Below are 72,089 nucleotides of genomic sequence, written 5' to 3'. Positions count from 1 at the left end.
TTACTGAAATTGTGAAATGGTGGGGGGGGGGGGGGGGGGAACTAAAATTTTCGGGAAGGAGGAATTCTGAATATGCCGAATGAAATCCCAATTTTACGGAATGATAAAATTCGAGCATGCAGGCATTTATGTTACATGCATAACATCTACTACGAAGAAAATTGGGCGTAATTGAAAACACTTTAAAGATAGAAAATAAGAACATTAAAGTTGCAACTGTCTCCTAATTTATTGAATCAATTAGTCAATTGAATTCCCATCGGGACGACGCTGGGAGGGGAGGGGGACGCACTTTCTTAAGTTCGCCAGGGGTGCCAACCCCCCTAGGTACGTTACTGGCTGATTGGAAGGAAAAGACCAGTTCACGATCGACCAAGCAATCGCTGGGAAACGTACAAACAACTAGACACTACTTGAATATTTTGCAATATGCACATAACAATTTTGATATGTACAGAAAGGGAAAACATAAAAACATTAAAATAATTCCCAAACGTACGTAAACCTTACATAATAGCCAAGAAAAGGGTCAAATCAGTGAATTGACTGAGATGACTGATGATTCAGATAGTTGTATTAGTGAAAATAATGAGGGTGACGCCCAAAGGTATAAAAATCTACAAAATATTTTTAAGAGTTTTTTTTTTGTGTAAGTTATACATTCAAAATAGCTTTGGTGGCCCAATTTTTGGCCGATAGGAGTCTGGACCTGGACCACGGTTCGTCAGTTGCCAATTTCTGCATTACAGCATTAACTTTTAATTTGGTATCCATTTAAACATTTATTACTTCCTTAATGGGGGAGAGAGGTAATAAAAGTGGATATTGATATACTCTGAAAACAAAATTGCATACGTTATGAAACATGTTCTTTGCCATCAATAAATCACACCTGATGGTTCGTTACGGGTCATATCTTATTGGAATGAAATCGAAATCGATGTGATAAAAATCTGGACGAAGACAGTGCCGCGCGTCCTTCCTCAATTTCAAGATCTCTGTTGCGAGAAAGAGGACATCCTATGGGAAATTTGGGGTTTATGATGTTTTGACTGATTATTTTTCCCACGCATCCGCGCTCTATCTTTTATGTATTTGGAGTATTTTTTCTCTCTCCCTTTTCCACTCGATTTGAGATACTTGTTAAGTGATTGAACTTACTACGATCGAATTGAAGCAGTTATTTTTTGTGATTTCCCAAGGAAACAATTTTGTTCGACTGATGTTATCCTAAGCGTTGAAAAACATTAAATCTACCTCTCTGTTTTTCCATATATCTAGTTGGAACCTCTGTAGCTCTAAAGTAGAAGCTTCGCTTCGAATACCAGAGGTCGTGGGTTCATTTTCCACCGGAGCCCTGGGTGGTATTTCCTCCCTTTGTGTTGTGAATGTTTCTAGAGTTGTCCAACCTTTCGCGTCGATGGCACCCCATGTCTTAGTGATTATTCACTATGACATGACAACAACAACAATTTACTGTTTGTCTACATGTTGTCGCAATTACTATTCCAACTTGTATTCTCCATCAAGCTCAATATTTCGCTTAGGCAAATCTGAGGCCGAGATACTAACTCACGTGGTTCTACTCGAGTTGCGAATGGCTGACATGTTCTGTGCAAAACTTACGAAGAAAACTTGTTCATGGTAACCAAAACTTCATTGTAAATGCTATCCTGGTACTTAAGATTGTAGCTTCAAACATACAGGAACGTGGTCTTTCTACCTTTCACTTCATTGTAAAGGGAACACCAACACAGTGCCCAATATTTCCTAATGCACAAAGTTTTCTGCTCAGCTCTTTTTTTGTGTAAAGGAACGAAGGAACATGATAGATTCGGGATGAACGACTTTCATTATTGGCATTTTCAACATTGTCTGTAAATTAAAAGCGTTTTGTTTTTCAGGAAATACATTCGCTATGGTGCCATCCAGTTGAAGGTGGTGATTTTCCTCGACGAAATCCGACCTCCTCGGTTCGCTACCTTGACCGTCCTCGAGAACTTCCTGGTGGCCAGATACGAGTGGCTGGTGCCGGACCTGGAGGACAAGATACGCAGGACCAGGCAGGGCCGGATGCCGTTCGTGGACAGCGAGAAGTTCTACCTCTCCAACAACGGATACCGGATGATGCTCCGCCTCTATCCGGAGAAGGCTGCCGGATTTGTGGGGCTCTACGCCGTCCTCACTCGCGGGGCCTACGATGACGAACTCAAGTGGCCGTTCGGACACACCTACCGGCTGGAAGTCGTGTCCAATCACGGGTCGATCTCGAGGACCACCTATCCGGGCACGCCGGGAAGCGGCTGTCCGGACATAGCCTTCCAGAAACCGGACCGCGAGTTAGCCGAGTGGAGTTGTGGGGAGGGGCATATGGTGGCACACGAGACCCTGCTGCGCGGGGACACGCCCTATCTGGAGGAAGGGGGCGGGGTCAGGTTTTCGGTGACGGTTTTCCTGCAGGAGCTGGCCCCTCCCATCGCCTCCCTCGCCCTGGAGAGGAGTGGTCTTGTGGCGAGGTACTCTTGGGTGGTAAAGGGGGCGTCGGCCGCCTTCTCGCTCCTCCGAACACGAGAAAAAACGAGACTGGAGAGTCCAGTGTTCTACAGCGAAAACCAGGGCTACGCCATGAGACTGTCCCTGTCTCTTGGCCGGTTGCCCAATTACAGGAACTCTGTGGTGACATCGGGGGAGGAGGATGAATCTCCGCAGGTGGTCGGACTGTTCTGGAGTCTGCACTCGGGGATGCACGACGACGTCCTGGAGTGGCCTTTCAAGCGGACGGTCACCCTGAGCTTTTCGGACGTGAGGGGTGGAAGGCACCTGGAGAAGGTAATCGATCCCACCCACAGCAAGTGTCCTTCGGAGGCCTTCCAGAGGCCCCTTGGTGCTCACAACGAACACTCCTGTGGCTTTTCTTCCCTCGTCACCCTGGAGACGTTGCTGGGCGCTTATGTGCATGGTGACGCTCTCATTGTGAAGGCTTCGGTGGTACTTTGATTAGATCGCAGTGTCGTCGCAATGCATGTTCGTATACAGGGTGTGTCACAACTTCCTCGTTGGTTTGGCAGTCTTGTTAGAACAAACATATTGCCAACACAGTAACACCGTTGACTTAACTGGAGAAAGAAGCTCCACAAGTTTCGTCTTCCAAGTGTTCGAGTTGTGAACAACTCGTAATGTGGCAGATATCAAGTCTAAAATCTAGTTCTTGTTTCACTCTACGAACAATGGAACAAATGCGGTTATGATCTTCTGGCGTAAAGCTCACGCGGTGCATGTGGCACGAACGCACGATCTTTCAGAACTTCACAAAAAAAAAATCGTCTGTGAGATAATGAGGGTAGCCCATCTTGTTGAAGAAGGATCTACCACTGATCCTAATATGTTACAGCGAGTGAAACAAGAGTTAGACTTTATATTTGATACCTGCCGCATTACAGCTTGTAGAGTATATTTCTCCGGTAATGTCAACATTGTTGTTGTGTTAATAATGTGTCTGTTTCAATTAGCCTTCCAAACTCGGAGAGAACTGTTACACACCCTGTATTGTGGATTCTTGCAGATTTTCCCCTCTAGCGACATTTGCCTAAAGGGCTGTTCACTTATCGGCGGGCCATCCCGTCCATCCCTATTTTGACGGGTTGCCGACGAAAACAGAGTAGCATTCACATACGGTCGCCGTACGTTAATCACGTGGCTGAAATCACCCACCAAGCGGGAACCAATGAAATGCTGCCCTACTTTTGACGGCCGTCAAATATCAAGGTTCTTCCGATCGAAATCGGTCCCGTCCAAGATGGCTTGCTGTCATGGCAACCAGCAAAGAAAACCTGTTTCGGGTGGAAAAAATCGCTGCGGACGTGACGGACGGCCGACAGGTGAACAGCCCTTTATACATTTCTGTCATTCCTATTGCTATAATCCAGCGGTTCCCAATTTTGATGTGCATGCTGCAATGAATTAGTGTTACGTGGACTGAAATTGCGATGAACTGACGCGACATCGCTTTGATCTCATATTTTGAACGTGACATAAAGTGTCTGCTTTTAATGACGGGGACGCGTTTTTTTGCCACTGAATAACGGTGGAATTTTTATTTTTGTCTTTTCTTTGTTGCGTTCCTTCCATTTGAATACTGAGACAAACGAGTCTCATGATAAACATAAGTTATAAAATATAGAACTGTTCAAAAGTAACTTCCCTACACATACGAAGCCCTAGCGGCCGGTGGACCAATCGAACGTGATATAGTTATTTGAAGGTTTGCGCTCGAGACTTTTCTTCTTCGTGCTTATTTCACAGGTTTGTTTTGATGATGACTGCAATCTAAGTGTATCGCCTCCATTACATGTGATATATTTTATTTCATACGAGCGGTACCCGCACGGCTTTGACCGTAGTAGAAAATTAAAAAGGTCGTTTGGTTCGCCTGTATATTTACAAATAATGGATGATGAATTTCTCGTCAATATGGCTATGTTAATTTTTCTCGCCCGTGTTATGGTAATTTGCTAGTCCACATTATGATAATTTACTCGTCTATGTTATGATAATTTGCTCGGTAAAAGAACAAAATCGAATTTTCGAAAAATCTCTTTGAGGTGCTCACCCCTATGCTACGAACTCATTTTGTGCCAAATTTCATGAAAATCGGTCGAACGGTCTAGGCGCTATGCGCGTCACAGACATCCAGAGATCTAGACATACAGACTTTTAGCTTTATTATTAGTAAAGATAAAAATAGTACAGAATACGTATACACAACGCATGAAAGAATTTACAGCAGAAAGGTAAAGTAGATCCGGAGCGAGGTTGGGAGACGAACCCACAGCTCCCACGCTCAAGATTATGATGATTTTAAAAAACAGCGCAGTGGTTACGGTTGCAATGAGAGAATTTTGAATAGAAGCATTTCTTTTTTCCTCGAATAAATTAATTAATGTATGGAAAAGCCACAAATAGCGTTGGAAAGATTGGCGGGTCGCAAAAATTGTCGTCCTGAAGTATTTATAAACAAGAAAGAGCAACACGAGAGGAGCTCGATCAAAGCAAAGCTTTTTTCTAGCTTTGCATAATTCACAGGTTTATAGAGTAGCGTAGTAGAAGTACAGACCACAAAACATCACTTTCACACGTTCCATTGGCAGCATGGAAAACATGTTTCTTCACTTCGACATTCAAATTTGCTAATTTTCATCACACGCCAATAGGGTGGTTTCCTTCAGTCAAAATTACTACTTTTAGTCATATTAAAATGGATAGAATGAGCAAAAAAAATTTAAAAAAATTATAAAAATAACATGGACCCAGAAAATACTTCCATTTTCTCAACTATTTCTTTTAAATTAATTTTTTTTAAATGTCCGATTTTTCAAACAAGGCGTGATCTTTCACAAATGATGCACTTTGCCGCATCTTTCTACTACGTTTCCACGTTATGATAATCAAGCAGCGAATTAAAATTGCGCTCTACGCTTGCTATCAACCATTGCCAATACACGTGAGTAAAGATGCGAATTAAATATTTTGCACCGTGAATGGCAACACTGAATGGCATTTCATCATTTGTGATGTCATCGGCAGAAGCCGTAAGCAATGAAAGCGCTCCGATTTAAGTAATTTTTTTAAAATATTAAACGTAAACAAATTTATCAAAAAAATGGTCAGATCCTATGTTTTTAAGCATGCTCTTTCAGAAAAAAAAATACTTTTAAAATTTTGGAAACGATCCCATTGTTTCTTCGCGATTTATTTGTTTTCAACACGCTGATCAATTTGCGCAATTGGAAAATTACAAATCTCGTTCACTGAAATTATAACCGTGAGCAATGCAGTGTTTAAAATCATCACTCTCAAGCGCATACTATCAAATAACCATATCTAAAGTTTTGGCTTCGATTGGTTCAGAAGACAGGCGTTTCGTATTTAGAGGGAGATATGTTTGGACCACTCTGTACAAGGTGGTACAAAAAACTATAACAGGGTAGGGCGACCAGTTAATGAACAGTTCATATATTTTTTAAAGAAGATAAGGCATAGAAAGTTTTTTTGTAGATAGATTGGCAACCCTTCCGTACAGTCTCAAAATTAAAACGACTATAGAAAATAAGGGCCGTGGTAGCCTGATCGGTAAGGCATTGGACTCGGGACCGGAGGGCCTCGGGTTCGATCCTCGCTGGTCGAAGACCCACCGTCGTCATTAAAGGGGACTGGGCGACGTTAAATAGGCTCGTGGTCTCAATGTCCTCCAAGTGAAACGATACCTCTGGGGGTGCTAGTACTAGGTAGCTATTAGCTCCTGGACTAGTTCAAAATTCTCACTAACTGTTCGATCCGGTGATGGTGCTGCCATCTATCGGTATATAAAATAATGGAGGCAAGGCACTTAGTATGCAGTCCTCGACATAAATACAGTTGAAGTCAGTTGTGACTCTTGAATAGAATAGACTATAGAAAATGTGTTTTTCTGTTGCTAAGACGTTGATAGGGGTCCTTTTTTTATTTTACCCTACAGAACCAGGAAATTTCTGCTAGCAATCTCACTATCAAACGGCACGGCCTTGAGGGTCACGGATTTGGACAAAATTCTAGCTATAGATCCATTCCCACTAGATACGAACGCATGTAAAGCGATTTGACTGCATAGGCCCTAGTTTCTCAGCAACGAGGGTCCAAAGTTGCTAGTTTGGCCTCAGAAATCATTTCCATTGGAATTTCAGAATTCGACACTATGTTCGATCTCCCAACACCTTTGGCATCTTTTGTTAGTAAACTGAGTACTATAAGGGAGAACAGATATTTATTTATGGCCATTATGTAAGTTATTTGAAAAGTCGAAGCGATTTCGTATTTTTGTGTGCCATTAACCAATAAATCAGAGTTTTTTCTCTTCTCCCATTTTTTGCTTATCAATGATATCTTTGATAGCAGATGATAAATATCTATAGTTAAAGTAAATGTTTTTATTCACAAACGATGAATATTTTTTACTAGCAGACGATTAATATAAAAGAAAATAATTAATTTCATTTGCAAATGAAAAATATCCTGTAACTATGTTATTTTTTCATTCAAGTTATTGAAATTAAAAGTACTAGCCAATTTGAATTTGAGAACCGCTTATTCAAAATTAGTATTCAACGTAATTAATTCAAAGGTAAGTGCAGGCAAACGACTCATTCTGCAGTACAGTAGCAGAAAAAAGCGATAAAAATGGTAATTTTAAAGGAAACTCCATTGCATTTCTGGGTCGAAATTATCAACTTTGTACCCCCGTAGCAGTCAAACCGCTATACCTGGGCTCATATCTAGTGGAAATCGACCTATATCTAGAATTTTGTCCAAATCCATGACCCTCTAGGTCGTGCCGTTTGGTAGTTAGTTACAGCATCTAGAGATCGCTGTACCAAGTTTGCGGACCTCTGGTTAGGCTACATTCGGAAACAGGCACCGGTGTGATCGGTGCCTGTTTCCGAACGTAGCCCTGGTGTGCTGAAGTTATTTTAGTAACTAGTGTGAGGATACATTCAACACCTATTTGAGGTTTTTGCCTGCAGATCGGTTATGACTTTTTCAGACTGACGAGTCCATAATGAGGACGAAACTGCCGTCTCTGGATGCTGTTACTGCGCTGTTGGTTTCTGCTTTCCATTCTACTCTACCTTCAATATAGTGGGAGCAATCTTGTAGCTTTTATTCCGGGAAATTCTTTCAGTTTTTTAAAAATAAAACCATTGCACATTAGGAGTATTTAATATTATAGCTAGAAGCATCTATAAATGATTCAACAATTTTTTTCAACATTTTAACCCACTCCCCCTCAAAGTCACAAAAAATGAATCCCCTTCTGGAACTCCCCATATAGCAAAGGGAACAAGCTTTAATGTCTTTTGTTTTTTTAAACTTTGGAACACGAAATCGTGTTCTTAAGCTAATTTACTGGTCAGACTACCTTGAACAGAGTGGTCCGGAAGGAGACGCCCCCCTTTCCTTTATTATAAAAATTATGTTTGTTATGCTTGTTATATGAAGTTACTTTGAAGGGTTTGGAGTCATAAACATCGGTATAAACACCATCCATGTGATAACACAGCTTAAATCCGCGCTTTGTTCTAGCAGCTGTTTTGTGGATATACTCCGGAGTCGAGGGTGAGGGCGTGTTTCACAGCTTCCCGGCAGCAGATAAGCAACGTTTACTTCACTAAGGACCTTCTAACAGCTTTGAAACTCCTGATGGGTCATTGGCCAGGTTTTTTTCTCATTCAATGTATGTGAATAAGTTTTGTTCTTGTGAAGTTTGGAATTCATGTTTGAATAAAAGCTAGAAGATCCTGTTTCGTGATGAAATAATAATTAAAGCGTGCGAAACAACTTGAAAAGGAGACTTGTAACGTTTTTACGCGCTAGCCAATCAGCAGTCTCCAAATTTTTGAATGGTATTTAGCAAAGTAAAGGTTGTTAATATGCTGGCCGGCACTCCTGCGTTGTGTGATATATAGTGTTCCTTGTTTGTTTCTTTATGAAAAGTCATCAGATTGGGACTTCTTGGAGGTCAGACAAAGAGAGCCAATAAAGGTTCCGCAACACATCTGCGGGAATTCAGCTGTGTTACAATACGGATGTTAATCTTACCCATGTTGATGACTCTTTACTTCATATTAGTAATGATTGAATTCTGTGTATAGTAAAAATTCAGTTATGTATTACTAACATAATAAAGGAAATGAAGGTGTGAGGAGGGGGTAGTGGGGGGCACCCTGTATTTTGGATTTATTTTTTTTGTTTCTCACAAGGAAAAAAAACATATGATAGTGTAAAAATGAAAAAAAAAAACCCTATGTTAGTATCAAACGAACGAAAATAGTAAAACGTATTTTTAGACACATAAATTATTTGCCATCATTACTTCCCTCTTTATCGAAATAGGAGGTTTTAAAGACTGCCAAAATTTTGGGAAAAGTCGCCAAATTTAGCAACTGAGTAAGGGAACGTTCACACGCTTTGCATGTGGATGTCCTACCACATTTCAGATGGGGAAATTTTGTGGTACCTTGTATTTCTCGCCAAGTCTGTAAATTTGGCGCCTTTCTGAAAATTTTGACTTACTTTAAGGCCTTATATCTCGATAACGGGGCACGAGAGCAAATGAGTTTTGCGTCGAAAAATGTCTCAGTATGCTCTTTCGATTGGCACCTGTTTAACCCCTTCAGTCGGAATTATGAAATATTGGACCAAAAATGTTGATATTTGGTACACAGTGTACTATGGTAAAGGGTATCTTATAAACAAAATTTTGAGTTTGTAGGAGAAAAATTAAAAGAGTTATGGAACGGTCCAATATTCCGGACTTATATTTTTGAAATCAATATTTCATATACAAAAACAATAAAATATCGAACAAAATTCATTATAAAATGTTCTACAAACTATTATAAAACGTAATATAAGCGTTTGAAACTATTAATTAAAAATTATACATTTTTAAAAAAATCAGGAAAAAACCTCGCTCTTCAGATGAAAATCCATGGTTGGAAAAATGAGCCACTCTCTATCTCTCATTCCTGATATGTCAGTGTTGTCAATCCCAAAACGAAAAATTATTTCACAGATTATAATAAGTAGAATGTAAAGAGTCAACTACAAAAAAATCAACTAATTAAATCAATTATTAAATGATTAGCAGCTGTTTAAAGTGGTTGTCCGGTATACCGGACACCAGGTCTGAAGGGATTAACTGTTTCCATTATTATACTATCTATATATATGGTTTCCCTGCCGTTCGGGTTTTTCTTTTTTTGAATATTTTTTATGGTAGAACATTTCTGGTCAGTAGATACGGCGTATCATCCGGGGTAAGGTGAGGGGTGGCTTTTGGGTGGGTTTGATTACGTTGTTTCCGAATCATCACGGTTCTGTGTGTGCTGATAATTTGTTTTCATCTTGGCTGAGCCAACGTTCATTTTCTGATGGTGTTAACACTGAATTAAAAGTGAATTGAAAACATCGTTTCTGTCTGTTTCTTTCATGCTGCATTGTGAATTTTACCAGTGATTTTAGTTTTTAACCGACTTCAAAAAGGAGGCGGTTATCAATTCATACCGTATATGTATGTTTTTTTTTGTTTGTCCACTCACAGCGTCTCATCTAGTCAGTGTTGCCAGATTGGGGGAAATTTCCCCATTTTGGGGAAATCTGGTACTCTCTGGGGAACTTTTGGGGAAATGGGTTTTGAGGAGAATTCTTTGGGGAAAATTTTTTTTCTTGGGGAAAAGCTGGGGGAAAAAAAACCTCGGGAAAAAAAGAATTCTTTTCGTATTTAAATTCGCGTCAAGAAGTAGTAGTTACATTGTTTGTATCAAACAGCGTTGGTTTAGCTTTGCTCAACTTTATGGAATTCGCATTTCACATTATGTGGAATATTATGCTGCATTAATGAATTCGCATTAATGTTCTGCGTGAGTAACTAGTTGATACGTGAAACAGGTAAAAATAAGTGATGAAGAACGTCCTTGGATAAATATATATAAAAATCAAAGTTTAAATGTACATACAGAAGCAGAGTAATAAATGCGAGTAGAAAAAAATATTTGGCTATTTCTTATCTCACGGTCAGGCGCTTCTATTTATGACTAGTGGCACCCGCACGGCTTTGCCCGTAGTAGAAAATGAAAAGGTCTTTTGGTTCCCCTGTATATTTACAAATAATGCATGATGAATTTCTCGCCAAATGGCTTGCCCACGTTACGGTTCCACGTTATGATAACTTGGCAGTTTAATCGTCCATCTTATGATAATTTTGCTCGGGAAAATGTTCTTAAAATTGGAATAGAAAAAGAATAAAATCGAATTTTCGAAAAATCGCTTAAAGGTGCACACTCCCATTTTACAAATTAATTCTCTGCTAAATTTCATAAAAATCGGCCGAACAGTCTAGGCACTATGCGCATTACAGATTTTTGTAAGAAAATTTGACTATTTGGGGAAAAAAATTTTTTTTCAAGAGACAAAAATATTAGAGGAAGTCGATTCGTTTTATGAAAATCATAGTTTAAAAATAATTTTTGAATTTGGGGAATTTTGATAGAAAACATCGCTTTTCGGGGAAAAGTTGGAAGGGAATTGGGGAAATCCGGATTTGACCATCTGGCAACACTGCACCTAGTGAACCGATCTTGATGATTATTTTTTTAATGCATAGGGGATGGCTCAACTTAGGTCCCATTACTCTGTTTGACCATATTTGTTCTTTAGAAAAAAAGTTATGGGCAAAAAACAGTAAATTTTATGCAGTTTCCCTATTAAATGATTAAAATGATATGAAACCCACTGTTATAAAAGTTTGGTGCCATATAACAGTAACATTAATAGTAATTGTAATGATAATTTTGAATAAAGGCTTCTCTGAAGATATAGAGCCGAATTTCCTACTAGGAAACTTCTTACTTTCACTGAAATATCTACATTTACGCTAAAAAGAAGGAAATAAAAAAATTTTGAAAAAAAAAAACAAAAAAAAAAAGAAAAAGAAAAAAAAACAAGAACCGACTTCAAAATTGCTCTAAAAGGTGAAAAATAATTTTATTCTTTAAACACCATCGATAATACTTTTAATCATAATTTTTGAAGTTGGCGCAAAATAGGATAGATAAGATCAGTTACAGCCATAACTCAACTACAACTAAAATTTAACAAAGCCTAGTTTCTTCACTACCACATACATTATGCATTGATGACAGCATATTTGAGTAACGATATAAATGTTTTGTTCCTAACTTTGGATGATTTTCTGAAAAAAATATGAACGAAGCATCGTTACACTGGATTTTACTTTTTGTTTTTGCGCCAACTGCAAAAATTATGTTTAAAAGTATAATCGATGGTGTTTAAAGAATAAAATTATTTTTCACATTTTAGAGCAATTTTGAAGTCGGTTCTATTTTTTTTTTCATTTTTTTTTTTTCAAACTCAACAATCAACAATATTGGTCCCAAACAATATTGGGTTTTTGAATGCATCTATGTAAAAGTTGTACATAGGGTGGAAGTAGTTCAAATCAAGGGTTCTCAAATGTTTTCGAATAGCGGCACCGTTTGAAAAATTAGAAATTCTTTACTGCACCCCAGTCCATCCCTATTATATATAAGGAAGGTGCACCAAATAAGACGACCCTGAGATTCATAACCTAGTCTCTCGCTCGTTTATAATTGAACTGGCTCCAGCTTTTACATGCTCACCAGATGAATCATCTCTACATAGTATAAAGTGAAGTCCCCAAAAAGCGTCTGTGTGTTTGAACTCGCAAAACTCGAGAACTACCCGGCCGGTTGCGCTGAAATGTTCACACTTTGTTCCTTTAAGTCCTGAAAAGGTTTGCAAACCGGTTCGAATAAAATTCGATGAATAGTTCTTTTATTCCAATTTACGTCCAATTTTCACATAAATTCTCAAATATGGGGGTGAAAAATTACTTGTACATATTAATATCACATATCGTTAGAAAGGGTAGAATTTTCCGCGTTCTACGCAATTTGTTTCAACGTTCTAACTTTATTAAAGCGGGAGCTATTTGCGTTTTTATCTCGAATTTTTTTTAGGCTTAGCTGAAATTTAGGCACTACTTTCTTCATTAAATAAATCAATAAAAAGTGAAGGAATTGTCCCACTGCTTTCTTTTTGATACCATTGGAAAAAGCGACCTTTTTTACTCCAGATCTAACTCGACCTTTGGTCGAAAAAATAGGCTTTTATCTCGAAAGGAGAAAAAGTTACAAGCCTTTTTAAATCAAGTTTAAGAAACCTCGATTCCATTCAAATTGTGAACCATTTTCTTTCGCATTTTAAGTCCTTAAACTTATTTTATTTTGTGTTTCCATGGTTACGCATTTTAAATCCATCTTTCTAGATTTAATTTCTTAAAAGTATTTTAATATCTGTCGTCATTGTTTGGAAGGGAAATCATGATGGTTTTTTTTTATTTATTTTTTTACGGCTTGATTTTTATTTTCAAGGTAGACCTGGCAACGCCGGGCAATGCAGCTTGTTAAAAACTAAATTGAACAATTGAAAATTTAAATGTTTTTTACAGTTTTAACAAAGAAAGCCGTTTTAGCCTTATTTGAAACATAATTTAAGCTTCAAGAACGATAAATAATTTTTTCATACCAGTAACCTACAGTAATCCATGTAGAAATGAAACTTACCGTAAAATAAGGTTAATTAGTTTTGATATCACTCTTCTGTAATAACTTTTGTTACCTGGTTTCTGTTACCAGGTAATTAGAAACTGCTTGTTGATTACACTTTGTCATCAGTTAATGTTTCTGATGATGATGAAGTCACGATCTAGCAAATTTTACTATGCTACATCTTTGAGGGGATGACCTTATTGGTGTATATGACCTTATTTTTGACACCCATCTTAAATATACAATCGGACCTCCGTATATCGAAGTAGCAAATTGTCGGAAAAAAATTCGATACATAGAAATTTCGATATATAGAAACAATCTTATTTTATCTTAAAAATCTCCTAAAACATTAAAACTAAAACTTTCGTGAATGAAATCCAATTTCTAATTTATACGAGCATCGAAATGAATGAAAGTTAATCATTAAAAAAATAATAGAAATGACATTTTTGAGTCTTTATAGATCTTCATTCTTCGGCAATTCAACTTGATCCGCAACATGAGGGGATTTTCGTTTTGACAATGTAATCGAGAAAAAAGTAAAAAACCAGCCTATTTAACTTGAATGATTTTTACTGCATCTATAAAGACTGGAAATGATAATCAACAGACAATAGGGATAACTTGAAACTGATTTTACATACAACTAAGATTTGAAATAAACTTGAGTGAATTTAGGAACTCCAGAACGAAACAACGACCTTTCTACACACCCCTCAACCCCAGATTCCTTATGAGTTTCGTAGCAAACATTTAGGGAACATAATTTTCTCCTCTAACCTTCATTTTTCATGAGACAAAGTCTAAAGTGGAAAAAAAAAAATCTACGAATGTCTCGAAAAAAAATTCGATATATCGAGATTTTTTCGATATATAGAAACACTTTTTCTATGTAATGAACATAGAAATTGGCTGGGATTTCGATATATGGAAAATTTCGATATGTGGAAGTTCGATATATGGAGGTTCGACTGTATATTGATACAATGGACACTTCGCGCGATCCCTCGCCTCTTCCTATGGCACGGCACCCCAGGGAGCATCAGCACCTAGAGCAAGGGCGCCCATATGCAAAATTTTAAGGGGGGGGGCAGATATTTTCCCCATAGAAATCAATTTCAGTACAGATTAGAGTTATTAAAATTTGAAATTTTTAATAACTTATTCATTAATTAATAGAGAAGAAATGTTTTTAAATTTTTTACAAAGAATGAAGTATTAAAAGCAAGGAAGTTCTAATTTCTAAGGGAGAAGGGGGGGGGGGGGCTTGAGCCTCCAAATGCCCGCCCCCCCCCATATGGGCGCCTTTATGACCCAGAGTGAGACATGCGCTCTGCAATGCTGCCGTTCGATGCTGTAAAGACAGTTTTACATAGGTTGTCGGAAGAAATCGCATCTACACAAGCAAGATAAAACAAAAGCTGACACTGGATTTGACACCTCATTTTGACGGCAAATCAGTGATGGACCAAGTTATATCCTGAAGGTACCAATGGGGTCGTTTCCGAAATTTTAAAAGTTTTTTTTTTTTTCTGAAAGAGCATGCTTAAAAACGTAGCATTTGACCATTTTCTTTACTAATAATAAAGCTGAATATCTATTTGGAGGCTGTCTGGATCTCTGTGACGAGCATAGCGCCTAGACTATTCTGTCGATTTTCATGAAATTTGGCACAAAGTTAGTTTGTAGCATGGGGGTGTGCACCTCGAAGAGATTTTTCGAAAATTCGATGTGGTTCTTTTTCTATTCCAATTTTAGGACCAAAACTATCATAAGATGAACGAGTAAATTACGAAATTATCATAACGTGGAACCGTAACATGGGCACAAGCCAATTGGCGAGATATGAAATTATTATAACGTGGAACCGTAACATAGATAGAAGCCAATTGGTGAGAAAATTCACTATACATTATTTGTAAATATACAGGCGAACCAAAAGACCTTTTAATTTTTCTATTACGGGCAAAGCCGTGCGGGTACTACTAGTTTAAAATAATTTGACAAGGTTTAATATTTTTAAACAGTTATTTTACTCGCTGCGCAAATTCAATTTCATTTATTACGCTTCTGCACATGGCATCACAAGTGATGAAATGCCATTCACCGATGCCAATAGCTCAGAGCGTAATATTTAATTCGCATCTTTATTCACATGTACTGGCAACGATAGGGTTGACAGCAAGCGCAGTGCGCAAAATTTAATTCGCTTCTGAATTATCATAACCTGGAAACGCGGTAGACAGCAAGGGTAAGCATTCAGCGCGCCAGTGGAAATGCGCCAAAGTGAATCCCTTGTGACGTCATGAAGACCACGCCTTGTTGGAAAAATTGGACATATAAAAAAAAATTAAAATCAAACGTTTTGAAAATAAAAGTTTTTCCTCGCTCCATGTTACTTTTTTTTTTTTTTGCTCATTCTGCCAACTTCAGTGAGTAAAAGTAGTTCTTTTGACTTCTTTTGGTTCTTTTTTTGGAAACAACCCCATATGACGTGCCTTCCATTTTGCATCGTTTTCTTACTTTTGTGCTCTAGGCTGAAAATTTTCTCTCATTGTGTCCAAAGAACAAAAACCATTAATATATATATATATATATATATATATATATATATATATATATATATATATAAATTTGAATTTTTGGCATCCTGAATTCAAATTATGTTTTTCGCAATCACGAGCGTGTGTGTGTATGAATGTGCGTGTGTGTTTGTGTAGGCGCATGTGTGTGCGTGTTGTGTATGCAGTGCTGTGTCTGTATGCGCGCGCGTGTGTGTGTGTACATAGGCATATGTGTTTGTGTCAGTGTGCAGGCATGAGTGTGTGAATGTGTGTGTGTTTGTGTAGGTGTGTGTGTATGTGTGTGTAGGATATGGACGCAACCTGGAGACGGTTTTCGCAAGAGGAGCAGCATCGTGAGGCCGGTCGACGCGACGGTGGTGCTGGCAGAGGAAGGTGGTGGGAAAATAAAATCATAGGAATTCAAAACAGTCAAATGAGAACAATAAGCAATCGTGATTGCTCAAAAAAAAAAATCATTATGAAAAAAGTTTTAAAAACTGCATAAATAAGTGTAAATGAAGATAGTCAAAGCGCTTGCAAAAAATTTAACATTTATTTCACCACAGAAACTCATACAAAAAGCAAGAAAGACAAACAACGTAAGAGAGCTAAAACCAAACATACATCCATAAAATTCAAGCACCGGATTGTTGCGGTCGTGACTTCTTCCTACTTCTCACTTCGTCTGATTTTCCGACATTCCACTTTCCAGAACTTCAATTTGTTGATTCGGGTGGTCGAAGTTAAATAGTTGGAGTTCTACTGTATATGTAACACGAAATCTTTTCAAAATTTGACACATGAATTGTTATATTTTGTGGTTTATCAAAAATAATTTTTTGCTATTATAAAATGATTACGTTTTTGAATTAACATTTTTCAAGGATTAATTAAGACCTACTGGTGTCCATTGCATAAACGAAAAAGTACTGCAATGTACTTTTTTAATTAATATTGTTCATGCTTTGATTTTAAACGTTTAATACAATTTGTGAAGTACACGCGGGGCAAAGTAAAAAAGCACATTTCGTTTACTTATTTATTAATTTATTAAATCCGTAACGTATTCTTTTTTGAATTCACTTATTTATTCATTCATGCGAATTTTTTCTTATTCATTCACTAAACTGTTAACTCATTTATTTTTTTTCTCCCACATTAATTTGTTCGTTTATTGTTTTATCATTTACTCATTTATTCGTTTATTTATTTGCTGAAAAATATTTTTTAAAATCAAACAGAAAAAAAAAATATTTTGTTAGAAAATTATTTTATTTTTCGTTTAGCCTCATACATGCGGCTAAGTGGAAATATTCCACTTTTTTTAAAAATTAAAGTTACAAATTTACTTTACGAAAGGAAAAAATGATAATGTTTCAATGCAAGTTTTATTATAAAATAGATTTTTTCCGTTTCTATGTCTTTAATGTTCAAAACAAATTTTCAATTTGTTCATTTTGTGAAAGGTAACTTTTTTAACTTTCCCCCCATTCCCCCCCCCCCCCCGGTACATCTGGAAACCTTTTTCTACCCGGTCTGGACACACGAATCTGGACACGTGGCTCGAAACCCGCGACGATAAATGCTGACTGCGCATGCGGAGATCTACCTTCGTCAGCTGGCGCACGTGGGAGGGTTAAAGTCCCCGAAGACGTTGCTCTCGAAGATGGAGGCCATGACGAGGAAAGCGGCGTAGAGGACGAAGGCGACGACGCCGTATCGCCAGTTGAGTCGCCACTTGCAGGTCGCCAGGGTGAGGTAGAAGAGGATGACCACGGTCAGCAGGATGAGGGTTGTGTAGGTGAGGGCCGAGCTGTTGATGACCAGGGACCGGGTCTCCCCGTTCAGGAGCGTCTTGACCAGCCAGGGCACGCCCAGGCAGAAGAGGATGTCGAAGATGTTGCTGCCGATCAGGTTGCAGAGGGCCATGTTGCCCAGACCTGCAGGGAACAAAGCCTTATGTTAGAAGTAGAAAGTCAAGGTATAACGGTTGAAAATTGCTTCTACATTTGAACGAAGCCATTGTCTGTTTGCTGATGTTTTGATACTTCAACTGGTAACCCTAACACCAGTGGATTAACCCTAAACTCCACATAAAGAAATTTACATAGAGAGGCTCCGTCTATGGTAAAAAGGAGATGAAATTGAAGTCGGAATTATGGGATACAGCGGTGCAATGATGAGCGGGGTTATGATAACATGATCGGGGAAGATTTCGATAATTGGGAATCTGGCGACCTTTCTTCGCTGGCGTCAATTTTTGGCTCCAGCGCCTGTGCGAGAGGTATTTTTCTTTACAAATCTAAACAAAGAGACAGGAAACATGTATTCACATAGGGTTACTATAAATAAGCAGGGTTACCAAAATAAAATTATTTACGCCTAAAATGAGACTACCGCGCCAGATTCCCAATTATCGAAATATCCCCACATGATCGCTTCGCGAGAATAGTTTTCACCAATCTCGCAAAGAGACCGAATAAAGTAGCTGGCGGATTGGTTTGCACTTTAATTCATGTTTCAATGCAATTTCGCAAACGTACTTTATACACTTGCATCAATATGTAAGTTGAAATTGACAACCAATTAAGATTCAGTATTGGGATGTTTTGAATCAAAATGCATCTGAAGATATTTAGCAGGAAGCTAAGGATCTTGGGACACAGCGGTACAACTTCCAGCTTCAATTTCTTTGTGTAGCGGGACCTCTATATGTTATTTCTTTACTCTATGAAACTCCAGTAGATAGCGTTAATTGTTTTTGTTTCTTCATTCCCCTGAAATGAGTCTTACCAGTAAAACAGTTCAGTGACCGGATCGAGTTCAGCCTTGTCATAATAAAGTCTTTCAATGCATGTCAAACATTAACCAAAACACATTATCAAATGATCATGCGGTGGCGCAAGTCTCATTGTTACTCGATCATCGGCTATTATTTATATGAGGATTTACGCAACGTGGGCTTAGATAAAAGTGATCAAATAAGTTTCTTTTTGTTGAAAGACAGGGCGTTTCACAGGGATGTAACGCCCTGTCCAGCAAGGCGCACCCCCTTAAATATCGCGAAGAGCCTCCCCAAAAAAGAAAATAATAATAATACTCCTCCACCCCCCCCCCCCACTAAAAACTTCGATGGCACAATCTGCGCCGTGCCCCCCCCCCCCTCCTAGATGGCCATCCCTGCGTTTCATAATGAATACTGTAAGAGGAAAAGTATAGTAAAAATTCTTTAATTGATTTATTTAGCCGAAGCAAATTGATGCTGAAGCTACAAGATTTGTACAACAAGAGCGAACTATTTCCCGGGTAAGAAATTGTTTGTGCTTCGGTTTTTCAAAATGGTACTGTCTGTGTAAGAGAAAGGAGCGAAAACGTGCTGCGTTTTAGAATACACTCAAGAGCACTCCGATTGGAGGTTACGGGAGGTCACTGTGACCTACCAAAAGATTCCCTATGCGGCAAATTTTGTCCGACGATTCGGCAAATTTGGCTTCTTTAGCTGTAGGTATGCGTGCATGCATTCTGTTAATTTCAGAGTTCATTCGGTAAACTGAGAATTTTTCCCTCCCAAAAATTTATGTTCGGGACACCACTGAATTGACCGAAACATCATTGTTTATCGTCGTGATGGAAAGACATTTTCGCCATGGGCGGATTTATGGGGGGTCAGAGGGGGGCAATGCCCCCCCCTCAGTTTTAGGAGAACTTTACATAGTAACAACACATCTTCCAAAAATTAAAAAAAAAATCATTATTTTTTCGTTTTTGAATAGTTTAGAAGAGCATGGGTGGATTTAGGGGGGGGGGGGCAAAGGGGACAATGCCCCCCAGTTTTGGGAGGAGTTTATATAGTAACAACTTATCTTCCAAATTCTTATAACAAAAAAAAATCATGATTTTTTCTTTTTTGAATAGGAAATTAAAGTTTATTTTTTCTTTTAAACTTAAAATAGCCGTTTCTTACAAAGTTTGAACACTACTGTACAAGTGTATAATCTACTACTCAATTTCAAAGACTGGAAAGTGCAAATTATTGTTAGGTTCTAAAATCCCTGAAAAGAATTGGCGCAGTATAGCCTATAAGGGCTCTTGAGTCAAAAACCCAATCTAACCAACCAAACCTTGAAAATAATTAGAAAGTCTTTGAAACTCCTAAGCAAAGTGTGCTTCAATTTTATTTCTTATCAAGTGTATACATTAAGAATTGTTCAAATGGGTAGTATGTTACTCTCTTGATACTTATTCTCTAAATCTGTGCACCATTTCTTTTAAAGTATTAACTTGCATCACAAAGCACTTTTAAAGCGTAAAACTTAGCACTGCGTCACTCTCTTAATAACATCCCCCTCTCTTTTAAGGTCAATTTAAAAAGGCCAGCATGATTACCTACAGTAATGAAAACGACACATAAAAAAGTGAAGAATGGCCTTACTTATGACAGAAAACAGACAAAAACATGGGAGGGGGGAGGGCAATTAAAAATGTTGTTCCAAAAAAAAAAGTCCTCCCCCCCCCAGGAACTCAGTCCTAAATCCGCCTATGATTTTCACGCGAAATTTGGTAAAGGACCAAACACAGAATCGGAACGGTGGGTGGAGCATTTTCAAGTCCATATAGCCCACCGCATCGCTAGATTGGAACAAACAACATGCCGTTGCTGTGATGCGGCTAAGATTCTATGGTCTAACTCTTTCAGATTTTTTCCAGGGCCGTTGTAGCCCGATCGGTAGAGTGTCGGATTCGGGGCCGGAGGGTCCTGAGTTCGAACCTCGATGGTCGAAGACCCACTGTCGTCATTAAAGGGGACTGGGCGACGTTAAATAGGATCGTGCTCTCAATGTCCTCCAAGTGAAACGATACCTCTGGGGGTGCTAGCACCAGGTAGCTATTAGCGCCTGGTCTAGTTCTAAATTCTCATTAACTGTTCGATCGGGTGATGGTGCTGCCATCTATCGGTATATAAAATAATGGAGGCAAGGCACTTGGTATGCAGTCCTCGACATAAATACAGTTGAGTCAGTTGTGACTCTGAATAGGAATAGGAATACAAAGAAGGACATTTGCTGTAGGAGTTAATTATATTGCTGTCAAATCAAATTCTTAATCGGTATGAAAAACAGTAATATTATTTTTAACTTTTTGTTACATAACGACCAAAAAATTTAAATCAACAATAGTGCAAAACTAGAACTATCCACTAAATGATATCAACAACACGTAAAGTACGGTTAGGTAACTTCTTTGAATGTGCTTACCGCTTCGAACGACAAGAACACTGGACACCAGTTCTGGAACACTCGTGCCGGCCGCTAGAATGGTGAGGCCGGAAACGGTATCCGGTATTCCGAAGGTGTAACCTGTTGAGGAGAAATAAAATCTGTTATTCTTGGTAGGACATTTACGCTTAGACATTTCAATCCACTGGAATGCGTGGCGGTTGAGTCAGTTGGGTTAGTGAAAAGAAACTGTACCACACTCGTGGTGATTTTGTAAGGACCATATCTCAAATTACTACCCTACTGAAACTCGCTAAATTTCGTGACCAAATAGTCATGTGGGCAACATTTTAACACCAGGTTACTCTCAGAGAGGTAAAATTCTGAGCACAGAACTCATCTAAGAGGTGCGGACAGTGTCGATGATTTTTCATTTAAATAGAACTTATAATTTCATTTACTGCCTTTTTTTGTGTGGAAATAAAGTGAGGCATCGCCAAACAGTGCCACTTAGACCCAACATGGCGATAATAAATAAAATGGAAAATTATGGCCAAGATTAAAAATGCGCTAAGCGTAGTATACACGTAACGGAAAAATTCCGTTTCGCCAATAAGGAGTCGTTCACAAATGATGTTACGCTTTGAGGGGGAGGGGGGCGTAAAATAGGGGCAATTTGTTACAGGGGGAAGGGATTGGGTTAACAAGAAGTGTGTCATATCACTTTTTAGCAATATGTTTATAACACTAGCATGACAGGGGGAGGGGAGGAGTAAGGTGACGTGTCATACTTAAGTCAAAAGGAGAAACAGTGTGTATCATTCATGGACAGCCTCTAGCGTACTGCCATTCCCATTGATCGTTAGCCAATGTAAGAATATCTCCGTCCCCCAAATGTAAATAAGCTATCTGAAGGTCAAGCGTCTTGTTATCATGTCATATTCATGGCCAACAGTTTGCTGAGCATACACCTACCAATGACGGCCACCATCCAGAAGCACATGTAGGAGAGGACGGCCAACCAGCAAATAGAAGTGAAAAAGGTGACGGGGAACCAGAGCGTCCTCCCCTTGGTGTCACATCGGGGGACGGTGATGGCGAAAAGGAAGTTGGGGATCCACATCAGAAAGAAGAAGAATTTGATGCAGGAGCCCCCCTCGGGTAGAGTCCACAGGTGGATCTCTTCGGCGGGTTCTTCCAAATCTTCTGGCACTGTGGAAAAAATGTTAAAGACGCATTAATATATGTTTAAAAAAACATTAATTTTTTAGCAGACAAAATCAAAATGAAAATTAGACAAAGAATATTCAAATTTCATTAATGACCGTATCTAAGTGTTTAAAGCAAAATAACGTTCTGAAAGAATTCAGTAAAAGTACAAAATTGGTCAAACGCGAAGGAAAGGGCGGAAAATTAAATGGAAAATTTTCAAACCTTAAGTTGAAGTTTATTTAGCTAACACATTAGGCAGAACGGTAGCTAAAAATATTTTCATCAATGAGTAATATTAATAGTCTATGAAAAATAAATGGCAGGTGATGATGGTGAAAATTACAATTTGTTCTTGCAAGGGAGCCGCATATTCTGGGTTACAAAAAGGACTACTTCTTCTCATTAACTTAGAAGCTCCGAACAAATTCCATTTTACTTAGAAGATTCCACTCTTTCGATTGGTATCACAAATTTTAAATGTGTGAGTGTATTTTCACCACCAAATTTACAATAGAACTTTCTAACTAATATCTCAGTGTTCAACTTCAAAAGCACGAATCCGCACTCACGCTTCTTAATGGCAACGACAAAGCCACCAAAAGAGGTATAACTCCAGTTCTAATTAACTTAGAAGCTATGAAAGAAAAGCTTCAATCTTACGCAGAAGAATACGCTCTTTCCATTGGTATTACAAAGTGTATTTTCAACGGCAAACTTGCGAAAAAATCCCCACTCACGCTTCTTCTTGATGGTGTCCGAGCCGTAGTCGAGGTCTTTGACGATGATGTACTTCTCGGCGATGACCTGGGGCACCAGGAGAGGGGGCTTCTCGAAGTGGCCGCTCTCCTTGGCGAGGGTGTCGCTCTCCCCGGAGGAGGTCATCTCGGCGGAGGCCATCAGGGAGGAGGCCGCAGAGGAGGGGCAGGCGGAGTCCTGGCTGCCGCTGTTGTAGCGGTGGTAGTGGTGGCGGTGGCGGTCGGAGGTCAGGAGACCCGTCGATTCGTCGAGCACGGTGGTGGGGAGGACGGTGAGCTGGATGCGCCGCTTTCGCTGCCACCACTGGTGGACGTTCCTTGCCTGGGGGGAGAACGATAATAGAGTTTATATTGCGTTCACGGCAAATATACACAAGATATAAAAAAAATAAATAATGGAATTCAAATTATGTTTTTCGCAATTATATGTATGTGTATGTAGGCGTGTGTGTGTGTTGGGCATGGGTATGTGGGTATGTGTGTGTGTGTGTGCAGGAATGAGTGTTGTGGGTATATGTGTGTGTATGTATGCGTGTGTGTGTAGGTGTATGTATGTATGCAGGAATGAGTGTTGTAAGTATGTGTGTGTGTGTCTGTGTGCAGGCATGATTGTCGTGGGTATAAGTGTGTGTGTATGCCTGTGTGTGTAGGTGTGTGTACGTATGCGTGTGTGTGTAGGTGTGTGTACGTATGCGTGTGTGTGTAGGCGTGTGTACGTATGCGTGTGTGTGTAGGTGTGTGTATGTCTGCGTGTGTGTGTATAGGTGTATGTATGCGTGTGTGTAGGTGTGTGTATGTATGCCTGTGTGTAAGTGTGTGTATGTATGCGTGTGTATGTATGCCTGTGTGTAGGTGTGTGTATGTATGCCTGTGTGTAGGTGTGTGTATGTATGCGTGTGTATGTAGGTGTGCATGCATGAGTGTGTGTGCGTAGGTGTGCATGCATGAGTGTGTGTGCGTAGGTGTGCATGCATGAGTGTGTGTGCGTAGGTGTGCATGCATGAGTGTGTTTGTGTATAGGAGTGTGTTTTTGACATCCCTTCCCCCATGCCCCATGTAAGGGTAAGTAAGAATTCCCCCCCTCCCCATCTTACGTAAGATTCCATTTCGTTTTTCAAAATAATAAAATTACGAATCTTACATCACTGGAATAGTTCTTAAATTCACTATTATTGAATTTTCTTATTGGGTAAAGAAATATTTACTAAAAGGAATCTAGACAATGTTTTTCGACATTTTTTTTTTTTGCATATAACGCGATACTTATTAAAAATAAGACATACCATGCAGATACACAGTGTGATTCTTTTATTATATTTTACACTATTTATTCATGAAAAACAAGAAAAAAAACCAGCTCATCCTAATGCGTATTTTTCCTTCCAGAAGCAAATGAAATACGATCTCTGCCAAGCCACTTGAACGCGCGATTTCTAATTTAAAATATCGACTTGGGAAATATTACGTAAGAATCGGTCGAACCCCCCTCCAAGTAAGGGCATGTAGAGATTTTTTCAACCCCCTCCCCCTCAGGACCCTTATTTAATTAATGAATGGTCCCTAACAGAGTTTATCTAGCGTGTACGGTAAATGTAAGCTACATATAAATAAAGAAGCCCAGTGGCAGCCATGCGCTCCCTCGCCACAGGCCCGCGTTCTATTCCAGGATTGGGCGTGGTTAACTCAGCCGCTCATCCCTTCAGTGGGTCGATAAAATGAGTACCAAGCGTCCTCGGGAACCAAACACTGGGGGGTTCCGCGTTAGGCTGACCCCCCTAACCGGAACATTTGCCTTGCACCCCAGAGCCCCTGGTCAGGAAGACTGAGTTGGACACAGTAGGCATTGGCCCTCACGGGCTGTTGTGCCGCAGGGTTTGTGGTTTATAAATAAAGGAATACGTCATTTGGCGTCGTAAACCACGGGCTTGGCGTGGACAATAACAAATCAGTGTCAAACAGACGGCGATTAGTATTAGTTTTTAAAAATTTATTTATTTTTTTTAAATTGCGGATTAAGTCCAAAAAAGGGGCAACCATCTAGCAACCCATTTGCATACTTTTAGTCTATCTTTCTCTTGAACAGAATATAGTCAAAATATGTCTCCAAAACATAACTCGGTGATTTTTCGATGACTGGAAGTTAGAATTCAACCATATTATTGTCAAATTTGTGACGATAATGATCGTATTACTCTCGATTCCGAGATGGTTAACCAATGCGACTTGATATTTCCCTACTCTTCGTTTACGCATGCTTCTGCTGGGTGGCGTTGGCTACATGCACCTTTGGTCAAGGGTTCGAAACCAGCAATTCAAATAGCCAGCCGGTGGACTTTCAACATGCAGAAAATCGTCAGTGACCATGGAAAAATAACCTTCTTTCGTCTTTAATATCAATATATATATATTTTTTGTTTAATTTTCGCAGTTTCAATTTCTTCATAAATTTGAGCTGGCTTTTTTTTTTCGTCTTTTGTTAAAGAAGAAAAATATTGCATTTTTTTACATTTAAGGACATGTACCCCACGAAATGAATGGTCTTTTGTGTAAAGGGTAATAAAGTAGGTGGCGTTAGTTACGTAGCTCAGTGCGCGAGCACGGAGGCATTTGGCGAGAAATGTTGGCGACACTCACCGTCTTCGTGGTGACGTCCTCGACATGGCAGTTGAAGTAGAGAAGAGTCAGGTAGCAGACGAACATGGAGATGAGAACCAGAGACTCGATCCTAGGATGGAAGCACTCAAATTAAACAAAAAATCATTGCTTCCTTCATTGGTTTTACAGTGGTTTATGGAACTTTCTAAGGTTAGGAATATCGTAATATTTTTACAAATCTTGTCCGTAAAATGAAAACAGACAAACTTCTAAGAAATCAAAATAATAAATATTTTGTGTGCAATTGATGCTAGTTGAATTCTATAATACCAGTCAGATTTTGATATTAAACAAATATTTCACTATCTGCGCCTTTAATACGATCCTTACTAATAATGAAGCATAAAGTCTGTATGTCTGAATGTCTGTGACGTGCATAGCTCCTAGACCGTTCAGCCGATTTTCATGAAATTTGGAACAAAATTAGTTCGTAGCATAGGGGTGAGCACTTCGAAGCGATGTTTCGAAAATTCGAATTTTGTTCTTTTTCTATTCCAATTTTAAGCCCATTTTACCGAGTAAATTATCATAACATGGACGAGTAAATGATCATAACGTGAACGACCCATACCATACCATTACATGGGCGAGCAAATTAACATAGCAAATTGGCAAGAAACTCATCATCCATTATTTTTGCAAACATACAGGCGAATCAAATGACCTTTTAATTTTCTACTACAGGCAAAGCCGTGCTGATACCACACTAGTTTATAATAAAAATACAGTTACTATTTCAAAATTGCATGTACTACGCATTGAAACATATTCGAATACGGTTTTGAAAAAAAAAAAGAAAAAAGATTCAATTTTGACTTTATTGAAATTCTCTTTTCCACCCCGGCACTAAAAATTATTATTAATAATAATCTTTACTAATAATAAAGCTGAAAGTCTCTCTGTCCGGAGGATGTCTGGATGTCTGTGACACGCATAGCGCCTAGACCGTTCCACCGATTTTCATGAAATTTGGCACAAAGTTAGTTTGTAGCATGGGGGTGTGCACCTCGAAGCGATTTTTCGAAAATTCGATGTGGTTCTTTTTCTATTCCGAACAAAATTATCATAAGATGGACGAGTAAATTGCGAAATTACCATAACGTGGAACCGTAACATGGGCACAAGCCAATTGGCGAGAAAATTCACCATACATATTTGTAAATATACAGGCGAACCAAAAGACCTTTTAATTTTTCTATTACGGGCAAAGCCGTGCGGGTACCACTAGTTTATAATAAAGCTACATGCAGTTACGTCAAAAATATATGTACTACGCATTAAAACATATTCGAATTCGATTAAAAAAAAAAAAAGAAAAAAGAAAAAAGCTTCAATTTTGACACTTTATTGAAATTTCACCCCGGCACTAAAAAATGTTGATAATAACAATACATAAAATCAATAAAAATGTTTTCTAATTAACGAATAAATCAATAAATTAATGAATAAGTCCCGTTGTTAATGCTGGAATAGATTTTTTTTAGTATAGCTTCACAATGGGGAGATGGGGGGTGAACTGGAAGTGGAAACGGATTACTTCATTTTGTGGTTCGGATAGAACGTTCAAGCGGTAAAGTTTTTACTGCTCGCACGGTCTCGCTGATCCTACTTATTACGAAATGAAGTCTTCCGTTTCCAGTACACCCGCCGTCCTTCCCCAGTCAAGCTGTACAAGCCCATTCGAATCGAAAAATGTACTTACCACGTGACGATATTGTCGTGAATGATGAAGACCAGGGTACTAATGGTGATTATGTACATGGTGACATCTCGAGTGATAGGGTACCAATCCAAGTGGACAGCCTGAAAAAAAAAAACCATTGGGAAAAATAAAATTCCGGACTTATACTTGTAACATACCGACAGCTCGGTTATGTCACATCACTGAAGCTGAGAGTGCCAACAAACTGGTAGCTAAAGTGAATTAAGCAGATCAGCGAGAGTCCACAGCAATGGAGTGTTTCAACTCGTCAATTGAGCTAAGGCAGAACTGCACGCAATACACCGATAGCCCGGTCATCACATCCAGAGACTGCAGTTTCGTCCTTGTTATGGACTCCTCAGTCTGGAATAGTCGACAATCGAGCTAGAAGCGAGCCTTCCAGTTTCATGACGCTCTCAGCTTCAATGAAATGACTTCTGCCTCTAGCTCGATTATTGAATATTCCAGACTAATAAGCTCATAACAAGTACAAAGCTGCAGTCTCTGCATGGCATAACCCGGCAATCGGTATTCTAAGATAAATAAATACATTTGTGCTGAAAAGTAAAGTAAGAAAAGCACAAATTTCCAGTTACAGCAGACACGTGTTTCGGCGTTACAGGGAACGCCTTTTTCAATGCAGAAAGTAATGAGCTTATGGATGAAAAGACATCCGAGAAAAGCCAAGAGCTAGATAAGCAAAGGGCTTAAAAGATAAAAATAGCGGATTAGCCAAACACCAATGAAAAAATTATAAACCAATAAAGAACCAATAGGAATGCAAACCAAGGGCATGAGCTCTCTGTGAGGTACAGTAAAGTCGAAAGAAAGAATTCCATTGGACAAAGATTAAGCCAAAGCTTAAACTAAAAGAAAATGTCAATAACCGTGAACCGGTTAGGGGTCGTCCATTAATTACGTGAGGCTAGAAAGAGAGGGAGGGGTCTAGAAAAAATCACGAAACATCACATGGGGGGAGGGAGGGTTGTAGTAATACATCACGTGTATTTATTTTTTCTACAACTATCAACTATCAAAGGGACTTCTGGCCCTCAAACTATGAAGGACTGAGTGCAAGGCACCTTTCCTTCCGAAGACAACATAATAGATGGTGGTGCCGCCAATGGACAGTTCGAGAATTTAGAACCAGGACAGAAGCCGAATAACTTTCTGGTCTGGCACCCCCAGAGGTATCGTTTCACTTGGAGGACATTGTGACCACGAGCATATTTAACGTCGCCCAGTCACCATTAATGACGACGGTGGATCTTCGACCAGCGAGGATCGAACCCGAGACCCTCCGACCCCAAGTCCAATGCCTTATCGAACAGGCCACCACGACCCTTATTTTTTTCTACAAACGTGCAACACTCAACCGACGCCGAGTGGTTTGATGGAACCGATGTGGACCTCAAAGTACTAAGTACTGCGCCAACAACTACAACTGAAGATGCTTATCAGGTTGTTGGCATGGAAGAAAGTCTTTGTAATCTGTGGTCCGAGGATACTCTACTTTAATACATTTTTCGCATACCTTTCATTATTATATCATCTTTGTTGTTATTATTGTAGTCTTTCATTATTAGATGATACTTATACCTGTATTTTATAAATATTTGAAAAGAATAATAAGATTTTTTCGTAGGTACTAAAAAACACGTGATATGGTGGGGGGGGGGGGGTAATCTTCAACCTCAACATGTATCGCCAAGGGGGAGGGGGGGTTTAAAATGCCAAAAGAAAAAAAAATTTGATTTTTGGCCCCTTGAATTCAAATAATGCTTTTCGCAATCACGTGTGTGTGTGTATGTAGGCGTGTGTTTATGTGTGTGTGGGGGGGGGGTATGTGTATGTGTGTAGGCATGTGTGTTTGTGTCTGTGTGCAGGTATGAGTGTGTAGGTATCTGTATGTATGCGTGTGTGTGTAGGTGTATGTATGTATGTATGTGTGTGTAGGTGTATGTATGTATGTATGTATGTGTGTGTAGGTGTATATGTATGTGTTTGTGTGTTCGTGTACATGCGTGTAAGTGTAGGACATGGATGCAACCTGCAGACGGTTTTCGCTAGAGAAGCAGCATCGTGAGGAGGCCGGTCGACGGTGGTGCTGCAGAGGGTGCTGGAGGGAAAATAAAATCATAGGAACGCCAAAAAACAGTCAAATAAAAGCAATAAGCAATCGTGATTGCTCAAAAAAAAAAAAAAAAAAAAAAAAAAGAAAAAAAAAAGAAAAGAAAAAATCACATGATTAATGGACGGCCCCTTAACGGTTATTGACATTTGCTCATTACTTTCTGCATTGAAAAAGGCGTTCCCTGTAACGCCGAAACACGTGTCTGCAGTAATCTGCAATTTGTTGTTTTTTGACGTTGTCGTTTCTTACTTTACTAATCGGTATTCTGCCTGCAGTTGTACTATACTTAACTATTCATTTTCTGTCGAGAAAATACTCGATAGTTTTGACCTATTTTTACAAAAAAAAAAAAAAATCGCGTGATTAACTAGATACTGTTTGACCACGGATTGTATGTAATTTGGCAATCTGCCAAGTAAAGACGATCCCATCTGAATGAATTTAGCAGGGGAGAAGGGAAAATAACGATGGGATTTTGATGCACGCGTTCTATAATGTCACTAGTGCCTTATTCATTTATTGTATTCTCAAAAATAAAATAAGGGGAAGCAAAAATAGTTACCATGGAAACAACAAAAAGAAAAGAAAATATTTTCATTTCGTTCGTTCAGGAACGTAAAAGCAAAATGGTAAGCTCAAAACTTTGTTGTGAATAAATAAATCAATTCATTTTTGCCGTGAGGATATAGATCGAATATACTTTGGATTTAAAAAATGCTGCTGTGAGCAAATTTTCATTTTTACAAAACTAAGGGTAAATAATAGAGAGGCAAAAGTGCACATCTGAAACAAACCAACACCCCTATAAACTAATAGATAGGTCCATTTCGGCCCATAAACCGGATACAGTGAAACCTGTGTAAGTTAACCACTAGCGGTGCAGTACTTTGGTGGTCAACTTACACAGGTGGTCAACTAACAAAGGGTGGTTGGTAATGCTTTTTTTATTATTATTATTATTATTTGTCATTTCTTGCACCATATTTTCACTTTTTGACTAATTGACACTTACTCTTTCTGTTTAACTCACTTTTATTGTTTAACATTACTTTGAAACAATAATTAAAAATGTTATTCAAATATTTTTGTTTTATCTCCCTTGTTTTTTTACTATATTAGACACTAGTTTTAGAAATTCCATATCTGTCAGCTAATTTTCTCTGCCTTTCTCCCTTTTCAATTAATTTAAATATTTCATACTTTTTATCAATCTCAAGTTCAACTAACGTTCTTTTTGAAGCCATTTTATGTAAAACTTATAACACAAAAAGCAACAAGCTGGACTCTCCTAGTTCATAAAGGTCGCTGAAAATGAAAATGTGCTATCCAGAAATAAGTAACTGCTGTGCTGCTGTTGTATTTAGTCGGTAAAATACTGGTCTGGCATCAAAGCATTAAAATTATTCTTGGAAAGCTATAAAATAAATAAATAAATAAATGAAATAATTAGTTAAATTAAAAAAAATAAACCAAGTGGTCAACTTACAAAGGTTTTTTTACAATACTCCAAACCAAATTCGGTATTCATTAGTGATCAAGATAGACAGGTGGTCAAGATAGAGAGGTGGTCAAGTTACAGAGGTTTTTCTTCATTATATAAGATAGGACTAATTCCGTTCCTGACAAAAGCGGTCAACATAGGCAGGTGGTCAACTTACAAGGGTGGTCAACTTTACAGGTTTTACTGTATTAGCCTTTCCATGTAATCCATGGTCAGACAGTACATATTAGGACAAAAGAGGGTACTTACCGCTGTGCCGACTGCCAATCCGGCCGCTCCCGTCACTGCTAAAATGTTGAAGACTGCAGATCCCACGACGGTGCCCACTCCAATGTCACCTTCCGTTATAAAGGCACCTGTTGGGCAAAGATAACCAAACCATTAGATACTTGATAGTTCCTACTAGTGCTCAGTGTCGGTCCTTGAAGATATTTTGGTGCCTCATTTTTACGCAATTGAAGCTATGACTATAAACTCCCTCTTCAAAGGCACGCAACTGCAAAAGTTGATGTTTAATCGGCTGTTCACATATCGGCTGTCCGTCACGTCCGCACCCACTTTTTTCCACTTGAAACAGGTTTTCTTTGCTGGTTGCCATGACGGTAAGGGCCTGTTCACACTACGGCCGTCGTTCCGTCCATCCCGAGTTTTTCCGCCCGAAACAGGTTTTCTTTGCTGGTTGCCATGACAGCAAGCCATCTTGGACGGGACCGCCTTCGATCATAAAAACCTTGATATCTGACGGCCGACAAAAGTAGGACAGCATTTCATTGGTTCCCGCTTGGTGGGTGATTTCAGCCACGTGATTGATGTGCGACGAACGTATGTGAATGCTACTCTGTTTTCGTCGGCAGTCCGTCACGTCAAAAAACGGGATAGACGCGACGGACGGCCGATAAGTGAACTGCCCTTAAGCCATCTTGGACGGGACGGTTTCGATCAGAAGAGCCTAGATATCTGACGGCCGTCAAAAGTAGGACGGCATTTCATTGGTCTCCGCCGAGCAGCGCGCTCTTCTCTCTGGTGGATGAATTCAGTCGCGTGATTGATGTGCGGCGACCGTATGTGAATGCTACTCAGCTTTCGTCGGCAGTCCGTCACGTCAAAAAACGGAATGGACGGGACGAACGGCCGATAAGTGAACAGCTCTAGTGTATTCGTTGTGTGGTTACTGTGGCAGAGAACCCGAGAACTTGAGTCTCGAACGATAGATTAAAGAGCCCTTCATCTCCACCTCTACATTTTAGACATAGTTCTGGCGGGGGAGGGGGGGGAGCGCTTCCAAGCATCCGCATGGATGCATGGTAACTGCAAAGCGTCCATTGGAGGCCACTATGACTCACCCAAAATTTCCTTTTCAGCAAACTTGATAGATGATTCGGCAAATTCGGCGATAATGTTGAAACATTAATGTTCTTATATTTACTTTTTTAATTGTTTTTTAATGATGTCTAATGCTTCTGCTCATCTTATGTTTGTATGCATTGTTACAAATTCTGTAAATAGTAATTATATGCATGATTAATTTGTTGTAATCTAATTAAATTTGGCGTTTATTCCATTATTTTTTATCCAAAATTATATTAGTAACGTAACTTGTAAATAGTTTCTTGTCATGTACATACAACCCCCTAACATTCGACTGAAGTATATGGTCCCCGGATAACATTTGTGAATGGAATAAAGAGACAATACGAGAAGCATTTCGAATTTTGTCAAAACTTCTCTAGGATTTAGTGTAACCGTTGACTTTACGGTGTTCATTGATATTTGCCTAATTGCTATAATTGATTTAGCAGTTGCAACTACATTTCCTGTACATAGCTGCAAATAAATCTCCTGTGCTTTTCTCAAGAACTGTGTCATCATTTTAAAAAAGTTTGAAGTTGTATCACGAATTCTTAACAGTATGATGTGTGTGCAAGTTTGTGTTTAATAGTTCGGTAAAATTGGAATTTATTTAGCAAATTGAGCTCCCCTAAAAATTGTGTTTCGTGGCACCCTTGAGTAGCTGCTAGCGACTGAGTCAATATGTTATTCGCAACTCCAATAAACTATAGGGGGCGCTGCAGCCACTGTCTAATGGTGGATGAAAATCGTAAAACAAACAAATTCCGTAACTTATAACTTGATTTGATGCTTAGTAATGGCAGTCATTTTTCCTCGTGTTTGTGGGAAGTTTTCTTTTCTTTCTTCTAAAATTAGATTACACCACAAAGTGTCTGAAGCCTGTAATTTACCCCAAAGAAAACACGTGGAATGTAATGTTTTACCTTTTTCTTTAGTATTGTTAACCACCGCAAGGTAGCGTATTCGAGCTCTGGAGTTGCGAATAAGGAATGGGATTGTAATTAATTCCTTTTTAAACACATGGAGGAAAAGATATCAGGCAAAGCATTAGTCATCGCAGTTTTTTGCAATTTTTTCGTCCTCAAATGTTTATCCGATAGACATAATCATGAGTTCTATATCAGTTCCAAACTCGAAGCTTTATTTTCTAGGTTTGGCAACATCCGGGTGCAGACTATTCTGTTGTGTTTTTTTGGCGATACTTCGGGCATTTAATTTTTAAAATAATATTTTAAAGTTACTGTACATTTAAAAAAATTATCGTACATTAAAGGTAAATTCTTAATACTTGTACCTCATGTTGTTTGTCGTTTTACCGTTTTGGACTGACAGCAATCAAAAAATGAACGTCCCATCACTGAACTTTAATCAACTTTGTTTTGACGGTATAAATGAAAAAAGACAAACGTTTCAATAAACAACGTAAAAGGAAGTATTTCTGTCGCTGGAATAAGAACTTGGAGTATGCTGAACTATTCGCATCGTTTTGTTCCATTTGTTGTTTTGGAGTTTCCGTAAGAACTTTTTTTCAAATCGTCCGGATGTCGACATAGGTTCAAGGTAAGAGTTAAATGCTTTTTTTTTACTTGTACTTATTATGATTTTTCGTTACGATTTCCAGTAAGATCTAATTGAAATTGAATCTCGTTGAAATCATTGACTAAAGCGTAGCAACGACACTTTTGCGAGATTTGTATATTAACGCCCTTCTTTTAACAAAGTGTAGCAGTTTTACACAATGTTGATTTTGGCAGTTTCCTGTTCCAGTAACAAGAAACTGCCTCTTTTTCTGCATCAATGACGTGTTTGTTGACTGTATCTCATAAAGAAAAAAATAATAACGATAAAATTAAATTTGAATTTTGACAACTTGAATTCAAATTATGTTTTTTCGCAATCACGATTGTGTGTGTTTATGTAGGCGTGTGTGTTTATGTGTGTGTGGGGGGTATGTGTGTTTGTGTGTAGGGGTATGTGTATGTGTGTGTTGGCATATGTGTGTTTGTGTGTAGGGGGTATGTGTATGTGCGTGTAGGCATATGTGTTTGTGTCTGTGTGCAGGCATGAGTGTGTGGGTAGTTGTGTGTAGGCATGAGTGTGATGAGTGTGTGGGGTAGTTGTGTGTAGGTGTGTATGTGTAGATGTATGTATGTATGTGTAGGTGTCTGTACGTATGCGTATGTGTGTAGGTGTATGTATTTGTGTGTGCGCGAGTGTGTGTGTAGTTGTGTATGTATGCACGTGTGTGTAGCATATAGATGCAACCTGGAGACGGTTTTCGCTATAGATCGACGGTGATGCTGCAGAGGGTGCTGGCGGGGAAAATAAAATGATAGCACATCAAAACAGTCAAGTGTGAACAATAAGCAATCGTGATTGCTTAAAAATATTATGAGACGTGTTTGCAAGATATTGTGATAATGTTTTCATTAAACTTCTGCCCACATTTTTGCGACTTCAAAAAGACTTGGTTGAAACAATTTTCTGTTATTTCTCGCACGATGCTCGCAGCTTCATCTTGAAAACAACAATGATAAAAACGTTGTAATATATTAGTTCGGGAGATTTTAATAGCAGCTCTATCATTATTTTCTGGCAAAACACAGCTCGTTAAGTTTTAATCCCTTTAGTTTTTGTATTGCATTAAAAAAAAAGTTCATTGAGATATTTGCATCGTACTGCAATGATACAGTAACTCAGTACGGTGGGGGGGGGGGCGGATTGCCTCGGGGGGGGGGTGTCACCCGTCTGGAGGATGACTCTCTATGTGTAATTGAAAATTTTTGGAAAAAAAAAGAAAAAAAGCTAAAACTCATTTTAAGACTACAAATTTGGAAATTTTCAGGGGCTTCCCCCCCCGGGACCCCCCCCTTATTATTATTTTTTTTTTGTACATTAGCTCACTTAAAATTTCGTTATGACACAAATGTAGTTAGCTCTGAAATTTGCACGAATTTTATGCTTACATATTTTTGAGCACTCACGATTGCTTATTGCTTTCATTTGACTGTTTTGATGTCCTATGATTTTGTTTTTCCCCCGCCACCCTCCGCAGCATCACCGTCGAGCGGGTCCTCCCGATGCTGCTCCTCTAGCGAAAGCCGTCTCCAGGTTGCGTCAATATCCTACACACACGCTCATATATACACAACTACACGCACACACATAAGCACATACACACACAAACGCATACACACATACCTACACATGCACACAACTACCCACACATTCATGCCTGCACACAGACAAAAACACCTATGCTTACACACATATACACATACCCCGCCTCCACGCACACGAATACTCATACACACAACTACCAACACTCATGCCTGCACACAGACACAAACACACATGCCTACACACACAAAAACGCACGTACTCCCCCACACACAAATACACATACTCCCCCACACACAAACACACACGCCCTACATACACACTCTCGTGATTGCGAAAAAACATAATTTGAATTCGAGATGACAAAATTCAAATTAATTTTGTTATTATTTTTTTTCTTTTGCTTCTGTAGGGGGGGGGGGGAGGGGGCACCACAAATGACCATCCCGGGTGCCACCCATTCTAGGTTCGCTACTGAATGATGACAGAAATATTGCGAGATTTGTGACTTGACATAAATTTTAGATAAATTTCGGCAAGTTCACACCACAATAATTATCGCAATTGGATGCTCTAAGATTACACTTATTTGCCATGATTTTCAGTAACATATGTATCATGCTAAGATAATGACAAAGCACTTGTGTGGTTCATGCAATATCATCTTTTTTAGCATAGTAATCTTACAACTTGTTGATATTATCTGGGAACAGTCCTCAACCGAGTTTAAAGATATCTTTCACGGGGTAAAAATATCGCGCCAGCAGATTGCATTTCCCATGATTAAATTCGAACGAGTGAATTCCAGTTTTGAATGGAGGAATTAAATTTTTATCTTATCCATTTTTTTTTCCTTTTTTTTTACCGCAATCAAAGACCGCAATCAAAACATTGATTGTAGATTAAGCATTGTTTTGACTTGCATATTCTTTACTTTCTCGGGAGATATTTTTTTTTTATTGACATGATTGGCACTTTTCCCCCACAAGTTCAATTTTTAATCTCTCTCAGATAATCAGTTCTGATCCAAGCTGTATTGTATGCCTATATTTTTTTATCGGTACGACCTTAGAAACATTTTTAGTTATATAACGTAAAATAAAATTATGTAAGAATAAGTCCAAAATCCAATATTAGGAGACATCAATTTCTTTTGCATAATAAACTTTTTTTTAGCAATTTGATTGGTAATTTTTCTCACAAGTTCAGTTTCTTAAGTCTCATAGATAATCAGTTTTAATCCAAGCTATAGTTTCTGCCCGTTTTTTTTTAATCAGTCGCCTTAAAAATATCCTTTAGTAGTTACTAAAGAGTGGTTTTATTATTTGAAATATAATCACGCAAGAATTAGCCAATAGTCTGAAATTAAGACACATCAATTACTTTTGCTTAATAAATTTTTTATTGACATGATTGGCACTTTCCCCTACTATTTCGACTTTTAATGTCTCGAGTTTTATCTAAGCTATATTTTCTGCCCGTATTTTCAACGGTATGACCTTAAAATATCTCTTAGTAGCTATTTAAGAGTAGTTTTATATCAAATAAAGTAGCTTATGAGGTAAGCCGACTGTGCTAAATTAAAAGCGATCAATTTTTTTTGCATAGTAATTTTTTGTTTGTAACCTCAAATCGGGATAAATAGTACAGAAGAAGTGGAAGCACATTCGATATAATAAGGTAGGTAGTAAGAAGACTTGTTATAATGCTACTATCCATACCTATAGAGTCAAAGAAATTTAGTTCTGTTTCTTAATAATGTTTATTATTCGGGAAAGTACTTGTTTAAATGAAATGAGGTATAATATAACGCGTGGATTACAAGTTACGAGTGTATTTATGGAACAAAATACGAAAAGAAAGAGGGACCTCTGTCATTTTTGTATATGTTAATGCTTAAAATAGAACATATTAAAACTTAATTGGCGTATATATATTTATTTAACATTAGAAAAGATTAAATTTAACGGCGGACCACATATATTGATTATACGATAAAATATTCTCTTTGTTTTAATTTCGGTGAAAAATTCCTTTCCTTCAATTATCCCGATTTTGAAGCTATTCTTCTTTTTATTTAAATTCCACATTTATTGTTTATAAAAATTCCTTTTTCGTTCATATTTGATTTATCTACGTAAAATTTCTTACTCATGGAACCTAAGAAACAAAGCTTCCGTTTCATCCGTATTTCAACTTCTTTAAACGTTCTAATTTATAACATTTAAATCGAAACTTTTTTTTTTTTCAAGGGAAGTGTTAGAATGAGAACACATGTAAAAAGACTTGAAAATTTGTCTAAAAGTTGAGGACGTTAAATTCAGTGCCGATTCTCATTTTTTAGCAAAATTTAGCGTTTGATCGACAATGACTATTGGCTGACAACTAAAATGTTCCACAAATTGATTTGTTTTTATTTTATTACCACTTTTGTGTGTCATTACTTGCAAGTTGTCTAGTATTGGTAGCTTGTAAAATGGTTATTTAACTAGCATGTGACTGATCGTATTCGCAATTCTAGAGCACAAATTCGCCACTTTGCATGGACGCCCATATGGGGGGGGGGGCAAGAGGGGGCTTGATCCCCCCTTAGAAATGAGATCTTCCTTACTTTTAGTACTTTCTTCTTTGCAAAAATGTAAAAACAGTCATTAATGAATAAGTTATTAAAAATGTCAAATTTTAATAACACTAACCTACTAAAATCTGTTTCCGTGGGAAAAATATCTGAACCCACCCCCCTTAAAATTTTGCATATGGGCGCCCATGCCAGCTTGCGGTAGTTTAAGGGAGTAGTCAAAGAGATGAAACATTTCGGCTTTGCCTGGACAAGACAGATGTCTCGTAGAATTTGTGTAATTGGGTGGGTCTCTGTTTTAGCTTTTTCAGCAGCGATTGGCTAGAGACTGCAGCTCCTCTAGCAGTTTATTTAAATTGCGAATAGTTCTCATTTCCAGTTTCATTTCATTATTTTCTTTCAGTTTTAGGTAGACAGGTCTGTTTTAAGGTGCCACCCGGTAAATCCGAAGTGTTCGGATTCTGAACAGAGCTCAGCTGTTACGGAGTTCTGAGGTTCCACTGTGTTCTACTTTTGAACTTTTTTTGAAACACGTTGGGGGGGGGGGGGGGGGGCACTTACCTATGACAGAGGAGAAGAGCTCCGGAGAGGAGGTGCCGACTGCCATAAAGGTGGCACCGGCGATGTCCGTTGGCACCTTGAAGTCTGGAAAAAGAAGAAAAAAATCACGTGTCACTCTTTCTTTTAATAAACTTCCGATTATCCGCTAATCTATTGTTCGAGTTTCTGATCAGCCACGAACATAAGTGAGACATTTTGGCACATGAGCAAATGGGGGTGTTACCTTCAGTCAAAAGTACTACTTTTAGTCACAGAAATTGATCGAACGAGCAGAAAAAATTAACATGGAGTCAAAAACTACTCTTATTTCTCCAACATTTAATTTTTAATTAGTTTTTTAAGATGTCAGATTTCTGAAGCAATTTTTTTTTTATCGTGTGACGTTACCAAGTGAAAAAAGCCATTTCAAATCGGAGCGCGTGGTTGTCTTTCTGGCAAGATACCTCCTTTTGGAGGTCCTCTGCACGTTTTATTTTGAACAAAAGGGGACATATCCTGAAAGAATCTTTAGTGCGAAGACTTTTAGATCCGAAGGAAAGCATGTTCAAAATCCTCAAATTTTAATCCACTTCTTTTAAGCAGGGTTGGCAAAAACCCGGGTTTTTTTAAAAAAGCCCATGGACCCAGGGTTTTTTGGGTTTTCTTTATCTTTATCTTTACTAATAATAAAGCTGAAAGTCTCTCTGTCCGGAGGATGTCTGGATGTCTGTGACGAGCATAGCGCCTAGACCGTTCGGCCGATTTCCATGAAATTTGGCCCAAAGTTAGTATGTAGCATAGGGGTGTGCACTTCGAAGCGATTTTTCGAAAATTTGATGTGGTTCTTTTTCTATTCCAATTTCAAGAAAAAAAAATATCATAAGATGGACGAATAAATTACGAAATTATCATAACGTGGAACCGTAACATGGGCACAAGCCAATGGGCGAGATACGAAATTATCATAACGTGGAACCGTAACGTGGGCACAAGCCAATTGGCGAGAAAATTCATTACACATCATTTGTAAATATACAGGCGAACCAAAAGACCTTTTAATTTGCTATTACGGGCGAAGCCGTGCGGGTACCACTAGTTTAAAATAAAACCCCAAAAACCCAACTAAAGCTGGGTTTTTTAAAAAGAAATGTGGGTTTTTTTGTCTTTTTTTAGGGGAAAGGTGGGGTACTCGTAGCATATTGTAGCATAAGTATATGGACAAAGCACAAAAATTGTCTTGATAAAAAAAGCTGGAAAATTCAGCGTTTTCTGAAGAAAGGTATAAAAGACGACAAAATTCAAGAATGGTGAAGTTTCAGATTTTTTTAGTTTCCATGATTACCAACAGTTAAGGCAAAGTTACTTCTCGAGTGATAAAATGTATTGTTTATTTGTTCGTTTTGACATTTTTTTTTTTGTGTTTTACTTTATTGTATTTCATTTTGTTAGGCAAAACTACTGTAGAACCTCAAGTAGTTTAAATCCCTTTTTACTGAATTCCAGCTTAATCAAGACATTTCTTTGAATTTTATGTTGCCTGTTTTTCTATTTCTGTGTACAGAGTAAGAAATATTAAACTTTTTCGTAAGATAATGAAAATACTGTACATCCTATTCCGTTTTCTGTCCGACCATTTGTAAAACCTGTTAATTTCTAAAAAAATATACCTTGTTTATTCGAGATTTGTGACGTATTGGTTTGCAGAAAATAATTCACATGAGAGCCTTTTAGCTAAAGTAGTATCCTTTGTACAATCTGCAAATATTGAGAAAATCTGACGTGACAGGACTTAGTCAAGATAATTTGAGTTCCTTATTGACCAGTTGAAGGAAAAAAGTTAAATATATTTATTTAAAATCTTTGAAGCATTTTTTAATGCCCTTAAGAGTTAAGAAATACTATTAAAGTTCAAAATTCATTTTTTATGTCCATTGCCTATTGTGAAGAAGAAATAAAAAAGAAGTTTAAATTGTAAAAGTATTTAAATTAATTATTTTTTAAAAAAAAGTTCTCAGAAAATTTTAAAAAACCCAAAAGTGGGCTAAATAATGGGTTTTTTTAAATGGGTTTTTTCAAAAAAACCCATTGGGTCCAACCCAATTGGGTCCAATCCGACCAACCCTGCTTTTAGGTTCATGTACTTCGATAAGAGAATATGAGAAGGTGAAATATTAGGGTTTTAGTGAAATTGGAATTTTCAACATTCAGGTTTTCGTTTAAAAGGGCACATATCCAAAATTAAGATGGCGATATCTCTTTGTTTTTTTTTTTACTCTGCGCCATGATTTGCTGTACTTTCGTGCTCAATTCTGTACCCAGAGAAGTTGATAAAACTATTTTGCTCTTACTCTAATTCGTTTTTCTCACCTCCCGAACATTTTTAGAAAATGGATATGTTCTTTTTTCTTAAATTAATCCTCAATTGTCAGTACGGAGTAAGCAGATAAAATTCTCATGACCATCACTCAAATTAAATTGAGGGAGGAAGTACTAGGGAAACAATCAAAATGCATCATTTGGCCTGAAAACACTTTTAGTCCTTTTTCTGAGCTTCGTTGGACTGGTCTACACGAAGTAGAGATTGCTACACAACAGTAGAACGACTTCAAGAAATTAGACAGTTTGACGAATACGTTGATTGTCTATAAGGAGACATACGAGCCATTGATACCACATTAACATTACATATGACTAAATTAACGTCTCAGCAATTGTCTACATGTAGACATAGTCACACGTGAGTGGCTGTCTACGACGCGTCACTATACTTGCGATAGGACATAAATCCGTCTGTCCAGTTTTTTAAGTACGGAATTCCGTCCTTATCAGGGAATCACACAAATAGCGTAACTGAAAAATGTGCTTTTCCGTTAGCCGGGCGCAAGCGATAATTCGCCAAATGATTTCGCCCAACGCCAAGCGATAATTCGCCGAATGATCCGCCAAGCGAACACGTCCAACAAGGGTTGTACGAATATTGGCGGATTTCTACATCAATTTGGCGAATAATGCTTGGCGTTGGGCATAATCATTTGGCAAATTATCGCTTGCATCCGGCAAACGGAAAAGTACCCTGAAAATATTTTTAAATATGAAGCAAACGAAAGAGTATATTAAAAGTTTTTCTTTTTTTTCTTTTTTTGAGGCAAAAACTACTTGTTTTTTTGCCCCAGTCGTGAAAGTTTTAAAGTCTGACGAAATTTCAAGAAAAGCGCCAAATTGAAAGGCTTGGCGAGAAATGGGAAGCACCACGCAACTTCACCGTCTGCACGTGGCAAGACATCCATCTGCGAAGCACGTGAAGGATGTCTTCATTACTCGCCGAAACTCGTTATACCTGGCTAAAACTACGGGCCGACTTTAAGACCTAAAATCTCGAAAACAGGGACACGAGGGCAAATACTTTGTGCGACCAGAAACATGCTCAACTATACTCTTTCGATAGCTACTTACTTAAATATTTATCATTATTGAACATTATCGTATGATTTCCTGATCAATGTTGAAAAGTGAAACACATGAACCTGAGGGCATTTTTTTCGCTCAAAAAGAAAATGATCTGGATGAGGAGGTACTTACAGTCTGCGATGACCTTGAGACATGGCACAAAGTACTTGTCGCAGACGATGGCCAGCATGCAGACGATGTAGGCGACGATGAGGGCGTGGACGAGGATGCCTCCCTTTTCCCGCTGCTCCTGAGTGAAGAAGTCGTCTGGGAACTCCTCTAGGGAGGGAGGCACGCACTGTGGAACCACCCCGACGCCATCCGGGGATGGCGTCGAGTTGTCGACGCTTAGAATGTGACGACCTGCGAATGGAAAAAATAATAGGTTAGACCTAAAAGCTCAAAGTAATCACTTTTTAACCCCCGACACTCAAAGGAAGGGGATTATAAGTTTGACGCGTCTGTGTGTCTGTGTGCCTAAACGGATGGACCGATTTTGGAAAAAAAAAAATGTTCGAAAGGAGAGTTGATCGAGAATGTTCTTAGCTAGGTTGCATCTTTGGATGTTATTAATTAACGTAGATATTCATTAAAAACCTCTAAAAGGTTTTTTGCGATTTTTGCACTGAAAACATAGTTAATTTTTTTTTAAAATTTAATACCAAAATAAAGAAATTTTTTTTTCCGCGCCTGATAGAGAATGTGTTCGGAAGTTCCATGTATCGTAGAATTCGAATTATAACGTTTTTTTAAAAGCATATTTTAATAACGGCTAAGCCTTTATTCACGCGATTGATAACCGAATTTATTGTTGGCTGACAAGAAAATAAAACGCAATGATTTAAAATTTTAATCTGTTGCCAGTTTCTATCTAGCAGCAAATAAAATACTTGACATTGATTTTTAATAATGTTAGGCTTTTAAAAGGATTTTCAATTTTCCCTCTTGTTCTACAGTTGCGACTCAGTCGGGGTTTTTAAAAATTTTTAATTTTTATATTTACCCAGGATTTTTTTAAAGTAAAACAATAAGGTCACTAGTAAGCAAGCTGTGAAAATATTGGCATATGAGACCTAAGGGGTTATCCACAAATGATATCACTCGTCGAGGGGGCCGTGATATTACGAGAGTTCGTGACAAGGGGGGAAGGAGGGGGTAACAAGACATGTGACACCACTCATTTTTTAACAAGAATATGCTTATGAGAAATAGCGCGATGTATGAAGGGGGGAGGGGGATGTGAAATGTTCCTTTTTGTGAAGAGAAAAGAAGGATCAACAATTTTGAAAAACGTATGGCTTTATTAATGGACGGCCCCTTATCCGTTGGGGATATAAAATATTGTAATAATGAGAACTTGGGGATTGCTTTTACATCAAAAGCTAATTTCAGTAAAAAAGAAATGACTTGTTTTGAGTAACAAAAGAAAAAAAATAGATGAAGTGTTGAGTCGCCAAACTTTTATTTAGTCGCCTGACGGCGAGTGATTATTGTCAGTACTTGGTGCATATGGGCAAGTAATTTTTGCAATAAAAGCTGTAACACGTTCGAGAAAAATACTTTTTTTTATCGCAACAAAATGATAAAAGAGGGTGCTCTTCTTTATAAACCCTTCTGGAGGAGGCAATGCCTTCCGAAGATTTCCTACATAATTCCTCGTAATTGGCTATTTTTTTTTTTTAAATTCAAACACTTTCTTTGTAATCAGGAAACCACACAATAGTATAAAAATGAAAAAAAAAAATTGAATTTTGACCTCCTGAATTCCAATTATGTTTTTCGCAAACACGAGTGTGTGTGTGTTTATGTAGGCGTGTGTGTTTATGTGTGTGTGGGGGGTATGTGTGTTTATGTCTGTGTGCAGGTATGAGTGTGTGGGTAGTTGTGTGCATGAGTGTTTGTGTGTGTGGGGGGGGGAATGTGTATGTGTGTGCAGGCATATGTGTTTGTGTCTGTGTGCAGGCATGAGTGTGTGGGTAGTTGTATGTAGGTGCGTGCGTATGTGTAGGTGTCTATATGTGTTTGAGTGTGTGTATTATGTGTTTGTGTATGTGTGTGTGTACGTGCGTGTATGTATGCGTGTAAGTGTCGGATATTGACGCAACCTGGAGACGGGGGAAGAGAGAAATAAGTTTTTGGTCCAAATTGTCTCAAAATACTGTTTTGATTGTTGCCTGTGTCCATTATTTTCATTATTACACCACTCATGTGTTTCCCAGGTAAGGTGCAGTTCAGATGAACTTTTTTGTTTCTTTGTATGCTAAAACGTCGAGATAACAGTCCAGTTCCTTTTTATGGCCGAAAGCGAGATTAGAACCCAAACAACAGTTTCGGGCTTGACAAAAGGAATGACAAGGCAGATTTAGATGCTACCTCACGTTCTGGGTGCAAACGATAATTGTATTTTTTTTAAACTTCCTTCTTCCTACCTTGCGGGCTACAATAAAGAGCTTCATCGGTGGCATCCGTTATCTCGGAATTGATCACTTAATTACCGATACGGCAAAGATAATGAATGCTTTGTTTATCTTTTTTGGTACATAAAAATGAGGTTACGAGGCATAAACGAATTATGGGCACGTGAGTTTAAAACGATTCCTTTTTTTTTAAATCTTCCAGTGGGCGTGGCCACTGGTATTAAAGTGAAAGGTCACGCGTATTTTCAGATACACTAATGTAAAATGTAGTATTTTCTAGAGGATAAATATCCAAAATATGTTAAAATTAACTAGCGGTTAATCAGTGCAATTTATTTTAAACTAGTGGTACCCGCACGGCTTTGCCCGTAAGAGAAAAATCAAAAGGTCTTTTGGTTCGCCTGTATATTTACAAATAATGTATGGTGAATTTTCTCGCCAATTGGCTTGTACCCATGTTACGGTTCCACGTTATGATAATTTCGTATCTCGCCAATTGGCTTGTGCCCATGTTACGGTTCCAAGTTATGATAATTTCGTAATTTACTCGTCCATCTTATGATATTTTTGTTCTTGAAATTGGAATAGAAAAGGAACCACATCGAATTTTCGAAAAATCGCCTCGAGGTGCGCACCCCCATGCTACAAACTAACTTTGTGCCAAATGTCATGAAAATCGGCCGAACGGTCTAGGCGCTATGCGCGTCACAGAGATCCAGACATCCTCCGGACAGAGAGACTTTCAGCTTAATTATTAGTAAAGATAAAGAAGCTTCCATTCTGAAACACATACAGACATTCTCCACAAAATACAATTTTTCTTTTTACATGACCAGGGATTATTAATGTGTAAATGGAAATGAAATAAATAAAATCGTCGATATTTTGATTCAACTAATTACATTCGGAATATAATAGACGAATTGTAATATGAAAAAGCAGGTTAAAAGAAAAAAAGAAAGAAAAAGAAAGAAGTTACATGAAAGAGCCGCTTGTATGTCTGAGATACAAGCAGTAGATGTCTCAGATACGCGCCTTCCTCAAAGCACTTAGCAGTGTTAGGCAACAACACTTTTTCAATTTTAAAAAAAAATAAAAATAAAATAAAATAAATATAAGGTGCATGTTTTTCACAGTTTGTGCTTACTTCAGAACGGAACAGTTCTTTTATTTTGTACTAGTGGTACCCGCACGGCTTCGCCCGTAATAGCAAATTAAAAGGTCTTTTGGTTCGCCTGTATATTTACAAATGATGTGTAGTGAATTTTCTCGCCAATTGGCTTGTACCCAGGTTACGGTTCCACGTTATGATAATTTCGTATCTCGCCAATTGACTTGTGCCCATGTTACGGTTCCACGTTATGATAATTTCGTAATTTATTCGTCCATCTTATGATATCTTTTTCTTAAAATTGGAATAGAAAAAGAACAAAATCGAATTTTCGAAAAATCGCTTCGAGGTGCACACCCCCATGCTACATACTAACTTTGTGCCAAATTTCATGAAAATCGGCCGAACGGTCTACGCGCTATGCGCGTCACAGACATCCTACAGATATCCTACAGACATCCAGACATCCAGACATCCTCCGGACAGAGAGACTTTCAGCTTTATTATTAGTAAAGAAGTACATATTAATTTCATTTGATGTCGATTTTAAATATTTAGAACGAAACTAGAAAAAAAGTTGCTTCTACATTTGAACGAAACCATTGCCTGTTTGGTGATAGTTTGACAGTTGAAATTTTAACCCCTAACTCCAGTGGATTACTCCAGTAGATAGCGTTCATTGTTAACCACTGTTTCGTTTCTTCATTCCCCTGAAACGACACAGTCATACCAGTAAAACAGTTAAGTGACCGGATCCAGTTCAGACTTGTCACAATAAAGCGTTTCCCTGCATGTCAAACATTACCAAAACACATTATCAAATGATCATGCCGTGGTGCGAGGTTCAGTCAGGAGCGTTACTCGTTCATTGGCTATTATACATACAAAATTCCTGGCAGGTTCTCATTCAAGTTATTTTTGCAATCAACATTCCTTTAAGAATCGAGTTTGGCAACTGAGCTTTTTAGTCAGTCCACAAATTATTCATAAGCGGAAAATCAATTTAGTTCTGCCACCTAAGGAGGATGTGAAATTCCCCACTCTCCCTCCCCCGCCTACTATAAAGTATCATATTTTTTTGATACATGTATAATATTCTGAAACTAAGAAAATAATAAGCTACAAGAAGTCCCCCCTCCCTCTCTCCCTTTTTTTATATTGACGTTCTACAAACTCAACTTTAAGCTATCATTGGTGATTTTAAGAGAACGAGTGGAAGCTTCGAGAACCCCTACAAAAATACACAATTTTAAGTTATTTTTGGTGATGTTGCACCAGGGAGAGAGGAGAAGTGATTTGAAATTTAAGTCCTAGCGCCATTTCAGGATTGAAATCTAAAAGCCATTTCAAGGGAAAAGGAGAGGATAAGCGGATCCCATCTGGAAGTTTTTCAAAATTGAAGTCTCAAAATGCAATTTTAAGTCACCTTCGGTGACATTAGGGAACCACAAATAGCGGTTGGTTAGGGGGACCCTGGAGTGAACAGTGAAAAGGTGACATTAGGGAGAGGCGTGGGAATCTGGGCCCACCCTCGGAAATGTCTTGAAATTAAAGGTGAATTATTTTTGCAACCGCCTAGGTACTCGAACAATATTTGGTTACAAAAGGACGCGTTCTGAACTGGGCTCACTCCCCGATGGGAGGTTACGGGAAGGCATTGTGACCTCACAAAAAAATCTTATTCGGCAAATTTTGTCTTACGACTCGGTTAATTTGGAGACAACAAAATTATTCTTTTTAAACAATTTATAATGATGCTATTCTCATATTTTATCATTCGGTAAAATTAAGAGTTTCATCGAAAATTTTAGTTTAGGGGGGGGGGCCTTGTTTATAGGGGTCAAACCTCTTGGTATAGAGTGTTCGAACATACGGTCAAACCCCGCTATAAAGAACCTTCAGTGGATTGACTTCAGAGATCACTATTACCGAGGGTTTGCTGCATCCAATTGTTTTAAAACGAGCTGATGTGTGCATCACATGACTTCCTTTTACTCCAATTTAATATCATTTCCCCATTAAGAGCTGATGTGTGCATCACATGACTTCCTTTTACTCCAATTTAATGTCATTTCCCCATTAAGAGCTGATGTGTGCATCACATGACTTCCTTTTACTCCAATTTAATGTCATTTCCCCATTAAGAGCTGATGTGTGCATCACATGACTTCCTTTTACTCCAATTTAATGTCCTTTCCCCATTAAGAGCTGATGTGTGCATCACATGACTTCCTTTTACTCCAATTTAACGTCATTTCCCCATTAAGAGCTGATGTGTGCATCACATGACTTCCTTTTACTCCAATTTAATGTCATTTCCCCATTAAGAGCTGATGTGTGCATCACATGACTTCCTTCTACTCCAATTTAATGTCATTTCCCCATTATTGGCAGTTTCAATGTGATTCAATTGTTTACTCTCTAAATATCACCAACAGTGGGAAAATAGAAACCAAATAAAAAATTAATTTGAATTTTTGGCATCTTGAATTCAAATTATGTTTTTCGCAATCACGAGTGTGTGTATGTAGGCGTGTGTGTTTGTGTGTGGGGGTATGTGTGTTTGTGTAGGGGGTATGTGTATGTGTGTGTAGGGGGTATGTGTATGTAGGCATGTGTGTTTGTGTCTATGTGCTGGCATAAGTGTGTGGGTAGTTTTGTGTATAAATGTGTGTGGGGGGGGGGTTGTGTATGTGTGTGTAGGCATATGTGCTTGTGTCTGTGTGCAGGCATGAATGTGTGGGTAGTTGTGTGTATGTGTGTGTAGGTGTATGTGTGTGTGTAGTTGTGTATGTATGCGCGTGTGTGTAGGACATGGATGCAACCTGGACGCGACTTTCGCTATAGGAGCAGCATCGTGAGGCGGCCGGTCCACGGTGATGGGAAAATAAAATGATAGGACATCAAAACAGTCAAATGAAAGCAATAAGCAATCTTGATTGCTCAAAAAAAAAGGGTCCAAATTTGTCGCCAAGTTGGCGACAAACCTTGGCGATATTTTGCCAAGTGTCCGACAAATCATAACATCACTTGAGTTAAATCGAAATTAACAATGATTCCCCCCCCCCCAAAAAAAGGGGCAAAAGACTCCCTTACGAACATCCGAATGCAACCGAAACGGCAGGTGCACAACTAGGCCCCACTAGGAGTCTTCGTACCAAAGTTCAACTTTCTAGGACATACCGTTTTTGAGTTATGCGAGATACATACGCACATACATACGTACATACAGACGTAACGAGAAAACTCGTTCTAATTAACTCGGGGATCGACAAAATGGATGCTTCGGGTGTCTGTACGTTCCTAGGCATATATCCACGTGTGGTCGGGTTGAAAAATAAACTCAACATTCATTCGGGGACAAGCAAAATAGAAATGAAGGCCTATTTTTAAGTGAAAATTTTTTCGCGAATACAATACTTTCTTTTTTGTAAAAGGAAGTAAAAAAGTAACACTTGCTAAGATACAGTAAAATTCGGGTACACATACAGTGTCCCCCTTTGCAATGCGTTACAAACATAATGACAAACTTTACAAATAGCCGTAAGAAAATCAGACTCGTGTTTCGGGGTTAAAAGGAACCCCCTTTTCAATGTGATAAGAGAATAATGATATTGTTGCTACAACTACGAAACAAGTGCCTGAAATATTTTCTGCTTTTTTTGCTCTATGCTTATGATATATTTTCAGCCGAGTCTCAATTAACTGAATTGATCGTTACTGAAAGTCCTTCGGTAAATCGGAAATACCGTACAAAAGATAGAACTCGAAAACGGCTCTTAGAGGATGATCGAAGAAACTGGTTTAAACATATATACAATACAAGATGTCTACTGCATGGGATTTTTTACTGTGTTACATTTAATGCGAGCAAATTTCTTCAGTCAATGAGTCGGGTACTGCTAAATTTCAAGTAACATAATGTTGTAGACTTAAATCTTTATTAACTCTTTTCTTAGTTCTTCTATTCTAAACATAAAAACGCAATTAAATAGAAATTGATTAATAAAATAAAACTTTGCTCTCCGATTCCTTCGGTATTGAATTAAATGGCGTTATTAAAACTGGAATCAGTTGATGTTTCAAAAATTTACAAGGGCTGTAATAGAAGGATATAAGTGTAGGGATTATTCAGTACCTGCCATAGGAATGGCTGTATCTGGAAGTGATGTTGTTCACTTACCAAAACAATCCTCGGCCGATGATCGAGTAACCCGCGTATTTCAACAATGAAACTCGCGCCAGGGCATGATCATTTGATAATATGTTTTGGTAATGTTTAACATGCAGGGAAAAGCTTCACTGTGATAAGGCTGAACTCGATCCGGTCACTTAATTGTTTTACTAGTAAGACTGTCATTTCAGGGGAATGAAGAATAAAAAAAGTGGTTGAAAATTAACGCTAACCACTGGAGTTAAGGGTTAACCCACTGGGGGTAGGGTTAACCTTTAACTCCAGATAATTTCAAATATCAAAATATCACCAAACAGGCAATTGCTTCGTTCAAATGTAGAAGAGTAGAAGCAATTTTCATACCTTGACGGACGACTTTCTGGTAAATAAATAAAGAAACAAAACATGTATAAGGTAAAAAAAAATATTTAAATTATTGAAATGAGGAAAGCTATGAATGCCCGGATTGCTTTCATGTTTGTCAAGTTTCTCTCTCTTATAATTAATTTGTTAACTTTATTAACATTCTATTTTATAATTGCTACTAGCGGTACCCGCACGGCTTTGCCCGTAGTAGAAAATTAAAAGGTCATTTAGTTCGCCTGTATATTTAAAAATAACGGATGATGAATTTTTCGCCAATTTGCTCGCCCATGTTACGGTTAAACGTTATGATAATTTGGTAATTTACTCGTCCATGTTATGATAATTTGGTTCGGTAAAATGCTCTTAAAATTGGAACAGAAAAAGAACAAAATCGAATTTTCGAAAAATCGCTTCGAGGTGCACACCTCCATGCTCCAAACTAACTCTGTGCCAAATTTCATGAAAGTCGGCTGAACGGTCTAGGCGCTATGCGTGTCACAGTCATCCAGACAGTTAGAGAGAGAGAGAGAGAGAGATCCAGATGTCCAGACAGAGAGACGTTCAGCTTTACTATTAGTAAAGAATATACAGTCGGACCTCCATATATCGAAGTAGCAAATTGCCAGAAAAAAATTCGATACATAGAAATGTCGATATATAGAAACGATCTTATTTTATCATAAAAGTATCCTAAAACATTAAAATAAAAGCTAATTTTCGTGTATGAAACCCAATTTATAATTTATACGAGTATCGGATTAAATGAAAGTTAATGATTAAAAAATTAACAGAAATTACAGTTTTACGCCAACCATACATCTTCATATTCTTCGGCAATTCAACTTGATCGCAACATTAGGGGATTTTCGTTTTAACAATGCGATCAAGAGAAAAGTAAGAAATCAATCTACTTAAACTGAATGATTTTTACTGAAGATAAGAAGACTAAAAATGATAATCAACAAACAAAAGGGATAATTTTAAACTGATTTCACAGTGTTACTGGTTACAGTTAAGATTTAAAATAAACTTTGAGGGAATTTAAGAACTTCAGAACGAAACAACGACTTAACTACACACCCTTCAACCCCAGATTTCTTTTGAGTTCCGTAGCAACCTTTAGTGAACGTAATTTTCTCCTCTAACCTTCATTTTTCATGAGACAAACAGTTTATAGTGGAAAAAAATCTACGAATGTCTCAAAAAAAAAAAAAAAAAAATCGATATATAGAGATTTTTTCGATATATAGAAACAATTTTTCGATATAATGAACATAGAAATTTGCTGGGATTTCGATATATAGAAAATTTTGATATGTGGAAGTTCGATCTATGGAGGTTCGACTGTACATTTTTGTTTTTGTCATCGGAAAAAAGCTTTTTCTATTAACCAACCACGGCGCAAGTATAATAAAAGCATCATTGAAGTAGACGAACGGGGTTCCGGATAAAAGAGTTCCAGATTATCGAGATTCTACCATGCATAAAATTAGGCAATCTGACATGAAAAAATATGGAGACAATGCTACTGACCATGCGGCGATTGCTGTGTCGTAACAGCTGTCCCGTCCTCCTTGAAGCTACCATAAAGCGCGGAGAAGACGCCGTAGACGTGAACGAGCCACAGGTGGCGACGACGATACAGTTTCCACATACGTTAAAGGGGCTGGTGTCTCGAACCGGTGACCCGGAGAGCTTTCAGACGACACTAGAAAAGGAGAGAGGAGGGCGAGCAGACGAGCATAAATTGAAGCCGATCTCGCCGCTATCTTTTATACGGAGAGCCTTATCTCCCGGGATGGAGTGTTGTCTTCGGGAGCACCCGCCCTTTCTGGAGTGTCGCTCCTGTATCTGGGGGGGGGGGGGGGCGCTCAAAGTTCGCGATATTCACGTTTCGTTTAAGGCGGGTGATAAATTGAAAAACAATGGAAGGCAATTTGGCCGATGAAAGTGGTTTTTGGTGGTAATGAAGGAGGGTTTTTCTCATTGTGTGGACAGTTTTTACTGGAAAAATCGGGTTGGGGGGAGGAGGATGCGTGTTGTGTTGAGTTTGGGTAGTTATGCATTACAATAGTAGCCGGAATCGAACCCGGATCCGTTTGGTTGGACTCTGGCTCGATTGTGTTTAACGACTTTAGGTTAGAGTTAGGTAGAGACATCAAATTCGTACTTTTGAATATGAACTTGATGACGACTCAACAGGTTCGAGATAATTTGAGGACACTTGAAAGTATTTTGGGGGATTCATTTTGGGACATAAAAATTCGATGCATGTGACAAAATATGCAAATTTATTCGACTTTATGTCCCCAAGTACCTATGTAGTATTTTGGAACGTGGAGTAAATTAAATACTTTATTTATTATTTTTATTTTTTATTAATTAAGAGAAAAATCCATATTTGAAGAATGCTTCTGCAATTCGAGGTCGTATGGTCATCCTACTTCAGATCCCTCAGTAGGATCTACTTCACGAAACTAATTGCATTCGCATGAAAGGGGGAAGTATTATAATTACAAAAATTCTAAGAACTGAGGGAAAGGGACCAGCGGCTTAAGAAGAACTTTTTTTTTGAGGTTCTAATAATCCATGTTATGTAAAAAACTAAATTCATTGACACAACAGCTCCTGGTATCCAAGGCCTACTGCGACCATCTCAGTTTTCTTTTGACCGTTGCACAGCCACGTATTCGAAAACAAAAGATGGCCATAAATCAAAATTAAAAAAAAAAAAAATCATTAAAAAAAAAATCCGATCCAAGAATCGAACCCTGGTCGCAGGACTGTCCTTAAGGGGGTGAGAAGAAGGCAATAGTTACCCCTGCCTTTGAGACGATTTGCAACCGTGACGAAGAAAATTAGTCTACAAAAAAGCTTATTCTCGTCGTCATGACAATCTGAGAAATCAAAGGATCATGAACTATGATAAAGTAAAGATAATAAGCAATTTCTGATTTCTCAAAAAAAAAAAATAAATAAATAAAATAAAATAAATTAATTTGAATTTTGTCATTTTGAATTCAAATTATGATTTTCGCAATCACGAGTGTGTGTTTGTATGTGTGTGTGTGTGAGGGGGGGGTATGTGTATGTGTGTAGGCATGTGTGTTTGTGTCTGTGTGCAGTCATGAGTGTGTGGGTAGTTGTGTGTATGAGTGTTTGTGTGTGTGGGGGGGGGTATGTGTATGTGTGTAGGCATGTGTGTTTGTGTCTGTGTGCAGGCATGAATGTGTGGGCAGTTGTGTGTAGGCATATGTGTTATGTGTGTAGGCATGTGTGTTTGTGTCTGTGTGCAGTCATGAGTGTGTGGGTAGTTGTGTGTATGAGTGTTTGTGTGCGTGGGGGCGGGGTATGTGTATGTGTGTGTAAGCATATGTGTTTGTGTCTGTGTGCAGGCATGAATGTGTGGGCAGTTGTGTGTATGTGTAGGTGTCTGTATGTATGCATGCGTGTGTGTATGTGTTTGTGTATGTGTGTAGGGGTATGTTTGTGTATGGTGGTGTTTGTGTATGTGTTTGTGTGTGCGTGTGTGTTGGTGCGTGTATGTATGCGTGTGTGTGTAGGACATGGATGCAACCTGGAGAAGGTGTTCGCTATAGGAGCAGCATCGTGAGGGCGGCCGACGCAACGGGTGGTGCTGGCAGAGGGTGCTGGAGGGAAAATAAAATGATAGCCCGCCAAAAACAGTCAAACGAAAGCAATAAGCAATCGTGATTGCTCAAAAAACATCATACATTCAGGGGTGAGCGAAATGAAAATTAAGGTCGAATTTTGAGTGAAATTTTTTTCGCGAATACGATATTTCCTTTTTTGTAAAAGGAAATAAAAAAGGGCGATAGTTACTCTAGGTTAATTTCTATAGGATGAGGCGATTTTGACCCACACCACCGCTCTAACTTTTGATTGAAAGAAACTTTAATAGAGAAGCAATTTTGAGACAAACTTAGAAATCTGGAAGAGGAGAGGGAAGGAGATAAACAAAGAAAGAGAGACAAATGTGAGAAAGAAGAACGTACACCACGGAGGAAGTCAAATGGAGTTACAACTGACCTTGAATTTACATTGAATAATGAGTGCCACAATGAATGGTGGAATGCAAAATTGGTTTTGTCGCGGTAAAATTGTTTTCGACATTTATTATTTTATAGGCTTTCCATAAATGATGTCACCCTTTTTACTTCCTTTTACAAAAAAGGAAGTATAGTATTCGCGAAAAATTCTTCACTCAAAAAGACACTTGGCAATATATCGCTAGTCTTTTGGTCGCCAAGTTTTGTTGCCAACTTGGCGACAAATTTGGCGATTTGTTTTTCTAAATCTGGTTTCAATTTGACCACTGTTGGTGATATTTAGAGAGTAAACTATTGAATTACATTAAAATTGCCACTAATAAGGAAATGACACATGGTTGCCACGCACCTGGAAAACATGGAAAACCTGGAATTGTCAGGGAAAATGAAAATCAGCTAAAATGGTCAGGGAATATCACAAATTGGTTGAAATTTCTGGAAATGTCAGGGAATTTTTTTCCAATTTTTCCGCCTGATGGGAAAAACTGCTGCTTCATTCAGGCAAAGATGGTGCTGTACGGTAAATGTCGCATTCCGGATATGCGAATTTTCCTAATATAGTCGAGAGAAAGAAAATTCAAGCTCGTTTTTGAAGACTCATTCTGATTAGGCTACAAAGATTATATATATATATATATATATATATATATATATATATATATATATATATATATATATATATATATATATATATATATATATATATATATATATATATATATATATATATATATATATATATAAAGAAATATCCATGCAAAAATCATAAAGATCTGATTTAGTATCATTACATTCTATTTTGCCTTTTCTGACAAAAAATTAAAAAAATCAAGCCATGCTTAGCTAGAAACTACTAGTATTTTCTGCGATGCATCTGAAAATTGCTTAGTGCGTTTGAAGTTTCAGTCTTTTTTCAAAAAAAAAAAAAAGTACCAATTTGAAATTGCTGATATTTTAAAGCATTTGTAATCAATGTAATTTAATTTTTAGTTTATCTTAACTTACAATATTTGATTACAATTATTGATGATTTTTTAAGCATTATTTGATTCATAAAGGAGGTTTATTTACATTAAAAAATATGTTGTGTTGGTATTTAATAACGCAAGTCGACATTCATTAACCTGGAATGTTTTCTAAAAGCAACTGGAAAACCTGGAATTGTCAGGGAATTTCATTCCTGAACTTCTGTGGCAGCCCTGTGACATTAAATTGGGGTAAAAGGAAGTCATGTGATCAGCTCGTTATTTTACCTCCTCCCCCTTTTGTCCTGAAGTGTCACATATATCCCCCTTTCCCCCCTCCCCCCACACTATTTTTCACATACAAATTGTTATGAAAAGGTGAGTCACATTTTTTGCTACCCCTTCCCCCCTCCTCCTTGTCACAAACTCACAACCCTTCTGTAAGCGTGACATTATTTGTGGACGACCCCTTAGTTTTCTTAGAACTTTTCACTGTCGTTCAAGCCACTTTTTTCGATCAATCAGCTAGCCGACCGCGATGTTTTTTTTTACCAACTAAATTGACGAAATTGTTTCATGCACAACTAAAAAAAAAAAAACTCGCCACTGATTTGGGCTTTATAGATGCATGGGAGCTCGTGAGTTTCCTAGGCTATTTGTGCATAAAGTTAAATTCCTAAGACTACAGTGTTCCAGTACTACCTTTTGTTCTAAATGAAGTCATGTTTCTGTTTTTAACTTACTAACAGCGTTGCGCGGCTTTGCACGGTCTACCTTGAAAATACAAGTTGTATCAAGTGACGCATTATCAACAATCAGGTTTTAATAAAATGGAAAAAAAAATTGAATTTTGACATCTTGAATTCAAATTATGTTTTTCGCAATCACGAGTGTGTGTATAGACGTGTGTGTATGTACGTGTGTGTGTTTGTGTCTGTGTGCAGGCATGAGTGTGTAGGTATGTGTATGTATGTGTGTGTAGGCTTGTGTGTGTGTATGTACATATGTGTGTGTAGGTATGTGTAGGTAGGCGTGTGTGTTTGTATGTGTGTGTGCATATGTGTGTATGTGTGTGTAGGCGTGTGTGTTTGTGTCTGTATGCAGGCATGAGTGTGTAGGTATGTGTATGTATGTGTGTGTAGGCTTGTGTGTATGTATGTGTATGTGTATATGTGTGTGTAGGTATGTGTGGGTAGGCGTGTGTGTTTGTATTGTGTGTGTGAGTATGTGTGTGTGCATATGTGTGTAGGCGTCTGTGTATGTATATGTGTGTAGGCGTGTGTGTTTGTGTGTGTGTGCAAGCATGAGTGTGTTGGTATGTGTGTGTGCGAAAGTGTATGTATATATGCATGTGTGTGTAGATGGTGTATGCTTGTGTGTGTGTGTAGGCGCATGCGTGTGCGTGCGTGAGTGTATGTATGCATGTGTGTGAGTGTTGTGTATGCAGTGCTGTGCATGTACGCGCGTATGCGTGTAGGCGTTGGTGCGTGTGTGTGTAGGTGTTGGTGTGTGTGTGTGTGTGTAGGCGTTGGTGTGTGTGTGTGTAGGCGTTGGTGTGTGTGTGTGTGTAGGCGTTCAAGAGTGTGTGTATGTAGGCATGCGTGTTTGTGTCTGTGTGCAGGCATGAGTGTGTGTATTTGTGTGTGCAGGTGTGTGAGTGTATGCGTGTGTGTGTGTAGGATATGGACGCAACCTGGAGACGGGTTTCGCTAGAGGAGCAGCATCGGGACGGGATGGGCAGGTCGACGGTGGTGCTGTAGAGGGAGGCGGGGAGGGGGGGGAATAAAATCATAGGAACGCCAAAAACAGTCAAGTGAGAACAATAAGCAATGTGATTGCTCAAAAAAAAAAAAATAGAGTAAAATTTCTCAGCAACGAGTAGAAAAGAGCAATTTATGACTCGAAATTTAAACTTAGATCCCTTTGGTTTTTTTTAAAAATCCAAACATTCTTCTTCTTCTTCATCAGCACAACAGCCTGGTGCAGGCCAAGGCTTTCTCCGTCTGCTTCCTCCAGGCGGTACGACACGTTGCCAGGTTTCTCCACCTGTTCACTCCCAAAATTTTAAGGTCCTATCCAGCCACCTTGTTGCTGGTCTTCCCCTTCTCCTTGTACCCTCAATCCTTGAAAAAGTTAGCTTTTTAACCGGGTCCAGATCTGCACGCCTAAATACATGCCCCAGCCATCTGATTCTATTGGCTTTAATTACTCTTAAGATGTTGGGTCCAAACATTCAGTCATTGTTATTAATAGGCGTAAATATTCCGTTACACGGATTTTCTCGCGAAAAACCCCCTACGTGAACTCCTGAGCATTAAAGGACCTCTGTTGCAAATTTGGAAAATTCCGACGTAACCTGTGGTTTTATTTGTATAAGTATCACACACACACAGCCGTTTTTTTAACACGCTTTTATTAGCTTCACCTGTATGTTTGTATGTATGTATGTATGTATGTATCTTGTAACGGAATCTTGCAGCTCAAATTTCGCCCACTTCCTGCGATCGGATTCTTTTGAAATTTGGCACGCGACTTCAGACCCAATGACAGTGCAATATTCTATAATCAAATTAATTAATTAACTTTTTAAATTGTTAGTTTCCTCCAATTTTAATTAGTATTTTGGCATAAATCCAACAATGTGAAAAAGGAGAAATTTTAAAAAATACATTAAAAAATGCTCGCAAAAATTATTATACAAATAGGTCTTTTTAAATCGAGTACGTTGAAATGGCTCCCTGCAGCAGCGGACAGGCAGAAATCATTGCCTCCAAAATAGAGAAAACATCACTAAAAAAAAAACAATAAAAAAAACATACTTACGGGTGACATTCTTACGACAGTGTTAGACCGCGAACAGATAAAGACGAGATCCAATAACGGCCGATTGCTTTGTGCGACCTCCCGCCCTCCCGTTGCGAAAGTTTGTCTACCACTCCACAAGCCCCCTCCACGGTCGTAATCTTTTCTAGATGGAACCATGTTCACACAAACACTCTAAAATGAGATAAGCGATAGGCCCCCCTTCACCTTTCCAGTTTTGCCAAAATATTAACCGCAAAAGCCAGATTATAAAAATAGTATAGGTTCAATCTATTCGCACGGGTACGACATTTTTACGCACTTATTTGCACTGTATTCCGTGAATGGGGTCGTTTCCAAAATTTTAAAGGTATTTTTTTGTGAAAGAGCATGTTTAAAAACGTAGGATCTGACCATTTTTTAAGTAATTTACTTAAGTTTAATGTTTAAAAAAAAGAAAAAAAAAACTTAAATCAGTGCGCTTTCATTCTTTATATTTCTGTCGATGACATCACAAATGATGAAATGCCATTCAGTGTTGCCATTCAGAAGAGCCCAATATTTAATTCGCATCTTTACTCACGTGTTTTGGCAACGATAGGGTTGATAGCGAGCGTAGAGCGCAATGTTAAATTCGCTTCTTGGTTATCATGACGTGGAAACGCTGTAGAAAGATGCGCATAAATGCATCATTTGTGAAGTCATCAAGACCACGCTTTGTTTGAAAAATCGGACTTTTTAAAAAATTAATTGAAAAATAACTGTTGGGGAAAATAAAAGTATTTTTGGGCCCATGTCATTATTTTTGCTTATTCTATCAATTTCAGTGACTAAAAGTAGCACTTTTGACTGAAGGAAACAACACCTTTCTAAACTTTGGTTTTTCATTATAGCCCAGTCATATTATACCAAAAAAAGGGCTAAAATCGCAAAACATGATGTAGTTCTGATTTTTTTAATATGTTGTTTGGGTCAGTTAGGGTAGTCTAAATCTAAGTTAGCAGTTTTCAAAAACCTGTGCTCGCTGCGTAATTCGCGAAAAACTGCGAAATCTGCGGACTTTTCTTAGTTTTTCCTTTATAACTCCTAAACTATCCAATTTTTGATATTAAATGTGCCTACTTCTTTTAAAGAAGATAAAATTTTGAACAATTTAAGCTCAAGTGGCGTTCTGTACGACCAATAGTTTAGGAGATATCATACTTCAAAGCTATATTGTCTTGAAAAGTGTTTTGTCTCATTTTTTCAATGATCGAATATTCCGATTATTTGTTTGTTTTGCGATTGTAAAAGAGCTATTAAATCTACAGACTGTTTTTGGCTTAAATGAAAGCCAATTAAATGTACTATAACAGTATATCCAGGGTTTTTTTTATTAAAGTGGGAATTCATGCCAGTATTTGGCGTGGAATGTGATCGAAGCATATTTTTTTCATTTTTCGCCAAAAAGTGCACTCTGGTTAGTTGAGCTCTGACCTTGACTATGTTTACCTGTTTTAGGGGAGTTTAGTGAAAAATAGACGTGTTGTTGGGCTCGGATTTTAGTTGGAATATTTTTGAAAACCTACTAAGAAAGTTTCTCAATTTAAGTTGGCGCCAATTACCCCTCCTTTTTTTCCGAAACAGAGCTAAACATTGTCAGAGTCAGAGCTCAACTTCTCAGAGCTTCACAATACCCACGGGTGATACGGAATTGTTAAACGTCCAGTTAAGACGAGTCTATCTGAATGGAGGGGGGGGGAGTAAACATTTCAGGCTCGTGCTCCGTTCATTTCAAAGTGACTCTGCTTTATTTAGAGGCAAACATACACCTGCAGAAGCTGGCATCCCCGGAAACGAATAGATGCGTCCATTTCCGTCTGCAAACCGGATGTTTACCTTTCCATCTCATCGGTGGCCAGGCTGTACTTCAAATAACGAAAATGTTTTTGAACCAGTTTACCAAATAATGGTTATACATTTTGAAAAGTTTTTTATGTTCAAAGTAAGAAATTATGTGGCAACAAGGCGCAAAGAGGTAGAGACGATTTGTATAATGGTTCCTTATACAAATGGAGCCAGTCGACTTTATGAAGTTTCGAATAAAACGTGTATAAAGTTTAGATCCTGGGTAGACATCCATTAATTTTTTACTTCCTTTTACAAAAAAGGAAGTATTGTATTCGCGAAAAAAAATTCACTCAAAAATCGACCTTAATTTCAATTTTGCTCACCCCCGAATGAATGTTGAGTTCTTTTTTCGACCCGACCACACGTGCTAAGAACGTATATACGCCCGAAATATCCATTTTGACGTTTCCCGAGTTAATTGCAACGAGTTTTCTCGTGACGTCTGTATGTACGTATTTATGTGCGTATGTGAATGTATCCAGCATAAGTATCCAACACACAGCCCCTAGCATTTGTTTGAATTTTGACGTTTTGAATCCAGATTATTTGTTTTTCGCAATTGAATCGATTATTTCAGAAAGGGCATGGCCCCCATTTTTTTCAAAACTGAGTTAGCTGTTGTTTTTACTATATATGTGTGTAGAGACATCGACTAGTGTAGCAGGGAAGTCGTCCTTGTACAACAAAGCCCTTTATTTAGGGGCTACATTTTTCGTTTAGTGCAGAAAGGGCATTAGTCCCGGACTTATGTCCTTTCTACTCTAAACGAGAATGAAGGAATAGTAATATGCAATGTTAATATATGACAAGATCATAGAAGAACTAGATTTTTTGACGTAACGAAATAAAAATTAATAACTCCTTTGATCTAGCATTATTACGGTAATGGTAGGTTTTTCATTTAGGGGGGTTAGGGGGGGATTCGAAACCACGACGTAGGTAGAGATAAAACAGAAAAGTATCGGTATGAAATTCGCTAATTTTTCATTAATTTTATTAACATCACTCTAGAAACTGCGAAAAAACTGCACTTCAGTGAGATATACGCGGATCAAAATAAGAACAACACTGCAGGGGACTTTTTCTATAAATAACAATGAATAATTTAACAAGATTGTTGATGACTTTCCTCTGAGAGGACATTCGTTTGTCCTTTGCGACCGTGATTTTGGGACACTAAAACGAATGTTAAATAGATATGATACATAATTGCCATATGAAATCCAATCTCATGTAAATGAAATTCTGAAATTACATCAAGATTCACCGTCAAATCTGTTGAAAACAATGAAATCTGTAACTGCTAAACTGGTTCCCTCCACTTTTTTAGAGAACTTTTAATAAAAATCTTACTGGGTGACAAATGTTTTCAATTCTCAACATTCATGATGTTTAAATATTCGATAGAACACCAAAAGAACGGTTTCAGGCTAGACGGTTTTCAAGAGCATATTGCAAAGAAACGCTTCTCAGTTGAACTACATTTGCCAATATTGACGACAAAGGGAAAATTGTCATTTTGTAGAAAGAAATAAGTTATCAAGATGATTGTTCAGTGCAATTTTGAACATAATCATACTAATATGTACATCGAATTCGGTACACAAAACTAGACAAGAGAAAGATAGGAAAAAAAAAAAAAAAAGATTTCAATGGAGGATGAATTTGATAAATATGAAGATATACTGTTTGACCGCGGATTGTATGTAATTTGGCAATCTGCCAAGTAAAGACCATTCCATCTGAATGAATCTAGCAGGAGAGAAGGAAAAATAACGATGGGATTTTCATGCACGCGTTCTATAATGTCACTAGTGCCTTATTCATTTATTGCATTCTCTGACATAAAATAAGGGGAAACAAAAATAGTTACCATGAAAACAACAAAAAGAAAATATTTTCATTTCGTTCAGGAACGTAAAAGCAAAATGGCAAGCTCAAATGTATGTGAACTTTTGCTTTTTTCTCAGCTTGTTAGTTTTTATTTATTTTTTTTTAACACCAGACTTTATTATTTCACAAAAACAAGACGAGAGAAAGAGGAAAGTACAAGGTGTATTTTGTTAAGATAATGAATTTATACTTGCGGACTTCACTAAGTATATTTTTTGTTTTGTTATATTATTTTTTATTATCATAAATCAGTTTGAAACAAAGCTGTTTCACTTGATTTACATTTTAATCACTCTAAGCTAGGCTTTCAGGATATTTATTGCAGAAAAATCGTAAGTCCAAATTAAAAAAAATAATAATAATTTCAGTGACGAAATGAAACGTAATTGATGAACGTAGGTGAGGTAATGAGCCTACTTGTGGCCAGATTAGTCATAACATTTTTTGTAGAATTTAGTTTTATTTATGAATAAATTAATCACTTTTTATTGATTCCTGAAAAGTTGCATTAGTTGGTCTTATAACCCTTTCTGAAATAATCGGTACAACTATGATTGCGGTAAGAGCCGTTTGTAGTAATATAGATGAGTCGGCGCATCAGCTTAAGATCAGCTATTTTGGATCGGAGCGCGTGTTTGAGTAGTTGTCTTTTCCGGCAAGTTATCGCGTTTGGCGATTCTTGACTGCTGTTATTAGCGACACGTGATGTGTTTATTAAATAAAGTATTATTTTTAGCCAGTTTGGCAAAACCCGAAACTTTGCTCTGGTGACCCTAGTTCCGCAACAATGAAAATCCGATCCAAAATGGCTAAATTTAAGCTGATGCGACGGCCTATTTATATAGCGGCTGTAGTTCGCAGAAACAAGAAAGCCAACGCATAGGGTCCTATCGCATTTCGAAAAAAAATTGAATCCAAGCTGTCAAAATTCAAATGAATTTATATTTTTTTACCCTCGAGGTTTTTTACACCATTTCGTTGTCCCTTCGGTAGCCATGACGGAGAGAGAACGACAGATATGTTCGAGTGCTGTATCTTGACGACGAACTGATATAGAGTCACTGATAGGGCTCACACTCGAGAGCAGCGTTGGTGCGTCACCTTATCACGTCATTTTAATAGTACCGTCCTTGACAAACAAGTCGATCGACAACCCCTTTTCCAGTGTTCGCTACTGTTTGACTACCGATTATGAATTCCTTTACGTTCCGTGACGGGAAGAAATCGTCGTTTGTATGTTTTGGGGGATTGACGACAGGCGACTTGTTTACTTTCGACATTGAAAAAAAATTCAAAAATATATTTTCCCTTGCCGCCATTTGTCTTTTAATTTCTACTCTAATATTTGTTTCTTTTTCCCTCCTTTTACAAACTAGTATGTTGTGGCCATCGCGAAACTTTCTTCTATATTTTTCCTTTTTCTGATCCCTCCCCATGCTTGACGAGGAAGCAATATTCCTAACAAAAACAAAATGACACATGCAAAAACTTGACGACTATCCCAATGTCTGAATTATTGCAAAAACAAAGCAAAGAGCGAAAATTGAAAGTTATTTTAAAAGCCTTGCTTGAATTAATTACAAATATTTTATTTGTTAACAAACATAAGATGGCAACAGTTAACAATTTTAAATCATTGAGATAATATTTCCGATCATTTCCATACAATTAAAATCACGAGAAATACGCAGACGACAATCTATTACGATTTATCTTTCTTATTGTTGCATTAATAAAGCTATTTTTATTCAAAAAAAAAAAAAAAATCAACACCTCTTGGAGCGATTGGAGTCAAAATTGAACCAAAGTCTGTTTACGTATGGATTCACATATATTCCAAATTTCAACCAGAACGTAGCATTACTTCTTGAGATAGGGCACTCACAATGGAAAAAAAGAACGGGCGATTGCGCTACCCCCTTTTTAGCTGTTGACACCAAAATAAAATCAGCTCTTATACCCACTAAGGGCTACTTGTCAAAAAATTTTTGTTTGATTCCGTTCGTTATTTCTTGAGATACAGCAGTCACAATTGACGACAAAAACGTTCTATAACTTAACCCCCGTTTGAGCTATTGACACCAAAATTGAATCAGCACCAGCTCCTGTTAGGGACAACATATGGACCAAATTTTGTTTGATTCCGCCAGTTACTTCCTGAGGAATAGCAAGCACGCGTAGCTCAACAAACGTCCCATTGCTCCACCCCCCTTGGAGGAATTCACGCCAAAAACCAATGGGCACAAGTTCATATAGGGGCACATATGTGTATCAAATTTCGTTCAATTTCATGCGGTAGTTTTTGCTGTAGAGCGGCCACAAAAAACTGGTCACACACAGACGTGACACACATACACACACACACACACACACACACAGACAGACAGACATTTTCCAAAAATAGTCGAAATGGACTCAGCACACCTCAAAACGTTCGAATCCGTCAAAATTCGAAATTCGAAAATTTGCACGAATCCAATACTTTCTTCTATATATTAGATATAGAAGAAAGTAAAAAGGAAGTATTGTATTCGCAAAAAAATTTTCACTCAAAAATCGGCCTTAATTTCCATTTTTCTCACGCCCGAATGAATGTTGAGTTTTTTTTTCGACCCCACCACATGTGGATATATACCTAGGAACGTACAGATACCCGAAATACCCATTTTCACGATCCGCGAGTTAATTACAACGAGTTTTTTCGTGATGTCCGTGTGTACATATGTATGTGTATGTGTACGTATGACCTCGCATAACTCAAAAACGGTATGTCCTAGAAAGTTGAAATTTAGTTGGTAGACTCCTAGAGGGGTCTAGTTGTGCACCTTCCTTTTTAATTGTATTCGAATGTTAATAAGGGGGTCTTTTATGCCGTTTTGAGGGGAAATCATTGTTAATTTCAATGCTTACTCAAGTGGTGTTATAATTTGTCAAAGACTTGCCGATGTATCGCCAAGCTTTTGGCCGCCAAGTTTTGTCGCCAAAAATTTGGCGATTTTTTTTTTAAATTTTCAAATCTGGTTTTAATTTGGCCAGATATTTAAAGACGGGGTGATTGTGTTCCGGTATTTTACCGAATTTCCGGTATTTTCGGACGTATTTCCGGTATTTTTATGTCCGAAAATACCGGAATTATGTGATTTTTTTTTTGTTATGCTTTTATCTCCCTACCTCCGCATTTTTTTTAAATTATATAATACTCATCAAAAATACCTGCAGGAGCCTTAAGATGGACAAATGTCAAGATAATTTGTATAACACCAGCTCAAAAGTAACTTTGTAACCCATTAAAAATTTAACCAAATGTACACACAATATTTTGACTCAGAACTATTTAATACTATGGCAAAGGTGCACTTAAGTAATAGGGGCCCAAGATTACCCCCCGCCCCCCGTTCTCACTTTGAAACTTTCAGGTATTTTTTGTGACCTCACAATCATCCCTGTTTAAAGAGTTAATCACTGAATCACATTAAAATTGCCAATAATGGGGAAATAAATCTGCTAAACGTTTTTTTGCTTCGGTTCTCAAGAAACTAGGGGTGAAAATGTTTAGTGTTTCCTTGCTTACACCAAGACGCTATTATCATTAAATTGGCGTAAAAGGAAGTCATGTGATGCACACATAAGCTCGTTTGCTTAAATTTACGTTTACGCTCAAACTTTAAATCTTTACTAATAATAAAGCAGAAAGTCTCTCTGTCCGGAGGATGTCTGGATGTCTGTAGGATGTCTGTGACGCGCATAGCGCCTAAACCGTTCGGCCGATTTTCATGAAATTTGGCACAAAGTTAGTATGTAGCATGGGGGTGTGCACCTCGAAGCGATTTTTCGAAAATTCGATTTTGTTCTTTTTCTATTCCAATTTTAAGAAAAAAAACTATCATAAATTACGAAATTATCATAACGTGGAACCGTAACATGGGCACAAGCCAATTGGCGAGATACGAAATTATCATAACGTGGAACCGTAACGTGGGCACAAGCCAATTGGCGAGGAAATTCACCATCCATTATTTGTAAATATACAGGCGAACCAAAAGACCTTTTAATTTGCTATTACGGGCGAAGCCGTGCGGGTGCCACTAGTTTTAAAATAAACTTGATAAAATTTTTTTTGGGATTTTTTTTTACATTTTAATGGAGTGTCAACAGCTCTATTCAAAATAAGAGTCCTAAATTCGTAAGTTAAAAAAAAAAAAAATCTGCACATTTGAAGCACAAATTGGGACTAATTGACTAAACTATCTTTAAAACTTGTGCTTAATAGTGTAATATCTTTAAAACTTGAACTTAGCGTAATCGCTCAAAATTTAATAATAATTAAATTTTGAGCGATTTTTATACGGTCCGTATCTACCGCACAAAAACAGATTTGCGTGTATTTAATGGCTTGATGGATTTGGTTTAAAGATTGTTTTTAATGTAATCAAGATTTGTTTCGTTAAAAAGTGACTTAAAGACGCAAAACTCATACTATTAAAACCTGTGCCCGTCTGCGTGTGTGTAACCTTATCTCCTCTAGACTTTGAATGTCTACCAGGTCAATACTGATACCGTTGGATGCCGAACATCCAGGGAAAGCCATTCCGCTCCCTATAAAGCTTAATTGGGCGGACATAAGGGGCCTGACATCCTGTCCCAAAAATATTCTGAGGGTATCTTCATTCCTGAATGTCCTGATGACACCTAAGGGTAAAGCCTTGAAATCATCAACTGTCCCCCCGGCACCGGAGGCGCCGAGCCGCCTTAGACGGTGAACGGAGGTTTCCGAGCGAAGCTAGCAGGTGGCGGAGTCCTGTAGTTTTGCTAAATAATGTGTGGCTTTCATGTTACTTTGACCGAACATGGCGGCAAGTAACAGGGTCAATGCATCCCTTCGCCATGGTTCTAACCCTATAAGTTCACACTGCACTAAAAGTGAACTGCTCTCGTAACAATTAAAAAAAAAAAAAAAAAAAATTAATAATAAAGTGAATTTCGACATCGAAAATTCAAATTATGTTTTGCGCGATAGGACCATGGGTATTTCTGTTTTTTTTTTTTTTTTTTTTTTTTTTTTTAACTAGCGGTACCCGCACGGTTTTGCGCGTAGTAGAAGATTAAAAGGTCATTTGGTTCGCCTGTATATTTACAAATAATGGATGGTGAATTTCTCGCCAATTTGCTCGCCCATGTTACGGTTCCACGTTATGATAATTTGGTAATTTACTTGTCCATGTTATGGTAGTTTGGTAATTTACTCGTCCATGTTATGATAATTTGTTCGGCTAAATGTTCTTAAAATTGGAACAGAAAAAGAATAAAATCGAATTTTCGAAAAATCGCTTCGAGGTGCTTACCCCTATTCCACGAACTAATTCTGTACCAAATTTCATGAAAATCGGCCGAACGGTCTGGGCGCTATGCGTGTAACAGACATCCAGAGATCCAGACATACAGACTTCCAGCTTTATTATTAGTTAAGATAAACATAAAGATGTTTAATTTAATATTCTTGTACATTTTGTAGTAAGTTACCGCCCTAAAGCCAGGGCTAAGGCGGAAATATTTAAAATACACCGCCAGCTCAGTTATTCCATCCGAGGACTGCAGTTTCGTGCTTTTTAGCACTCATCAGCCCGGAATAGGAAGTGAATGAGCTGGAGGCGAAAAACAGCAGCAGTATTTTGCAGTAAGTTACCGCCCTAACCCCTTAAAGTTCCCTTAAGAGATTTTTCGCCTCCAGCTCATGTGATTCCTATTCCGGGCTGATGAGTGCTAAAAAGCACGAACCTGCAGTCCTCGGATGGAATAACTGAGCTGGCGGTGTATTTTAAGTATTCTTGTACATATTTTTGTGTGTGTTCATGCTTTGCGACATTAAAACTAGATTCAAAGGAGATGAGATCGCTGTTCATTGGAAAAAAAAAAGTTTTTTTTTTAGTCCACAGAGTTCATATGAAGCACGAGGTGGTCGGAACCCCCTCGAATTCAGCCACTGTCTCCGGGTCTATTGGAGGCCGGGCTTGAATGTTGTACTTGCTCGTCAACTCCTGCAGTTCCCTGTTTTTCTCTCGGATCTCAGAATCCAACGATTCCATCCGTTCTTCCAGCTGAAGGAGAAAGAATGATCAGAGTAAAAAAACAATTATTTTGAATAATTTTTTAAATTAAAATTAACGTAAAATTGAGAAAAACAGTATAATTATAATTTTACGCTCCTCCCCCCCTTTAACTAGTAAAATATGCTTAACTTAAGCTTCGAATGAACGCAAACGGTTTGTACCCATAGCGACGGAAATGTGTCCTCTTAATCTTATATCTTTAAACGAGCAATTCTTGTGGGTATATATATCTCGGAAACGGCTCTAACGATTTGGATGAAATTTTGGATTTAATTGTAGTTTTGCATTCTAAGTTCATCTACATCAGTGTTTTTTCTGTAAAAACGCGATTTTTTACGAAAAAGTTTTTTAATATAAAGTCAAATTGAGTTAAGCCTTGAAGTAAACTGTGAGTTGACGCATCGGGCAGACGATTTGCAACCATAACAATGAAAATTTGTCTCTTCTCGCTTTAAAATTTTATACTTGCTTAGGGTTGCCAGGCTTGGCTGATAGCATTATGTAAGTCGACGTAAGGCTTTTTTTCTTTTTTAAGTGAAACTATTGCTTGACCATTCTATTTTATTTTATTTTATTTATTTATTTTCTTTTTACACTTCAAATACTTTAACATGTTTTTTAAATCACGCATCTAAATTTTATTTCGAAGAAGTGTATGTCTTGAGATTGTTTATGTTTTATTAAGACAGTTGTTATCATTTGTTGGAATGGTTTGTGGATCATCAGTTTGGATGGATAACGCATCATAGTAAGAAAGAAAGTATTCGGTTAAAAACCGATTTCACCATAGCAAAACTAAGGTCAAAATATTTTAATTACTGACAACAAAATTGTATAGTGGAAACAAATGTAACAGATAGTTTAAAGCAAAATGTTGATTTAATTACATTCAGAATCTTCTTTGCTTGGTACTTTACTGTTATAAGAAGGTCGATTGCTTAATATTTCGTTAACGTGAAGCTTTTCAAGTATATTTGGAAAAGTATTGAACCTTAAAAAAACACGATTTGACAAAAAATAATTCTTTTAAAGCCGAGCGAGGCTCGGTCGTCCAGGTACTGAATATTAAAACAGCAAGCTAAACCTATTCTCATCGTCATTGCAATCTTAAAAATCATAGCAACGTCATACTCGGCCAAGTGAGCTTCATAAAAAGTTCTAAGTTGCTATAAAAAAAAAAAAAAAAAAAAAAAAAAAATTAATTTTTGGCATCTTGAATTCAAATTATGTTTTTCGCAATCACGAGCGTGTGTGTTTGTGTAGGCGCATGTGTGTGGGTGCGTGGGTGTGTAAGTGTATGTATGCATGTGTGTGAGTGAGTGTTGTGTACGTGCGTGTGCGTGTAGGCGTTCGTGTGTGTGTGTGTAGGCGTTCGTGTGTGTGTGTAGGCGTTCGTGTGTGTGTGTGTGTGTAGGCGTTCGTGTGTGTGTGTGTGTAGGCGTTCGTGTGTGTGGGACATGGACGCCACCGCCCAGCAAAAGTGGATTTCGGGGGACAGTGGTCAGGAGCAGCCGCGCCACCGCCGGTGGACGGTGGTGCTGCAGCCCTGGTCCAAGCTGAAAAAGGAACCACAACGTCAAGGACTGTCAAGTGAGAACAATAAGCAATCGTGATTGCTCAAAAAAAAACAAAACAAATCTACCAAGTAAATAAACATAACCATTAAATACATTACATTTGAATGTGCCACAAGACAACTCGCAAACCCAACCATACGAGATAATGGTGCTGCCCTGGTATGTTGACATCCGACATTGAAAATGTTTACCTCTTTTTTGGGTAATGGAAAGGTAACTGGCGCTGAATTGAGTTGGATTTCTTTCGTAGTCGTTTTACAAAAGTGTTCCATCTCAACATCTCGGCAATGATCCTTTCCTATTACCCGAAAAAAGAGACGAAAATTGTCAATCCAGAAGGTCAATTTACCGGAACAACTAAACTGTTAAAGCCAGAGGTGCCAGGTGGGTTCCTTTTTTTACCTTAGGGTGCAAAAACGGAGCTGCAGGGTGCAATGGAGGCCAAGAAATATGGTTCCGATGCCTTTTTGCGCTCCAATGGATGAATGACGTTAGTGAAAGTGGCAACGGCTCACGCAATAGCCAATAGTAGAGTTTTTTTCCTGCGTAAGCGTGCCTCGTTTGCGCATGTGCTTTGCGCTCCGGCCTAAGTTTAACCACTTTAATGGTGAACGAAGAAGTTGCGACATAGTTATTCGTATTAAATTTTCACATTGAATAGAGAACGAAATTGAATTGAAATTCAACATCTCTTGGACAAATCCTCAAAATCTTGCGTAAGTACAGGCATTTTATCATGGCGTAACATTTAGGGCTTTCCAACAGGTTTATTGTTTTTAGAGTTGTGTTTCAAAGTAAACTGACTACTACTTATTGTTCAGTTTACCGTTATAAACATTGTAATGTCTTGCTGAATCTACAGGGTTTAAGGGACTCCCCTGATTTCAAAATGAAATATATCGAAAACAAAGGCCGATATTGGAAGAAAATAAGCAGTATGTTTATTGTGAAACCCATAAAAATAATGAAGAGAAACTTGGAAGTTAGTAACAAAAATTGCCAACAGGGGCGCTGCACGCTATAATTGCAACAGAAATCCCCATTTATAGTGCTGCATAGGGTATGGACGATAATTTATAGCGTAAATGTAAGTACTTCTGAGAGACAAAACTACTTCTGAAGCTCCTAACCCCTTCGCAGCTTTAAAAATGGGGATTTATTAGCAATTACAGCGTGCAGCGTCCCCTGTTGGCAATTTTTGTAACTATAATTTCCAAGTTTCTGTGCATTATTTTTCTGGGTTTCCCAATAAACATACCGTTTATTTTATTTCAATATCGGCTTTTGTCTTCGAGATATTTAATTTTGAAATCAGGGAGTATTTTTCTGGACACCCTGTATGATGTGTTAAATATTTATCAGTATTTTCTTGAGTACTGGATAAACAGTATTTAATAACCAAAATGTTGAAATTAGCTAATGTTTGGAAAACTAAGAATTTTCAGAAATTATAATTTTTTATGCTCTAAAACTCCTTTTTTTAAAAACATAATGTGGTGATAAATGCGAGAAATCTCGCGGATTTTCCCCAAAGATGTTTATAGTTAGCAATAGGAAGCAATTAATAAGTTACCGGAATAAAAATGCTTCTGACGAAACTAACTCTTTGAGCAGATATACTAAATGTCTATTTCTTCTCAACTTCTCAATAATGTCGGCTCTGTGTTTGAATGCCATGACTCACGACTTTCTTACTGTGTTTACGTTAATATTGTTACAAATTCTGTAAATAGTAATTATTTTGGTGATTAATTTGTCGGAATCTAGCTAAATTTGGCGTTTATTTAATTATCTTTCATCTAAAATTATTGTAACGGATTCGGTGCGACTTCCACTTTCTTGAAATGAAGACACAGTTCTTGATAAAAACACAGGAGATTTATTTACACTGTGTACAGGAAAGATCGTTAACAACTGCTAAATTAATCACCAGCAATTAAGCAGATATCACTCAACACCGTAAACTCAATGTTTACACACGTATTTACTTCCAAATACGAAAACAACACAGCGAAATACCTCGCTATAAACAGAGCAAATACGCTCTCCGTTCGAAATCTCAATCGAAAACTCCACTTTTTATCACGCAGGACGCCTTTATAAACATCGAAGAAGTTTCCACAACATTCTTTCTGCTATCCGAAATGAGTAGACCGTTATCAAATTTTATCAATGAAAAGAAAAGGAAATAGGGGGTCGTATACTTTAGCCATATGAAAAGGGGTTGTATATTCATTACGGGAAACTATTTACAGGTTACGTTACTACAATAATTACTATTTACAGAATTTGTAACATTATTGTAGTAACGTAACCTGTAAATAGTTTCTTGTCATGAATATACAGTCCCCCGTACATTCGGCAGAAGTATACGGTCCCTTCATTTCTGAATGATAAAATTTGTGAATGAAAAGAAAATACGAGAAGCATTTGGAATATTGTGGAAACTTTTCGATGTCTATAAAGAGCCGTGCCGCATGATAAAAAGTCAGTCTCGAGTTAGTTTTTGGCTGGTGAATCGTTGCAGCTGGAGAGCATGTATCGCTCTGTCTTGTGAAGCCTTTCGAGCTGTGTTTTTGCGTATTCCGAATGTAAATACGTGTGTAACCGTTGAGTTTACGGTGTTGCTTGCAATTTGCTCAATTGCTGATGATTCATTTAGCAGTTGTTAGCGATCTTTCCAGTACATCTTCACTAATAATAAAGCTGAAAGTCTCTCTGTCTGTCAGGATCTCTGTGACGCGCATAGCGCCTAG

At 37.9% G+C, this 72,089-nt stretch overlaps 2 protein-coding genes across 2 annotated transcripts in view; one reads left to right on the top strand and one right to left on the bottom strand.

Moving 5' to 3' along the window:
- LOC129232665 (uncharacterized) overlaps positions 1-2,997 on the top strand; it is a 24,969-nt gene extending 21,972 nt beyond the window's left edge. Inside the window, exon 6 of the mRNA XM_054866797.1 lies at positions 1,905-2,997. Within this exon, the coding sequence (XP_054722772.1) occupies positions 1,905-2,997 (1,093 nt within the window). The remainder of the gene's footprint in view (positions 1-1,904) is intronic.
- A 13,297-nt stretch (positions 2,998-16,294) lies between these two features.
- Positions 16,295-51,741, bottom strand: LOC129232591 (sodium/potassium/calcium exchanger 4-like). Its single transcript, XM_054866724.1, has 10 exons — positions 51,563-51,741; positions 42,094-42,324; positions 38,536-38,619; positions 31,176-31,282; positions 27,292-27,392; positions 25,569-25,659; positions 22,917-23,256; positions 21,943-22,179; positions 21,007-21,108; positions 16,295-17,691 (listed from the first exon to the last, which is right to left on the bottom strand). The coding sequence occupies exons 1-10, from the start codon at positions 51,681-51,683 to the stop codon at positions 17,366-17,368; spliced, it is 1,740 nt and encodes a 579-aa protein (XP_054722699.1). The 5' UTR covers positions 51,684-51,741; the 3' UTR covers positions 16,295-17,365.
- Positions 51,742-72,089: the final 20,348 nt, after the last annotated feature.

The sequence above is a fragment of the Uloborus diversus genome, unplaced genomic scaffold (genome assembly GCF_026930045.1).
Source record: "Uloborus diversus isolate 005 unplaced genomic scaffold, Udiv.v.3.1 scaffold_13, whole genome shotgun sequence".
NCBI lineage: Eukaryota > Metazoa > Arthropoda > Arachnida > Araneae > Uloboridae > Uloborus > Uloborus diversus.
Note: the sequence above shows the minus strand (reverse complement) of the source record. Positions and strands in the feature narration are given on the sequence as shown.

Coding starts and splice junctions, on each gene's coding strand:
- LOC129232591 (XM_054866724.1), bottom strand. CDS start 51,683: ATGTGGAAACTGTATCGTCGTCGCCACCTGTGGCTCGTTCACGTCTAC. Junction 25,660..27,291: donor CACGACAATATCGTCACGTG/GTAAGTACATTT, acceptor CTTCCATCCTAG/GATCGAGTCTCTGGTTCTCA. Junction 22,180..22,916: donor GGACACCATCAAGAAGAAGC/GTGAGTGGGGAT, acceptor TTTTTTCCACAG/TGCCAGAAGATTTGGAAGAA.